We start from the raw sequence: 72,089 nt of genomic DNA on the forward strand, positions 1-72,089 counted from the left end.
CTTTAAAATTGAGATCCTTATGTAGATTTCAAATTGGCAACTGGGTAAGTAAATTATGGCAAGGGGCAAGGACGACTTTCCCATAGGCCATGTAATTAATTACCAGGTACCCATTCCCAAGGGGTGCGGTAATCTAATTACAACCAAGGTAGTATATTGTTTTATGTCCTCATGAAAGAAAAATACATTTTGAAGTAAAAGTTTTGACAAAAAGTTATATTTCAGCCATTTTATGCATTGGAGTACATGGAAAATTAGTCCTTGCCTTACATCATTATGACATCACACATGCGGCCCATTTGAATTCTCCATGGATTAAGTGATTACCAATATTTACAACTTTTAAAGTTCATAACTTTCTTATTGTTTGTCCGATACTATTCAAACTTTCACCTATCAAATTGTCTGATATTTCTATTTCCTCTATATAAACATTTTTTTTGGGGGGTTGGATTCCCCTATAAAATCAACCGTATCCCTTTCGCTATAAAACTATTCGTAAGTTCTTCTAAAAAGAATGAAAAGATGTAAAATAATATGTTTAACAGCCCCCCCCCCCTTTTTTTTTTAAGAGAGAGAGGGGGAGAGAGAGGAAATTTGATAATGGTGAAAATACGACTGATTGCCAATCAATCGTGCATGGTCCCGCAACCGGTAGTGGTCGAGCGCCAGCTTTTGACATAAGTTGTACATCCCCATGACAACGTTTGCCCGATCGGAAGCCAATTTCCAGTTAAATTCTGTTGTTTTTTATTGAAGGCAACTTCTTTATTGTCATAGCCAGCTTTACAATGGCCAAGACCATATCTGTTTCAGAGGATGTAAGTATAGTACTCAGTTTTCTTTCATTCCTGCTGCAAGTAACCAAGGCTTAGTTATGAACTTGCAAAAAATTGTCGCAGCTGAATCTGAGCCGTACGGTACGGTAATGCCGTGGACGCTTGCTCCCGGTGCTCCGGCTTGGATAGCGGGTAGGCGGTATGGCACCGTATGCTGCAAGCCGCAGCTACACTGCAGCTTCAGCTTGTTCATCCATTCAGCTGAATCTCAGACTCAAGTTCGGTGTTGGTGTTGAGAGCATGGAATGGCAGTTAACCCTGCTACAGTAGGGAGATTTTTTAATTTAATGAGATTTGGTGCATACTAGACAGCTGGCAGCCGTCTGTTCCCAGGTCAAAAAACCAGTTAAGGACCAGTTCATCCAACTGGTACTGGTACCAGTTGATTCCAGTTAGCGAACTGGATTCAATATGGAAATTGGAATACTGGAATCAACTGGAATCCAGTTGATTCCAATACTGGAATCAACTGGAATCCAGTTGACAAATTGTAACTGGTACCAGTTGGAAATACCAGTTGGCAACTGGTCCTAACTGGTACCAGTTAGCAACTGGTACCAGTTGACAACTGGTCCTAACTGGTACCAGTTAGGACCAGTTGGAAACATGAGTTGTCAACTGGTGCCAGTTAAAACCAGTTGGAAACACCAATTGTAAACTGGTGCCAGTTAGGACCAGTTGGAAACATGAGTTGTCAACTGGTGCCAGTTAAAACCAGTTGGAAACACAAATTGTCAACTGGTGCCAGTTAGGACCATTTTGAAACATGAGGTGTCAACTGGTGCCAGTTAAAACCAGTTGGAAACACCAATTGTCAACTGGTGCCAGTTAGGACCAGTTGGAAACATGAGTTGTCAACTGGTGCCAGTTAAAACCAGTTGGAAACACCAGTTCCCAACTGGTGCCAGTTAGAACAAGTTGGAAGCACCAGTTAGGACCAGTTGGAAACATAAATTGTCAAGTGGTACCAGTTAGAAACACCCTGCAATGTATAGCATAAACAAAAATGAATCATGTGGATATGTACATTCCCGATCTTTTACTCTTCTCGTATAATCACTCCTTCGTTTTCCTTGCGCACACACACATTAGAATATTGGTACCAACACCCCCCCTCCCCCCTCTCAGGCGGTTATTTCAATTATAAATTATCTTCAATTATCTTTACATTGAATGTCCACTCCTGTTATAACAATGTGCAAGGACAAGTGAAATAATTATCCTTGCACATAGGACTGATGAAATGAATCAAGGTAAATTTGTAGCATTGTATTGAAACCTTGTTAATTTCCACATGCACAATATAACAGGATTGGACTGTAAACTTGCTCTGGTAAATCAATCCCTCAGTCTCTTGAAATCTGTACCAAAAAACATCAGAGAATGACAAAAGTCACAAAAAACATCTATATGGTATTTAAACTAGGAATTTAATGAAAGAAAATTATGTTACAAACTGTAACATGCTGTGTATAATTCTTGTATTATGTGTCAACAAAGATCATTAACTTACACAGTAAATATGTAGTCAATCCAATTTTTACATGCTAGCTTGGAGACAAAATTTGAATATAATGCATCTAAGCATTTACCTTCAATAAATAATATGTACTATTTTTAAAGGAATGATAAAGGAGTCTTTTTTTAATTATTATTTATTGAGATCTTGGGGCCCTCACTGGCTCTGAAGAGGAAACGTGAAACAGGTACCTTCCTTTCCTGTAGTGGCACTTGATCTTTGCTGGTAGATGCGATATATCTGAAGATTAGAAGAAAAAAACAAATGGAATGAAAAATAATAAGTACAGTGAATACCGTAATACAAAATTTCAGTGGTGTAAAATTATATCTGCACATAAAGAAAAATACATGGGATAGTGAAACTTCTCTAAGTTCCATATTTCAATGATTCAATTATAAATGATAGACAGCACATCATCATTTTTATTACAACATGTATAGTAAGTTCACATGGTCTTGGGAATACTTCTGAAATTGACATTGCAGAGATGAAATTGCCTCGACCTTATACCTATACATTTATTTTAATAATAAAGACTTAGACTAAGTATGTTTGCATATATGTATCTAGGAGTCTATGTTGCACATTATCTGCTAACATCTGATGGGTATTTCATGATTGTCAGTGCCGACTATTTCAGTGAAATCATTGCTTTTGATTGGCTGAGAAGCACTGGCCTCTGACTGTTACTATGGTAACTGTCGGAAAAAGACAACTTGTTAATGCTGACAACTTTCAAAAAGCAGTTCCCAGAACATGTTTAAAAACGCAAGACAAAGCAAAAAAAAAAAATGAAATACAAAATTTTATCCGAGGATTAAAGGGATGGTCCGGGCCGAAAATATTTACATCTAAATAATACTTGAGTAAAATTCACAGAGCAAAATGATGAAAATTTCATCAAAATAGGATAACAAGAAGTTATTGAATTTTAAAGTTTATCAATATTTTGTGAAAACAGTTGTATGCACTTCGTCATGAATATTCATTAGGTGGGCTGATGTCACATCTCCACTTTCCTTTTTTTTATGTTACTAGATGAAATCATAAATGTTTGATTTTTTCATACACGTGTAAATGATGCGTCTCCATTGTAATGAAATAAGTTGCGTCAATAACTAATGCACCTAATCAGTTGTCAATCCAATTGTCAATAGTTCTTGGTTAAAAATATCTTAATAAACCTAATCTCATATAATAAAATACAAAAGGGCAATTGGGATATGACATCATCAGCCAACCTAATGAATATTCATAAAGACATGCCTAGAACTATTTCACCGGAATAATGCAAATCTTTAAAATTCAAAACCTTAATTAGTTATCAAATTTTGATCAAGTTTTCAGCATTTTGCTATGTGAATTTTACTCTATTTATTGAGATATGTTTCCAGCCTGGACCATCCCTTTAATTCTACTTCTACGGTACCCCCACACATACTGGTAAGTCAGAGGTAAAAAACAACGAGAACCAATTTAATTTCAAAGATAAAAAAATACTTCAGCCTCCAGATTTAAGAAAAAATTCAGGAAATGTTATTTTAGTTCAGACTAATTGCGCACGTTTCATTTCGGAGGTCAATCTGAAATTATACTTCCAGTTTTAAATTCACGCCATTTGGTTATGCAAAAGCATGAATTAAAATTGATGGGCATGGGCCCATGTCACTGGCTAGCCTAGAGGACTCCATGAAGATAATTTTATCATTTTTACATTGTATTTTCATCACGGAGCCTAGACAAGCCTCCTATAAGGTTGCTCGTACAACTGTGTAAACAAAGATAGATTTCCCTCGGAAATCCACCTTTCCCATAATGATTTTTGGGCAAACATTAAATTTTTACATTTTGTAAGCCTTGATACTCTAAATGTGTACAAAGGCTTTAAAAAAAATTAATTGTAAAATGTACAAATTGGAAATTTTCTTACAAAAAGGATCACTTGCTTGCAGATCTAGTCCTCACTGCCTCTGAAGAGTTCACGTGCGACAGGTACATTCCTTTCCTCTACTGGCACACATTCTTTGCTGTTAGATGCGATGTATCTGAGGAATTTTTTTCAAAAACAATGGAGAGAAAAATAATCAGTACAGTGAACAACAGCGAATAACAAATACGTATATATTACAGTGAATAGCAATACATGTCTACACCTTAGGCGGGCAAGGGTTACTACAGAGTGTTGTAAAATTCCATTTGCACTTTAAGAAAAATACATGGGATTGTGAATCAATTTTTACATTGTATTTTCATCACGGAGCCTAGACAAGCCTCCTATAAGGTTGCTCGTACAACTGTGTAAACAAAGATAGATTTGATTTTTCCTCGGAAATCCACCTTTCCCATAATGATTTTTGGGCAAACATTCAATTTTTACATTTTGTAAGCCTTGATACTCTAAATGTGTACAAAGGCTTAAAAAAAAATTAATTGTGAAATGTACAAATTGGAAATTTTCTTACAAAAAGGATCACTTGCTTGCAGATCTTGTTGTCCTCACTGCCTCTGAAGAGTTCACGTGCGACAGGTACATTCCTTCCCTGTACTGGCACACGTTCTTTGCTGGTACGGTAGATGCGATGTATCTGAAGAATTTTTTTTTAAACAATGGAGAGAAAAATAATCAGTACAGTGAACAGTGAATAAAAATACGTCTATATTACAGTGAATAGCAATACATGTCTACACCTAAGGCGGGCAAGGGTTACTACAGAGTGTTGTAAAATTCCATTTGCACATTAAGAAAAATACATGGGATTGTGAATCAATGATTCAACTATAATGATAAACAGCACATCATCATATTTATTTAAAAAATGAGTAAGTTCACTTGGTCTTGGGAATACTTCTGAAATCGATGTCGCAGAGATCAGTCCTTCATGTTTATAATTCCATGGAGCTCAATAAATGGCTCTCCTTATGCCTCCGAATTTGCTTTCCTAGACACACTCAATTTTATAAAATGCTCAATTGTTGTAGATTGTTATTAAAATTGTAAATGCAACAGCTGTGTAGCTATCAATTAATCTGTGGTGAAACTAGGCTTGGGTCATGTACAAAATATCGCGCTCCTCAAAAAAAAATTATAAGTAGGGTGTCCGAACTCATATTAGGCCTAAAAAAAGTGCTAGAATTTCATATTTTACATCTTTAAAACCATTAAATCACCATCTCTTTTCCATAATTCTCATAATAGAAGATACACAAAGACCCCAAAAGAAAACTTGACATCTGAATTACCTAACTTACAGCCTCCTCATATGGAGGGCAGCAACGAAGTATTCGGATCTCTACTCCTGGCGGTTCTGAGCTGGGCCTTCTTCTGGAAACTACCGGTACCCCAGGTCATGTTCACTGACTTCATCTCCTCCTCGAGGCTCAGTATGACTCCAGGTGGTTTTGGGTCTCCCTCTCTCCTGAAATACAGAGTCAAAAAGTGATAAACAGCTAGGCCTATTCATGAAAAAATCAGACTCTTAAAATGGTGGAAAAAATAATGAATTTCGATTTTCGGCATTTCAAAATCTCATCAAAATCCTCAAATCGTGTGTAAAGTGATTGGTGCGCAGACACGAGGCGCTGGCCACTATCATAATGTTAAATCTGAAATTGAAAATCATAACTGGCTGAGTCTCAGATTTTTTCCAAGACCAAGAAAATCAGTTTCACATTCGATCACATATCTCTCTCATTTACTTATAACAATATATGGAACAATATCAACTGAAAGATTTTGTGAAATAAAAAGAAATTCATGTTAAATCTTAACACAAATCGTAAGGTCAATATGATGTATGTGCGCAGACTTGCACCGGCATGGCAGCCACACATCCACGCCCGGCTAGTCGCGGCCGGCAGGCAGCGCTGAGGGGCAGTAACAGGATGTCCTGACGAACTCTAACGTTACAGCTAGCCCCGCAGCTAGCTGCGAGCCGCGCCATTTAACAAACTACGAAAAGAAAATCATAGAAAATTGTTAACTTACCTGTAGAGCCTACTGCGAATGTCTTAGCTTTCAAGTCATTGTCCAAATCTGGTCCGTGTGATTTCAGTGGTTGAATTATTATTAAAACGGCCTTCTTTATCCTTCTTTATCGCACTAGCACTCGATAAAAGTGCGGTGCAAATTATCGGCGCGGCGAAGATGGCTCTTTCAAATTCAAATTAGATTGGCGGTTTGCGTTTGGCGGCGCTGGTTAATTTGCATAATTATACGGACGATAGCGATCAGTGGCACTCAGTGCGCATGCGCAGGCCCGCCCGCGCCCGGTGATTGAAGGAAGATCTGCTGAGTCAGGAATAATGAAGGGGGGGGGGGGTCTAAAGCAAGAAAGAGGTTTTAAAATAGATATACGAACTTCTTAACATAAAAATTTCTTCTTGTTTGGTTTTGGTTGGCAACCAGTCAAGAAATGACGATTTTTGCCTCTGCTTTTGGAGCTTTTTTTTTTCTTTGAAAGTTTAAGAATGAATTAGCTTAATATTTGTTCTTTATTTCTATTTTATTTATTTTCTTTTTCTTTGAAAGATAAAGATAGCCTTGCTTAACATGGCAAGGTTGTAAACTAGCAATAAATATGCGCATTATAAATAGAAAAAAATAGCTATTCTATTCACCTTCAAAAATATTTTTAAAATATCAGTGAGTTAAAAAAAGAAAAATACATTAATTTTTATATGATTTGTAAAAATAGTGTAAAATAGTCCTCTTTAACTTAAATTAGAAAAAAGGGATTAAATAGGAAGAAATTTTTTTCTCGCAACATATATCTAGGATAACAATTTTTTTAATGTAAACTAGAAAATTTCACTGAGAATAACATGTTTCGATTTAAGTTATATGGTAATATCGAACCACATACTTTAATGAAACTTTTCAAGGTGGAAATATTAAAATTAACATAAAGAATAATTAAGTTAGTTATTATGTAGATATTTTTTTCCTCTTATCCTCAATCGAGCTGTGTATAGGATGGATAAATGCATGGCATTTATTGTGGTAAAAGGCTGAATTACATGAATTTGTACAGAGCAAAATTTCAGTAAACAAATAAGCAACAAAAAAAAGTATACTAATGTATAATATTGGAAAGGGGATACAAAAAGAAAAGTATACAGGGAGGGGGGGGGGAATAATGTCAAAAGCAGGAACGGACAAATGTTGGGAGTAGGCTAAATGTATATACCTTTAACATAATGAACATTTTCACATAAATATATATTTAACCAATGTTGAATGAATAACAATACATGTAGATTAAAGAGTGGATTGTATGAAATAATACTTGCTTTTTTTTAAGAAAAGTAACGCTTTGTTGATGGTAACAATAATAATAGTTATAGGAAACACATTCATGAATGATAATCATAAAGAATTATCTCAAAAGGAATTAAAAACAAAGATAAGAGGACTTTGAAGTAATATGATTTGTACAAAAAATATAAATATTAATGTAAAGTGGGTTACAGCTATATTGAGCCAGTGACTTGTCGGATAAGAAATTTGAATGATTACTGCAGATATCAACAATTACAAAAATATTTCAAAAGTCAGTTACAGTTTAAGCGACAAATAAAACAACAAAGGTATGAAAACATAGTTCTTATATAATATATATATATATATATATATATATATATATATATATATATATATATAAACTCTGTTGGAAATAAGTACAATGCATTACCACTATGCCTCTTATATACATATATATATATGTATATATTATATATGTATATACGGGTTCTTACTAGAATCAACTGGTAAGTCCTATTGGTTCTAACTGGTATCATTTGGTTTGATATTCCAGTATGGTTAATGGGTTTCAAGTGGGTTATGGGTGGCCTATGGGTTTCAACTGGTATAATCTGTTCCAGTTTGGTTTATGGGTTTTAACTGAAATCAGCTGGTAGATATATACTGGTAATCATGCCTATTGGTTCTAACTGGTATCAATTGGTTTGATATTCCAGTATGGTAAATGGGTTTCAAGTGGGTTATGGGAGGTCTATGGGTTCCAACTGGTAAAATATGTCCCAATTTAATTGATTTATGGGTTTTAACTGGAATCAACTGGTAGTATACCAGTAATGTATGCTGGTTTAACTGGTATCAATTGGTTTGAAATTCCAGTATGGTTAATGGGTTTCAAGTGGGTTATGGGAGGTCTATGGGTTCCAACTGGTATAATCTGCTCCAGTATGGTTTATGGCTTTTAACTGGAATCAGCTGGTAGATATGCCAGTAATGCCTATATTGGTTCTAACTGGTATCCATTGGTTTGATATTCCAGTATGGTTAATGGGTTTCAAGTGGGGTTATGGGAGGTCTATGGGTTCCAACTGGAACACTCTGATCCAGTTTGGTTTATGGGTTTTAACTGGAATCAACTGGTAGGTATACCAGTAATGCATGTTGGTTCTAACTGGTATCAATTGGTTTAATGATATACCAGTATGGTTTATGGGTTTAAGGTGGCATTAACTGGTATATACACCTATTGGGTTTCTATGGGTTCCAACTGGTATCAAATGGTCCAGTTTGGCTAATGGGTTTTAAACTGGAATCTATTGGTAGATAAACCAGAAAGGCCTATTGGTTTTAACTGGTATTAACTGGTGTACTAATTTATACCAGTATAGTTAATTGGTTTCAACTGGAATAAACTTGTATGTTTTCAGCATGTCCAGTTGGGACAATGGGTTTCAACTGGAATATACTGGCATGGTGGGAGTTTACCAGTTGTGCCAATTGGTTTCAACTGGTACCAGTTGACTCCAGTTGAAACCAGTTAAAATTTCAACTGGTTTCAACTGGTTTTTTTACCTGGGTTTCAAGGAGTTTTTTTGAGGTTCCAAACTTCCAGTCTGTGCCTCGCCCTCGATATTAATTATTATTTAACAACAGGATACTGCCACACGATAGACCTGCATAATTTCTGTTTTCACAATTTTCTTTCCAAGTTATTGAGACCACAATCTACCCTAGTCCCGTGTCTATGTGTAAATGCACGGTGAGCTTCCTGGGTTAGCTATCGTGCAGCCACCATTAGTAGGGGGTTAACAATGCAAAATCCTCCCAACGGGGCTCATCGATTTTTGTCTTTATTTCATAAATATATATGAAAAGTGTACCAAAATAAAGATTATTATTCCATTTTGGCCTGAAATGCACCAAAACGGGGAAAAAGTTAACTTAAAAGGGGAAAAAACAGTGACTTACTTCGCCTTCGGCTGTCGCGCGAATTCACTTCCCTGTTTTAATACATAAACGTATGGATTATGGCCATTGAGTCCCTGTACAGATCGAGCTAGAACTTCGGTCTCTGTATTTGATGAGTTGAGCCAACAGAGTTCAGTGGAACAACCAACATAACAGACCGAAGCTTTTGGTCTAGGTGCATACCTGGTCTATGTAGGAGACAACAGTCACAGCTCAGCCTGTAATTTAAATTACAACATCTAACTTAGTCGTTGACAACATTAATCACCAGATATTGTGATACTTGCACAAGTCGAGACGATTAAGATTTCGTCATAGGCCTAACTTTACATTTAAGTTAAAAAGTTATTTAAAAAAAACTACAAAGGGGAGGAGAGCTTCCCCCAGAACGTGATAATAGTCAATAACATAATTTGTCAGTAAACGTTGAATCATAAAACAGACAAATAAAGTCTGGAACATGACATTCTGCACAAAGATCTAATTCTAGCATTAGATCTAACGTGATCAGCCTGAATATGAATCAATTTTTTTTTCAATCTGTAATTTAATTGAAAAGTAGTTGTAATTGAGCATTTCTTCAATTATGTAATTGTAATTGAAGAAAGTAATTGAGCCCAACCCTGGTAATGGTAACCTTAAGCATAAAACTATATAGATATAGAAAATTATTTACTATTGTGCCTTTCACCACTTTACATCTTTTTATCTGATACTATATTATTACTGTATTACAAGTGGGGTACTTTTTTGTATCACTTACAATTCTTCCATTCTTCTAGATGAGTAAAACTAGAACTATATCATAAATAGAAGTACTTGGAAGTTACCTTTCTTAGGTTTGTGCTTTTTATAAGATTTCTGATAGTAAAAGGTATAACCTCTTCGGAAAATCCCCAATTTGTCCCAAAAATGAAAGGGGAAAATTATTTATAAGAAATAATGCAATGTTAATCTTTAAAGCTGCAGTAATTTCTATATAAATATAGTTATTTCATATTTGCATTGGTAGTTTATCTTATCTAAAGAAATCTAATAAAGAAGTGTAACTTCCTTTTTTATTCTAAAAACACATTTCATGATATTTTTTTATAATTCTATTATTCGAACCCAAATAAAATGTTGTTAGAGAGGAAAAGAAAAATCAGAAAAGAAGATATAGACTCTTCTGAAATTTTGAACAATATCAAACAAGCGATACAGAAGTTATGAATTTTTGAAAGTTGTAAAATTGATGAGCTCTTTACCTATGGAGACTTCAAATTGTTTGCATTTGTGATAAAATGGTTAAAATGTTATTATCAAAAGCCTCACTTCAAATGATCTTTTTCTTTCATGAGGACATGAACACTATACTACCTGTGTTATATTTTTATAATTGCCCCAGAGGAATACATGTACATGTGTAGGTACTTAAGGTAAAACCATAAATCTTCTCCCAACTACATGTCATTTTTTTCCACTTCAACCACCCTGCCTATGGTGAATCTACATGTAGATCTATGCAGCATATTATAGTACACATTTTAAAATTCTTTACCTTTTTACCCAAAATACTCAGATCCATAAAGTTATTGTTTTTCATTATTAACTTGGGGATAATTTTTTATTCACTATAGCACTCAAAAACTTGAATTTTGAGCATATTTTTGTGTGGGCCCTCTAATGATGGAAAGCAAAGTTGGTCTGAATTGTTACCAAGCAATCTCTCTTTTTAATTTAGAAAAACAATAATAAAAGAATTCAATTTACTTTAGAGCCAACTTATATGATGAATAGCTGTAATAGAAAATGATAGTGTAAAAGAATCAAGCATTTGATCCCAAGAACAACAGAAAATAAGCCAAACATTGCCATTGTTATTTCACCACACAGGGAGTACTAACAGAGGACAAGGTAATATCATAACATTATACATTGAATGAGTGCTACTTGTCATAATTTACTTACTCAGGTCCCAGTTTGAAATTTACATAGTCTTAGGAACCTCAATTTTAGAACAGCCATAACTTTCTTATTGCTTGTCCAAACTTTTTAAAACTTTCACTATTCTGTTTAGCTTATTTTCTCCTCTCAGACTCTCACACAACATTTTATGACCAGGGTTGGATTCCCTTTAATCATCTAATGGCATGCCTAAAAGTTACAAGATGTAAATTAGTGATTCTCTTTGTTTTGTTTTGTTTCATATCAAGCTCAAACTATACATGTACAAATCCAATAAGTTGATTAATCTGATAATTCTTGATATATTTGACTGAAATTAAATATGACTTGATTCACTGTCTATTTACATCCTGACCAAAATATGTTAACATAACTCTGCCTTTATCCCAGGTTTTTTAATCCATGTTTGTACACCTTTTCAATAATGTAATATCAGGCCTTATAGATCTATATTTTTAACCTTTTAAGATCACCTCTACTGTGTGACAAACTTGACAAAGCTAAATCCCATAAAGCAGTCTTTTGCATTATACCAAATTCCAATAGCTTAATCTTTAATATCAAGCAAAATTTAGAATTATAGATTTTGTTTATGGAGTTTGCACTCCCCAAGTACAGTCCGACCTCTCTTATCCAGCCTCCCCTTATCTGGATCTCTCCATTATCCGGACGCACACTTGCCAAATTTTTTTTTCCATTTAGTACGTGGGGAAATGAGATTTCAATCTAAACTCAAAATTCCTACGCAAAACATACATTTTCGAATATAGTCTATCTGTAACCACATTATTTTTTATGAAAATATCTTGCCCAAATCACCAAAAGAACTTGGACAGGATAATTTCCAGTAAATGAGTTCGCAGTGCAATCATTTTATCTCATTCTCTTTTTTTTTCTGGGAAAATACAACACATGTCTCACTAGCTAGCGCTGGGCCTTGATACGGACAGCACTATTTATCATGTTTGAGCCTACAGTCATAACAATGGCTGTCTTTGCAAAGCTGCGATGCTCGCCGCAATCATCCAATTTTAAAACTTAGTTTTATCGAGCCATTCTCTTTCTTTCGAGGTATGCTAGATGTATATCTCAATCATTTCAGCAGGTAAATTATCCAAGAGTTTTGGTAACCACTCGATTTCATTTCTGTCAAAAATGCCTATAGTTGATTTGCACTGACACTGTAATGAATAATGTCTGTGTACGCCCACTTCAATAGATTACGTACGTGTAGCTACCATAGAGGAGGCAGCTGCGTGTATTTAATATTGGGTCTCCCAGATCTGAATATATAATATGTAAATCAAACTTTCATCCCAAATTAGAAATTATAAACCATCAATTTTTTTTGTAATACATTGCCTATTTTTCATATTGCTTTCTCTTTGATCAAACTGTTCTAAATATATGTAGGTTAAAATTGGACCTCATATTTGGCTGCTCTAGGTCTTGCTTTCTTTAATTTCTTCTTTTCTGTCTGACTTTGCTCCTGAACTGTTCTTGAATTTGAACTTTTCACTTTCATCCATCTTGAAGTTGACTTGAAAAACTTCATTGTATATCACACACAAGATATCATATATGATGCAAGGATCTCGCAGAGCAAAAGTACAGAATTACATAAGACCCGATGCAATTGTGCTCTAGCTTCTGAAGCTATTGCAGTCTCACATCGCAACTTAATTGGCGATGCACATGTTCATATCTACCCTAGATCTCGAGCACGCAATGCAGCTGACCATGCACAATGAGTGCATGCATGGGGTTTCCCCTTGTGACGTGATAATGCAGCTAGAAAGAAGGGGATTCCCCAGCGCTATTCAAAACAAACCGATATGGATGCCTCTTGCATGAAATTGGGGTCTTTTTCCTTCTTGCAGCACTGGGAGGCGTGATAAAATGAGTCATGGGCGGGTGGGCGTGAGATGAGGTGCTGGGGCGTGAGACTTCATTGGAAGATCTGGAACCCAGCTGCAAATCTGGCCTACGTGTAACTCCTTGTTAATATCAAGTTCAATATCATGTTAGTCAAGACTTAATCAAGTCCCCTGTTTTTATTGTTGAAATTCATTGACAGGTCCAATATCAACAGAATAAACTCAGCAATTGAAGGGAGTATTGTATGCTCTAAAAAGGCTTTTTTTGTACCATGTATACCTTGCCTGTTCTCAATATTTTTTCATATTCTAGCAGCTAATCCTATGTTCACGGTTATAACAAGACTTCATTCCTCCCAAGATAAACTGCATTAGTGAGATTAGAAATTCCTTAATTTTTCCTCATTCTTTGTTCCACAGACAGAAAAACCAGACTAATTGACAGGATAAAAAAAAGAAGAAAAATTCACAGATTTTCTCTTGCATTCTAGCAATTAAATAAATATGTGGTGACCAAGAGTGACAAATGAAAAAAGAAATAAGCCTCTGTCAAGGAAACTTAATAATTTTGCTTCAATGGATTACACATAACAAAAAATTATACACAACAAAATAATCATGAAAAGTTATTAGTCATTAGGCTAGGTCAATTCCATCATTTTACAATTTATTACAATTTATTATGATGTTAGCGCTCCAGGTGTTATTACATGCAATAAAAGAGAACAAAATTTAAACATCGGTGAGGAAGGGTCTATTAGGGGAGGCTCAGTAGGGCCGTGATTATTTGATTTCCAATGTCTCATAGGATTTTACATAGAGTTTACTACACTACAAGGCTGGCGTAACAGATCTGCAAAGATGATTTGGCACTATCGGATCGAAACATGCAATTAAAATTTTAAAAATTTGATCAAATCTAAGAAGACCAATGATAGGGGGAGTAAGGAATTGCCTTACAGGTCACATTGTTTTGCCAATCCCTATTATTTGATTTTTTTAAAAAGTAAAATGATAACTTTTAGGCATACTGCACTTAAAAGTTTCATTTTGGTGTAATGCAAACTCTTCCGACATACCAGTGTCCTAGCCTAGGATTCTTGCCAATTCGCACCAGATTTTTTTAAATACTGAATTTAGAACTGAAAACAAGCTTTTGTCATTGTTAAACATAGCTTAGACCTTTGATGAGTTTGAAGCTTTTTTAAAAATGATTTGTCTTCCTGAAATTTTTCCTTTCACCTGTTCCAGGCTGAATACTTACCAGTAATTAATTAATAATCATTGTTTTTTATGGTTTATTCGCAGACATCCATAGCTACATCTGGGAAATGGTTTTGGAAAGAAGAAACACAATCGCTTGAATTCCAACCAAGGTAGTTAAAAACGTAATATTTTCATGACTTTGTACGATTTAATATGATCAGTCGTCCAGATCAACCCCATCATTTTATGGGACTGTCAACTAATTTCTGTATATGCATCATTGACAAAAATAATCATCAAATATTACGTGTATTAAAGAAAAAAATATTTGTTGTCTTTGAATTTTGGTTCATGTAGCTATCACAACTCTGGCAATGATGTTATTTTATTTCAGCTTCTTTTCCATTTACCTAAATATACATGTATATTCTAAGGGAATATTATAAAGAATATTTTTTCTTCAGTTTATGCATATTTCCTTATTCAATTGAATCTCAGTAAAAGTTTTAATTGATAAGTCATCTGTATTTTTGTTTTGCTTTGTTTTCCAGTGCTACGCAATCACTCGACCAGAAAGATAAGAAGAATCAGAGGAAGAAAAATCACACTTTTGGAGAAACAGGAAACAAGAAAGATAGGTATTATTAATTCAATAGTTGCACAGTCGCATAATTAGATGTAATGTATTATAATTTTATATCCAATTTGTAACATGTTTGATAATCATGCTTTTCCACAATTAGTTCATTTGATAATAAAGTGATTTTATTGGCAGTGCTGGAATTCATGAAATACTTGAAAATCTGTATTCATATGCTGGCATGTTTAGTCAGTATTTCTTCAACTAAATTTGTTATTTCAAACGTTGTCATTTGAGATAGGGAAAATTGATCATTTGTTTTATGGTAATCCTCAAGTAATTGCAGTGGGTTTGCCTAATTTCTGGCAATGGAAAAGGACATCATGAGTTTTGAAAAAAAAATGTTTTGAGTTGATTTACCTTTTTTTTTTTTTTTTCAGAGCCACCCCCAACCGATTTGATGCCAAAGGTCAAGGAGGATCGAAAGGGAATCAGGGTGTTGGTACTAGGTCAGCAAAATCACACAAGGAAAAGGATAAAACTGTGACATTGCAGAGAGTCAAATGTAAGATATATCAGTATTCTTATGCAGGGACAGTGAAATGAGTTTAAAAGTGTGGGGGGGGGGGGTGGCTAGCAAGCATATAATCACAAATTGATGGTCATTCTCACACTTTTTCATATGGTTAATGAAAAAATTCCCCCCCCCCCCCGTCACCCTGGTTCCTCAGCCCCTGTTATGTTGTTTGAATTTCTCAAATGAGGTCTATACTTGTATCTCTTTTTTTTTTGGGGGGGGGGGATAAATTACTATGGATGTTTTCTTTAGAAACTTAATGAATGTAATATCAGTTCCTTAATTAAAACTGGTCAGTCATCCAGAAGTAAGTATGACGTTGAGTTTCTTTCATGAGTAATTTTGAAATACATTGCATATTTTTCTTCACAATTAACATTTGCTTGAAAATTGGCAACAACTAAATGGGCTTTATATATTTCATGTATCGCTAGAGTTAGCATCATATTTCAACTATAGTTCAAACAAGAAATAAATTTATATTTCAATATCAAGCTCACTTATCTTTTATCAAGCTTATCTTTTTATTCATTTCATTCATAGCTGTTGCGCTGTTCATGCTGAATGAAGTCAACTTTTCCACAGAATCATTTGAGATTTGCTTATATGAGTAAGTTGTGCCAAATTATAACATTTCTTTAAGTGTTTATATTTTTTTAATGCATGATAAGATAACATCACGATTTCCATCTTAATGTTTCTTTCATTCATTACTTAAATGAAGCGAGCTATGAAGAAGAATGAATTAAGCTGCTGTGAATGTTGATAATGATGATGATGATTATGATGATGATGGTGGTGATAATTTTTGTCTCGCCTGTATAGAGCGAGACTATAGGCGCCGCTTTGAAATCTTAACCAAGGTTAAGTTTTTGAAATGTCATCATAACTTTGAATGTATATGGACCTAGTTTATGAAACTTGGACATAAGGGCAATCAAGTATTACTGAACATTCTGCTTGAGTTTCAGGTCATATGACCAAGGTCAAAGAGCATTTAGGGTCAATGAACTTAGACCATGTTGGGGAAATCAATATCAAAATCTTAACCAAGGTTAAGTTTTTGAAATGTTGTCATAACTTAGAAAGTATATGGACCTAGTTCATGAAACTTAGACATAATGGTAAGTGTATCACTGAAGATCCTGCCAGAGTTTCAGGTCACATGACCAAGGTCAAAGGTCACTTAGGGTCTATGAACTTTGACCATGTTGGGGGTATTTGTGGAATTATCATCTTAACTTTAAAGGTTTATGGATCTAGTTCCTGAAACTTCGACATAAGAGTAACCATGTATCCCTGAATATCCTGTGTGCATTTCAGGTCACATGACCAAGATCAAAGGTCATTCAAGATCAATGAACTTTGGCCGTATTGGGGGTATTTGCTGAATTATTGGCATCATAACTTTGACAGTTTCTGGATCTACACAGTAGTTCATGAAACATAGACATAAGGCTTGTCAAGTATGTTTTGTACACGTCTTACTTGTAGGTCACATGATTATGGTCAAAGGACATGTCGGGTCAATGGACATAGTATATTATTATCATATGAGTGTTTACTTTTGTGAATAATTATTCAATAGCTATTTTCAAAGTCAGCACTGTTGCTATATTGAATCGTGTAATGCAGGCGAGACAGCCAGAGGCGTTCCACTTGTTATAGTGTTATAGTGATGTCACAAAGTCATGCACTTAATCCAATACAGAAAAGATGCCCGAAGGATTTTCTTTTTTACACTTTATAATTTTGAAGGAATTACTTACTCGGATACAGGGGGGGGGGGGGGGATTCATGGGACCATTTTTGAGCTCACCAGTCAAAATTTGTGACATTGTATTACAAGTTACATTGGACCTCATGGGGATTTCCAGGGCCCTTAACCAAATAGCCCCTGAACCGCCCGAGACCGCCCTTCCTGTTACACACTGAACCGCCCTTAACCGCCTGTACGTTTTATTTGCGCTATAGTATCTCTTGTATATGATTTACCGTGGTAATATTGCGTGTGCATACGGTATAGGTTGGCTGCTATATAGATCTGCATAGAAAAGTGTATGCTCCTATTGAGTATAATAGAGAAAAACCGATTGACACGCATCGGTGTGTAGCAAGTTCCAGACTGTTGCGCAGTCGATCTCAGCAAAGATGGCTGCGCCCATGTCTCGGAAAACCACTTACTCCGCCGAAGATGCTCGGGCGTTGCTATACGTTCATCAAAACGTTGGATATCACACAGAGTGACATTCAGATGTGAGTTGGAATTAATTTTTGACATATGTTATCCCAGATTTGGCAAAAACTTTAGTATTCTGTCAGTGATACTTTACATTTTTTTGAAGGCGTGGGACTGGGGCGGCTGAAACCTGAACTTTTGCTTTTTTTCTTCTCGCTCTGCAAACGATTGTCAAAGGTCAATATTCGTACATCTGATTGAACATTGCCATGTACCATTCTATTCAACAGGTACTATGCTACAAAATAAATATAACTTGTAATGAACAAAAGTAAATTGATAAAAAACTGTTTCAATTTGTTTGGAACAATGCCTACGAATTACCAGTTTTATTGTTTCCTCTAGTGAGAGATTGCCATTATGCATATAATCTGTAGGTGCTATAGGGTTAATTAGTTTTCCATGGCTCATTTGGGCATTACCCAAAAAATTGGGGTATTACCTGGGTATTTAGCTGGATTTCCATTGCTAAAGATGACGTTGAATAATATGACTATTTACATTTGTGTCTTTACTTCACTCCAGACTTGACCAATTTGATGAGTTTCTTCTCGGATTACTGAACTACTTTTCAAGTTACTTTGACAGACTTGTTGTGGAAAACAAACCCAAACAGATGACAACGTAAGTACAAATCTACCAGTAAACCCAATGTAGGCTTGTCACATGTGTGTATATCAAGATGAATTCAGAATAACATTTTTTATGGAAAGTACTATTACAACAAATCAACATTAAAATTGTGATTCACATATTACATTACAGTTTCTTTAAATACTCTATAGCCACATTTACAACCACAAGCATGTTTGTTACATTACATTGTTGACAAGCGTGGTATACTATGAGTACGAACTAGAAATGTCCTTTAAAAGCTATGCAAGATAAATGTCCATTCAATTTTAATTTAGTTTGCTTAAAACATGATAATGATATTAATGTAACTAATGAAGTGAAATCCACTCTGCAGAGTGCTCAAGGTACATAGAGAGTTCAGGTTATAAAAAGTTTTTTTTCTTAGCTTCAACAGAGGAACAAATTTTGATGTCTTCGGGAAAGCTATTACACAAAGTGTAATAATGAGTGATCAATAGGGGTCCGAACTTGTTAATTATGATAACATTCTGTTTCATTTTGTATAAATTAGTGAACCCAGTTTTGCGGAGCAAGCTGCGATGGCTGAAATCACAGAACGCATGGATGTAGCACAGAGGCATCTTGCACAGAGCTACTGTATTCTCATCCTGGGTCTTGGCTTACAGGATCATCATCACATGGGAAGTGGAACGTAAGTGATATGTCACAATGGACCCTGTCTCACAAAGAGATGTGAGCGATACAATCAGTCTTAACTATCTTAACTATGAAAAATATGCAATTCTTCATACACCAAAAGAAACAAACACAATCTCTCTTTAGAAGCAAGTAGGAGCATGCTTACCTGTCCAGGGGCTGTTTCATAAAGCTGTTCTTAAGTTAATAGCGACTTTAAGAACGACTGGTGAACCTTTCTTACGTGCTTAATAGTCACCAATGAACATTTAGTTATGAATGTCATTTACCACAAGAAAGGATCACTAGTCATTTGTAAAGTCACTCTTACAAACAGCTTTATGAAATGGCCCCAGACACTGATGCATGCATGCATTTTATCAAATTTGGAATCAGAGATTACTTTAAATGGATGCATGCATTCCAGATAATGGCAATAATAGTTTCACATTGTTGTTGATTGAATCAATAAATCACAACTCTTGTATAAGACAGGGCCTGGCTTGCATCTCATTGAATTTCTTGTCTCCTGGAGGAGCACCATAAACAATGAAAGACTCGGCTTGAGATCAAATCAATGACCTCCTGTTCATCAGGAAGTGCTCTACCACTGAGCTACCATGCCTAGGAGACACTGACATACCCTCCATTTAAGAGCTTAAAAATCAAGTCCTCCTCCAAAAAATGTTGATTTGAATCGATAGAGAAAAATCAAACAAGCATAATGCTGAAAATTACATCAAAATCGTATGTACAATAAGAAACATTTATAGTTTCCCTTATTTTTATAAAACAGTTATATGCACATCTCAGTGACATGCTGTTGAGAGAGTCGATGGTGTCCCTCACTATTTTATTTGTTTTTTATTGTTTCAATTATACAATATTTCAATTTTTACAGATTTAACATCAAGGATCAATTTCATTGAACCATAAAATGTTAAAACAATTGTAATGTCACATGTTCAAGGAGGAATAAAACTTTTTTCACTGGACAATGATGAGAATATGAGAATATTACATATAATAAAATACAAAAGAAATAATGAGTGGGTGATATCATCAGTCCCCTCATTTCATACCGACCAGGATGTACATTTAATTGTTTGTGAAATGAAGCAAAAGTTTAAAATTTCATAACTTTCTTATTTTACATCCGAATTTGATGAAATTTTCAGTGTTATTCAAATTTACCGTCTTTGGGTGGATTTGTCCTTTAAATGTATGAACCGTGTAGTCTCCCTACTTTGAAATCTCCTTTTCATAATCCATCAATTTTCTTTATTTTTGTTACCGTATCGTTTTTTCTGGCTTATCAGTGACATTGATTAATCAAACAACCATAATAGAATGTGTTGTTTTCTGGTTTATCTTACAGGCAGCGACAGTCATCTACAAAAAAAGATAGAGAAATATATGAAGTGAGTACCAAACTAACTACGTCATTATACCCCCACCAAACGAAGTTTGATGGGGTATATAAGACTCATTGTGCGGTCAAGCGGCCAGTAGGGGGGTCAGGCCATCGCAAATCTTGGCGGTTCAAACTACTTCATCAGTTTTTAACCAATTCTCATGAAATTTGGCTCACACATTGCTCTTGGGGTGAAGATGGGCAATAGAGATGTTTTCCATGTGTTGGAAACTGCATGGGGGTATAAATCACCTTCAGTGATATTTGTGGTTTTCATACATGATAATGTTAACATTTATAGGATTCCTTGAATGACTTAAATGGAATCCTAATGTATGAATTCTTTTTAAAATAATTAAAATCAGGCCATTTCTATATTTTGAATTCAAGGCCACTTTTGTATAGGGCCCTATTCTATATTGTGGCGATGTGTCCCAGTGGATTAGTCTCTGGACTTTGAAACAGAGTGTCGTGGGTTCAAATCCCAGCTGTGGTGTAGTTTCCTTCGGCAAGAAATTTATCCACATTGTGCTGCACTCAACCCAGGTGAGGTAAATGGGTACCTGGTAGGAATTTATTCATTGAAATGCCGAGCGCTTGAAGCTAGCTGCTTGAGCTAGCTGCTTGAGCTACAGCCGGGGTAATAATATCCAAGTCCTTTGGAAGCGCATAGAGACGTTATTCATGATGTGTTATGCGCTATACAAGAACTGACTATTATTATATTATAGCTTAAATAGGAAAAGCGGCACAGAAATCTCCAAGGCCAATAGGTTAATTAACAAGGTATCCATAGCCATGGCCTTTGATGGTCTTTGATCAATCTAAGCCCTGGAGAATATACCAATTCCCAGACAGATTGTGAATTCCTAATTAATCAAAAAATATGTGAGTAGTTTATTGAAAATTTGAAAATCATCTAATGATTTATTTATTTTTAGAGTGGGTTAAATGTGTCAATTTTAACCTTTTGAAAATGTCATTAGAGTGACGTTTTTAGATGGAAATAATGTAAGTATTTCAAATTATATATCCTTCAAAATAAATGAATAGAATTTAAGAACTGAACAGCAATGTAATTTTGCCAATGATGCTGATATATTTTTTTTTCTTCACTTTGCCAGCATTGACTATTTGAATGATTAATTCATGTTGTTTTTATCTTTTCCTTGTTCAACAGACATTGTACAAGTTTTGTGTATATCTGGTTTGGCTGGTATTTAGGAGGAAAGATCATGATCTCATCAACAAAGAACTTGGAAGGTTTGTTATAATTTTTCTATTAAATACAGGCTTCAAGGAATATGAAACAAATTGATATTTGATAAACTTTCCATTTTTGTCTTACCTGCTTTAGCAGAAGGGAGACATAGGTGCTGCTTTTCCAACAGTCACCGCTGTTATTTGAGGTCAAAGCTGTAATTTGAGGTCAACAAATTTAAGATTTTATTATCAAATAATTTTTTTAAATCAAATGTTCGAAAAATTGTTCATCTTATATGTTTCCTAAGTCAACACTGCTGCTATATTAAATTGCCTAATGCAGGCGAAACTGCCTTTTAAGTTCCACTTGTTTTGTAATAAGAAATCTAAGTTCATTGACCTAAGATGACCTTTGACCTTGACTTGACCTCATGTGTTTTGTTATATCTGATATCATTTTCATACAAGTTTCATGAAATATGGTTGAATTCGTTTGACATGATAATGTTTAATGTTTAATCATAGGACCGATTCTTAAAGTGATTGGACTGATGATTATGTTTTTTTCACGTATTGCATCTTCTTTACTTCATCATCATTTGTAGGCTTATTCATGAACAGAGCTATCTTTTGCTTCGCAATATCTTCCCCATCTTCATTAGGCTTCAATTGCACACCATACATTAGGAGATTCAGCCTGTAGCAAGTAGCTTATTCTCACATTCCTACTCAACTCTTTCTATCTCTTTCTCAAACTGGGGGACTTTTTCTTTTTCCAACGCCATAATTCTGTTAGCATTATCTTGAACTGCAACTTCAATAGTACTTACAGATCTTATAATATAAGATATATCATTCTTGAATGAGCCTAGCTTTGCATTGACCTGTAAGGAAAGCTGTCGAATCATGCTACGGATATCCCCCAACTCATCCTCGCCACGCTCCACTGACCCGCCGGTCGGTGGTGGCCTCCTACTTGCACCAGCTTGCAGCTCTGCTTCCTCACCACCACATGACCCTTCATTTCTGTCAGTTTTTGACATATTTCTGTCTGTGTCCTTTTCTTACAGGTCTAGATCTCAGTTCATGCCCCTTATGCTGACCTTTCTTTCCTTAAGTGTTCTTCTGGCTCATTGTAAAACCAAAGAGTCATTATTTCAAAAAATGTTGTGATCTTTCACGCGAGCATGCGAAAGGTGGTTATTCCATGCTGCAACCAGAATTGGAAATAATGGATTGATCATTATGGGCAATCAGTTTTATCAGCTTCAGTTTTAATCAGCTTCATGTTATTTTGCCTTAATGTGTATTTCCTGAGAATAAATGAAAATTTATTATTGTCTTTGACTTGTAGAATCTTGCGATCTGATGTATTCAACCCCGCTCTGCGAGTCAAGAATTCACCAGAAGAAGACATCGAGAATGAAGAAGAATTGCTCAGAGATATTTCTTTCGTTCCAGCCATCACTCCAGCTGAAAGAAGAAGACAGAATAGGTATGGCAAGGGATAGTTAGCCATTGGGTGATTTCAAGTTCAGTGTTGACCTTTTGGTGTTGGTGTTAGGTCAATTTTTACACGATTATAACACCAAACATAAAATGAAGATGGTCCAGAAAAGTCACTAGTTGTTGAGATGCACTAGCGTACCTACGGGGGGGGGGGGGGGCAGGGGGGGCACTCTGCCCCCCCTGACGAGTCACAACCCATGCAAAAACGTATATTTGCCCCCCCCTGACGGGCTTGAAAAACCTTTTTTGCCCCCCCCCCCCCTGACGAACTTTAAGATTACTGCCCCCCTGACGAGCTTGAAGACCTTCTTTTTTTTTTTTTTTTTGCTTGTCAATTTTTTTCTGGTACAAAATCCTTTATTTGTGATCGAAGACCCTTTTTTTTTTTTTTTTTTTTTGCTTGTCAAATTTTTTGGCGGACGGTTTTGCCCCCCCTGTGGAAAATCCTAGGTACGCCACTGTTGAGATGTCAATGTGATCTGGATCAGTTGTACAACTCTGAATAAATTTTGGAGATTAGAAATCATGTCCCTGGCTTTTCTCTAGCTTTTTTTTTTAAACCTCCCTTCTCATTCAACTATTCCTCTCATCTCATTTTCTCTGATCTTCCTCTTCTGTCCATCTCTCTTATCCTCCCTTTTCTCCATCCCCTTCTATTTCTTCCATTTCTACTTTCATGCCCCTCTCTCTTATTTCACCCCTTTATCATCTCAATCTCCCTCTATTATTTTTCCTTTCTCTTTCATTTCTTCTTTCTCTTTGATCTTCCTCTTCTTTCCATCTCTTCTCGTTGATTGTCTATTTCTTTTTTTCTCTCTCCATCTTTACTATTTTGCCTTTATCATTTCAACTTTCTCTATATAAATTTTGAGTAAATATTCCCTTCCCTCCCTCATACTGTTCAATCACACATTCAGGATGAAAAATTGAATAGAAGTTTGAGGACAAGAAGGTTGCTACTTTTAAATGAAGCCTTCAAAGTTGGACCTTCGTGTGCTCAGCCAAGAAATATCTACTAAGTACAGTATATATAAAAATGGGCACAATAGAATTTGAATTCTTATGAAATTTAATTTGGAATAGCATGGATGTTGCACGACATGTATGCTTACATATGTACATCAATACGCCTTTACATAAAGGAATGGGTGGTGGATAAACAAAACCAAGTCTACTCTAACAAGTTTACTAATACAAATTAGAGCACAAATCAGAAAAGCATAGCAATGGTAATTCCATTAAAAAAGTTGTGGCACTTTAAATTTCGCTTATTTTCATATACCAGTTATATGCATATCCTGGTCAGTATGAAATATTCCACATGTCAAAAATTGCCCAACAAGACCACTACCTCTTGTCAAATATTTTAACCCCTTTTTTAAAACTACATGAATTACCAGGTTCCAGTACATTGTGCATATAGAAATATGTTTGTACATGATTGGCTTAATGACAATAAAATACACTTTGCCACACTAAGTACATCAGTATTAATTCAATATTTATAGACTGCAAACTAGTTCCCGACCAGCATCTTTGGCCTCATTCACTTTCAGGACAAGGCTGCGAAAAGCCTCATCGGTGAATCCTGGTTGGCCATCCACAACACTGTACCAATTTCGGATAACTGAAGGATGGGGTAGTTGCAAATCAAATGTCTTCCGAACGTACCTATAAGCCTTGGCAGAATAGAAGTTAAGGGTGATGGCAAATGCACGAAGAGCAGGTGGATATTTCTCCCCTGATGGCTTGTCATACCTTCTTCTCCTCACAATTCTATTAATAAGTTCACTAGGAATGTCGCATGTCTTGTCCAGTGCCTCAAGTCCATTCTCTGAAAGAAAATTCTTCCCTTTCAGTGTTGAAACTACGTCTTTGAGTGTGCTATTAAACCTTTTTTCGTAGACGCCTAGATTTTGCTTGAGAATTTTTCAAACGCTTTTAAAGATTGGAAGTATGGTCAAGCAATTTGTCAAGCTTTCGCTTTACACTGCGTGGACTGTCACTGATGGAATATGTGAGGTCTTGGTGGGTCATGCCTGTCTTCCTCTTGATAAGAGTTAGTGGATGCATCTTTGAGCATTCAGAGCTACTGGGAAGTTTTTGAGGAGTTGAAATCTCTTCGGTTCCATGATCTGATTGATGACAGTCGTCAATGGGTTGCTGTGGTGCTACAACGGGAACTATGTTGTCTGATAGGACTGGTTCAGCAGACTCTGAAACTTCCGGGGAACAATTCTCTTAGTTGACCCTTGGATATGATGCTTTCCTTTGTTTTGTAGACTGCAAGAAACAATAACAGACGAATAAAAATATTAGAAAAAGGGTTTCACTGAATATAGTTGTATTAGTTTTTGCAACTCACAATGTCACATTACTTTCTATTTCATTTCTGAGCAAAGAAATACCCTGAAAGAAAACGAAACTCTGAAATATTTGAGCTACATGTAAATGTATCCCCTCCCCCTCCAAACAAAATAAAAACAACACTTTATCACAAAATTTGGCAAGATTAAAATTAAGGTGAGTGGTACAAGAAATTGAAAGTTATATAAAAAGAATTGAAATGTACAATACAGATAAAAACATACAAGTCAGACATGAAAACATACTAAAGAACCCATTAAACTCTCCCTAATTCCAGTTTCAATTAACAAACAATTCACAACTGGATACAAGTCACTTTTAATAATATGTCATAATTAATTTTGCAGGTGGGTTTGTAAGAATTTTGCCCACACACAAAAAGAAATTACATATTGCAATGTACCTATTTTTTACTGCTTCAGAACATTTACTCTCTTTACATTAATAATTAATAATTTTCATTTCAAGTAATATACCTTCAAAAGATGTTTAGGAAAGTTGAAGATGGTTGGGACTGCATCAGGACGAAGTCTAGTTGTCTGTCCAGTCCGGTCAAAATAGCTTTCTTCAAAGTGGTCTGAGCAGATAGTGGAGTGGCTGAGGGGTGTCCAAAAGTCTCGCCTCATTTTCACCTGCCATTCTTTGAGCAAAGCAGGATTAGGGTTAGAGAGGAGACACTTTCAATTTATTACATGATTACATTTTTTTACAAGTTACAAGATTACCAGACCATGACCACTGACATCAGCATCTCACTCAAAAGCCAACCTCAAAGTCGGATCTAACTGTTAGATCTAGTCACAACACTCAACATGTTCAATCAAGTAGCACAGACACCGAGATACTTCTGTGTCCATGGTGTTTCAAGTTTCAAGTTTCATTTATTTCTCCTCAAGAGATCAAGATAAAAATACATAAAAAATAGACAATGTAAATACAATGAACATCAAATTTAAAGAAAGTGAGGAAGGTAATGACCAAAACGGAAGAAACCTTGTGTGAGGCCAACCCATAACAAAAATTGTACTTAAAGGAGAATGAAACTCTTGGAGCAAGTTAGCTTTTGTGAAAGCAGAAAAATCAAAGAATGAGATCAACAAAAGTTTGAGTAAAATAGGACTAGCAATAGAAGAGTTATGAGCAATTGAATGTCGAGATCACTAATGCTATGGAGATCCTCCCATTGGCAATGCGACCAAGATCTATGATGTCACAGATGAACAACTCTCCCCTTTTGGACACTGAAAATATACCCCAAAACATCTCTTTTTGCTCATTCTAATCATATGACAAACGATTCATCAATGATATAATGTTGTGAAACCTCTGTACTTGTCCTCTCATAAAGAGAACACCTCACCTTGTGATAGACTCTATAAAAGTGAGAATATAAGTGAAATAAGTACTTAAGTAATGAGGGAGTTGTACGTGTGTGACATCACAGATCTTGGTCGCATTGCCAATAGGAGGATCTACATGGCATTAGTGATCTCAATATTCAAATGCTCATAACTTTCTTATTATTCATTCAATCTTCCTCAAACTTTCAACAATGTGTTTCTTTGATTTTTCTCTTTGATATGGATTCAGCTGGTTTCAAGGGTTTCATTCTCCTTTAAAGTTAAAGAAATATTAAAAACATCATATAATCACAAATTCAATGAGAAAAAAAAAAAAAAAAAAACATAACAAACAAACACCTAACTAAACCTTAACCAAATGAGAATGGGGGGGGGGGGGGGAGAACCAAAAATAAATCTAAGACTTAGACAATAAAAATGTTTTGTATTTCCTTTTAAAAACAGATACCGAAGGGCTTGATTGAATGTCAGAAGGGATTGAGTTCCAAATAACTGGTCCTTGATAAAATATACTGTTTTTGAAGATGGAAGTACTGCACTGTGCAGTTGTACTGCACAATGGAATATGGATATTTTGGGAATATCAATTAATGTCTGTTGTTATGGTGTAGCGTCTATCGTTGCCATGCATTGCCGGACAACTTCATTTTTTGGCACAAAATGTAAACTTACCTGTGAAATGTATGGCCCAGCTTCTTCCCTGTTCTATTTGTGCAATAAACTGCAACACAAGATGGCATTTTGTCGAAGGTGAATCATCAATATCATACATTTAGTCCATTACTTTCTTCTACGGCGCGTTTTCGAACAATTGACCTAGCAAAATGGCGGCGGTCACGTGACTTATCGAGTTTGCCGGCGATGTTTTGCTTTGGTGAACACGACTTCCACGTACTTCCAGTTCAGTGGAGTTCGGGCCCTTGTTTTCAATGTGCAGTGGTTTTTCTGTCAAGTGCCCAATTGAATTCAAAATTTTGTTTACAGTGAATGCTTCTCCTGTTTACTGTGCTCTTTACTAATTATTTAATGGTCAATTGTCATACTTATCCTTCCCAGGCAGTTAATAATGTTTTGGGAGTCAAATGAGCTGATACATTGAACCTCTACTGTTAGAGATTTATGTAACAACTGGCTCTCCATAATTAAACCACAACTTAAAACCAGAGTTTAAATTAAACTGACTTCGGAATACGGACCCCTGGGTCTTGATTTATTTTGGATCATATTGTATTAACAGTCATGTACTATGTAACTGTATTCCTCTTCTCAGTGAGGGCCGTCTCCTGAAGCTGTTTGTAAATAATTCATCACCTTACGGATGACTGGTGACCCTTTCTTGTGCTAGATGATATATCCCTTAGCTGACTTACACCTAAGAACATGCTCCAGTTGTGCATAATCTTGTGTCTAGCTGTATGAATAGCTTTCATTGAATGGGCAACTCAGATATTCGTGGAGCCTTTACTCGGTATCTGACAAATAAACATTTGAAATTGTGTTCTAGACAGTTATGGAAGTCCATGACATTTATGCTACAGTGTCTCTGTAAAGATAAAACATTGATATTTAAATCTATTATCATAATTATGTGGACGATGCATTGGTTTTCATTTCATATTTGTAATATTACCTGATAATAGAGTCAATCGGTGACAGTTATATTTCATTCTTTGTAATTGTTATTCCTCCTCTTTTCTTTTTTTTCTTCCAGAGATAGACCTTCAATTACAAATATAATCAAGTGAGTATAAAAAAAATATCTAGACAAGTGCAATGATTGACAATTCAAAATGAGTTTTCAAACACATATAACTTTCAACCCAGAAAAAAAAGTCCCAATAGGGTTGCCACCCCTCAATGATCTCTACCAAGAGAGAGTTGCTTCTAAGCACAAAAAGTATGAATTCAATAGTAATATTCTCCAGTTTTGTTCTCTGTAATATTGCTTAACAGATTATGCAGGACCCCACCCACCCACTCTACCAGAACTTAGTTACTTTCAACTGATCAGTCATTCGTCTATGTACACCATGCACACTGAAAACCCGTTTCAGACAATCATTTGTCCCCAACGCCATCCATCACTTTAATGCTCAAATCTGAAGGACTGTGTCTCACCCGTGATTAGTACCCTACTTGTTTTGAATTTATTGTTTAATAATTGTTATAGATGTAAATTTTGACTGTATAAATATGGATATATTTTTTTTTAGAGGTTCACTTCTGAAAACAGACACCACATTTCTTACTCTCAATTATTATTTACAATTGCACAGGATTTAATTTTGGAGGGGGCGGTAAGTGCACGCAAAGCGTGCCAACATTTACAGAGCGCGCGAAGCGCTCCCTAGGGGAGAGGGTGCAGGGAGCGCGAAGTTTTTGATATCTCATCAAATTCAAATCAAAAGAATGCGTCTCTTGCATCTCTAGTACCCTTATCAACTCGAATATTGACTTAATTGCTGTGATTAAAAGAATTTTGTTTTCGAAAGAAATTATAAGCGCCCCCAAAATGGGAAAAGATTGGATAATCTAAAATAATTCCTCTTACTGCGCTAAGCGCGGAAGCTTAAAACGTTTTATAAAAATAAAGAACAGAAATTATATAATTATGCATACCTTGGTCACATCAGATTTGAGTGTAAAAAGTTTATCTACATCAAATTTTGTCAACTCAATTCGCAAAACAGAGTAGAAGACGGGTATATACAGAATTCAAAGTAAAAAGGCCCTATTCCTTTCCGCGAATGGCGTTGAAGCTCTGATTTTTTTAAATTTATCTGAAACTTTAATCTGTTCTAATTTTGATATTTCTTAGATTATATATAACTCGATTAAGAAGAAAAACGAGCTCAAATCGAAGCTCGAAGAGGGACTTTTCCTTTCCCATGCTCACGAAGCACGGAAACCTCTGTGATTTATTTTGGAAGAAAAAAAAAATTCACTTATATTATTAAAGCGCCTCCTTTTGTTTGATTAAGAAATTTCAGTGATATTCAAAATTTCAAATCAATGCCACAGACAGGAGATATATGTGCAGCGATACAGAACAAAGTTTGATATCGTACATACTTTTGCATATAGCACGGCACAAATTTAATCCCCCCCCCCCCCTTTGAGCAGATACTTTGCCAAAAATTACTTGCTGAAAAGCGGAAGAAATAGCATTTGGGGAGTGACGGTAATGTTTACCCGCTTTGAACAGAAGAGCCAAAGTTTGTGTCAATTCAATATAAAAAAAAATCATACTCTATACACCCATGTAAACTTTATAATTTCTGGCAAGAAGATACGATTCCCATGGCCGGGAAGGGGAAAAACGGAGTAGAAAGAAGGTGTGGCAAACAAAAGGGAATGGCAATTTTGATATTTTTCCTGCGCAGAGCGCGAAAGCAAAATTTTTAGCATGAAGAGAGAAGAAAGTCTCATTTAGGTTGTTATTCTTTTGACCAAAAAGGAAGGAAAAAACAACAAAAGCTATACCTTTCTTCCCTTTTCTCCTTTTAATTGCCTTTTCTTTTTTTCCTTTTCCCCTTTGCATGCTAGCTTTCAATCCATTTCAAAACTTAACCAACAATAATATTATTGTAAAATATTATTCTTAAAGCTGAATTAACTGCTAGCTTGTGGCTCGTAATTTTAATTCTTGTGTATTGTATCTTTTACTTGAATCATGTATACCTGGGTTAAGATAGTTTCCCTATGTTGACTTGTTATCACCATCTTTTGTTTTTGTTTTGTGTATATAAATTGTATATCTACATGTATGTAAACCAGTGAAAAGGGAATTTCCTTTCTGGATAATAAAGTTATTCTATTATTCTTTTCTTATTCAGATATTCAAATTGTTATGAATTATCTATTTATTGAGCTAAAATGTAAAACATGTCTCTGTTTTAATATTGCATTTTAAATGCAGAATAGACACAATACTTTGGAAGGTGCATCATTATGCGAGTATGGCCCATCAAATAGTATTTAATCTGATTTGGCTAGATATGCACTCATTTTAATATTTCTAAATACATGTGCACTTTCTCTATCTTATCCACTTACGATATCAGGACGAGATCACCAGTTCTCAAGTCATTAATTCCCACTCCCAAAGAAGCTAATGAGTATTTGTTTGGCAAGATGACACTAGATGCATCTGGGTAAGTAACAATATCAGTGACCACTTTCCCCCCGACACCAAATTGGCGAACTGTTGCACATTTTGTGGATCAAACTGCTTCCTCAGTTTTTGCCTAATACTCCTGAGACTTGGTACACACATTGGTTTTGGAGTGAATATGTACAAGACATATTTTTAAAAATGTATGGGAAACTGTGTTGATATGGTAACCTTTTAATGGCAATAAATCAGGGGAAAATCTTGAGCAAACTACTTCCTCAGTATTCACCCATGCTAATGGGAGATACATATACATTGAGCTTGGAGTGAAGACATGGCAAAACGCATTCCTTGAATATGTTGAAAACTGCATTGGATTAGGCTGCCGTTGTGGCGTAGGAGTCTTAATCACTTTCAGTGATATTTCTAGTATCAAATCAGAATACTGATCTTTTGTTTCGTGCTGTATTTTGAAATATGAGATTATCATCAAAACAGGATTGCCAACTGTAAAGCATGCAATGTTAGACCCACACATTTATGCCTTTACTCACACAAAGATTCTACTTATGTACTTTTGCTCTCTTGATGCACCCAATTGAACCCCAAAAATAACTTTAGGATAAAAATTTAACTTCTGTTGTTGTTTCTTTTATTCAAAGTAAATCTCAAACCCCAGATTCTAATAAGACATTAGCTGGGAGGGGAAGACCTACCTTCTTCAAGAAAAAGTGAGTAGAGTTTATTTTGATATCAGTTAAACATATCTTCTGGTATTCTGATCGACATGGTTTACTTAAACCTGGTTTAACTTAGACCACACTTTTCTCGAATGCCAGTTGACAACTCATTCCCCAAGTAAAAATGTATTCTTGTTGCATTGTTGTACTGGGCCAGCCGAGAAGAATCGCCGGCAATCCGCTCGAAGATGTCGTTGACGAAGCTGTTCATGATCGTCATGGCCTGGCTAGAAATTCTGGTATCAGGGTGAACCTGTTTGAGGACTTTGTAGATGTAGATACCGTAGCTCTCCTTCCTTTTCCTGTGCCTCTTCTTGCCTCTGCTGGGCCGGGGGGCCTTGACTGCTTTCTTGGAACCTTTCTAATAATGCAGCAAAAAATTATTAAAAATAGGAAAATGAATTTTAATGAATTATTTGGTACATTTTTATTGCCATGAATATGAAATGCAGCATACCATAGAAGTGTGGTCTAACATTCTGGTTGAGACCAGGGTCAAACCTTGGTTTGATTATCAGAATACCACACATCTTCTGTGATGAATCATAGGAAGTAATTTTAATCCTATTTTCAGTGGAATACTTTTAAGATCGAGTTTAAGTGTACCTGCAAAGCATTAGTTGTTTCACCAGAGAAAAAAGTTTTGCCAACCAAATGAAAACTTTTCTAGATTTATCATATCCAATGGAATGCAGATGTAACCAATGTTTGAGAATATCAAACTAAGTGAATTATTTCCTTCTCAAGACGAGTTTTCTCCTCCTTTTTTGTTCTTAGTTTTGTGCAATGCGAAAAATTGAAGTAATCCCAGAAATTTGAACATTATGAAAATTAGAAAAGTTGGGCTTGCTGTGTACACCTTGTATGAACAAGATATTTATTTTCATTCTTGCCACAGCATTGGTATAATTGGTGAACCGTTGAACCTGTTCAACCCTCAGACTCTAGCACCTGTTGGCTCAGAGCAAGATGAAGAGACAGAAGAAGACCAGACAAAGAGAGAGTAAGTCTTTGTTAATGTTTATAATCACTTGGTCTACAATCAGTTAGTCTACTTCTTAGATAGTCTAATACCGCATGAGCTAGACCCATTTGGTCTACAGTACGCTTGATCTGATACCCACTTAGTCTAATTTTTAGATAGTCTAATACCACATGGGCTAAACCCATTTGGTCTATTCTCAATATTGGTCTAATATCTGTTTGGTCTACACATTATTTGGCCTTATACCCACTAAGTCCAATTTTCATTCTATGGACTTATTGTGTCTTTTTACTCAGTGGAGATCTAGTGTCACTATTTTTTCTTTTATATGTGTGATATTTTATTGAAAATAAAATATCGTTACTTATCCAAACTTCATGCTTTGTTATGAAAAATTATTAATAGATGGGCCTGCTTAAAGTGTTTTTCATTATTCGTTTTGTGTTCATAAATATTTGTAATAGGTTGGGTTTTTTTTTGTCATCAATCATATTTTTCTTGAAAAATGTTCAGACTAAATTTCTAAAATCAAACTCTCATCTTTTCATTAATAACAGACATTTCATTATCAATTTTAACTTTCTATCCAGCTCATTGTCAAACTAATGTGATAACAATCATTGATTATTTAATCGATATATCCATTACCAAATTTTCATATTTAATGTACTTGTACATATTATTCTCAATTACATATTATTCATAATGTTATTTATATATTCATTAACAATTTTATTTCATTTCAATCTCTCTTATTTTACCCCCATCGCATCCATTTCTCATCGATATACTTTTGATCTTAATACCTAATTTCATTTTTGTTGTAATTCATTAATTTTGCCTTGATTGTGATCTAATTTTTCTATTTTCATTGCTTTGAGAAATCTGCTTGTTTTAATTTCCATAGTTAGTAAATGTTCTATAGTTTTTTTGTTTAGATTAGAAATAAATCCTTAACTTATATTATGATAGGTTTAATTATGATTGAGTGCTTAAGTATTATTTTTATATACAAACGGATCAGTGAGTATGATGGCACATTTTGACAATCATAAATGCATGGACTTCAATGTCTTTGGTTTACAATATTTTTTACAATGTTGGTAGTGATCTAATTTCTCTGTTTTCATTACTTTGCTAAATATGCTTGTTTCGTTTTTATAATTGGTAAATGTTTTATAGATTTGTTTTTGTTTAGAGTAGAAGTAAATCCTTAACTTATAATCAATTTAAGTATGATTGAGTTTTGTATGATTTTGATATATGCAATATTGCATTATGGATTAGTAAGGATGTTGGCATACTTTGCAATCATAAAATGCCTAGACTTCAATTTACTTGGTTTACAATATTAGTAAAAAATGATTTGAAAAGTGGCAAGGACATGAAGAAATGAAACAAAATAAGTGTTGATGAAACATTAGTAGGCCTATACATGTATAAACAGAGTCCATTTCTGTCTTTTTTGTTGATAATATTTAATTCAATTCAATTCATTTATTTGACATCCTTTAGAAATATAGAAATTCATGCACAAGGATTTTATGATACAACAACAAAAAGAGTAAAAAAATTTAAATAACAATATAATAATAAAATTTATTAAAAAATAGTAGAAATGTAAAAGATATGAAAAGAAAATGTAGCGGATGTAGGAAGTCGGTATTTCGGAACGGCCATTGACCTGTCAAAGCCGACTCCCTTGATTACTACATAATCGTACAATTAAATAGACAAATAGAATAATGCCAAAAAATGATAACCGACACAAACAGTACTGAAAGTATTTGTTTGTGTATTGTTCTCATGATATTTACACAACTCTTGATACAAATTAATATCAGGTATTTTGCTAAGATAACTAACCAAGAGAACTAAAAACAAATTTGGAAAAATAACGTACAACTGTATGCTTTTATACTACCATTTTTTGCTGTAAGTAATACTTTGCTGTCAATATGTGGTAGACTAGTACATGAAAGTTATGTTTATTAGCTATGAAGGGTAAATGTATTTCTTTCATTACACTAAAAAAACATGTAGTTGCATGTAGATCATGTAAATGCAGGCAGTTTTTTGTCATGCACAAGTTTCACAGGAAATAAATAATAGCTATAACTTTCAAATTAAGCTATGGATGAGTACAAAGCATTTGGTCTACCTCATATTCCTATTCTGACACAGTGTAATGAAAATGAAATACTATTACTGTAAATACCTTTTATCATTGACATAGTGTAGATTGTTCATCTTTCTATATATATTTCCTTGAAAACATGGTCTCCTCTTGCTATATATAGTAAATACTCAGTAGGGGATCTAGCGGAGAAAGATACAACACCATTTCATGATCCATGTTGTTTGTACAGAATGCATTGTGTCTAATCCCCTGCTGAATCCTCCCCTGATTATAACTTGCTGAATTTTTCTTATTCAACAACCTTACCTCTAATATAATATAAACTATTCACCTATTAGAGAATGTGTAGTTTGATTTTCCTCACCGTTCTTTTCTTTGTGCAAATATTTGTTCTGTTTTTCTCAGAGGCTTTGCAGGGACGCCAACCAAACCAGCACCGATGCAAGGTAGGCCCCTGCTTCATCATTCATCAAGTTATCATATACTTTCATTGTTTTATGCACTGAGCGCTGCTGATAAAGTGGTAGCTCTAAATAAAGGGGGGATGATGGTAGTTGCTTTTTGTATCCTTTGGCAAAAAAGTGCTGTATAAATCCAGCTCGTTTGATAATTATTATGACTTGAGGCTGGTCTTGATGGACCCTATGTCTTGGACTTGGTCTTGTTTCGGTCTTGGGGCTAATTTCTTGAATGTCTCGGTAACTAACATTACTTTTGGTGTTGAAGATTTTCCCTTTAAACTGGTGATAAGTGACTGAATGTTTGGCAATGTAAATAAAAGCTTTGTATGCGTATTTCAGATATTTGCATAAGGATGAGATTATTGCGCATGCCCATATGTGTGTACTTGTACCAAGTTTGAAGTTGATCCGTCAAACCACCCTTTATTTATAGAAAGAATGATTGTTCTCATGTATATATTCAATTTTCTCTTTGACCTTTGACCTCATTACCTCAAAATCTAATCAGATCAAGTTTGCTCCCATTTGCATATGTGGGCCCACTTTGAAGTCGGTCCCTCTAGCAGTTCTCTGGTTTTTATGAGAACAAGATAATTTCATATTCATACATAGAATAAAGTCTGTAAACGTTGACCTTTTGACCCTCCAATCCATTATGAGTTTATTGATTGTCACTACTATATGAGTAAAAAGTTTGAAGTTATTTGTAAAATAGCTCTCAAGTTGTCGCGAGTACGAAAATGAGACAGACGACTCAAAGACGTATATAATGCCCAGTAATGGGTGTAGCGTGTAGGCATAACACTTGAATATTTCACCACATTGTCATTTAATAAGATATATATTTTTTAAGGTATTTAATTTATTCATATGTTTATGCCTTAGCGCACCATCGGTGTTTACTTGAGGCATTATTTATTGCATCCTGGCCCTTATTTGTTCTTGTGATAGCCAAAGAACTGTTTGATGGATCAGTTTAAAACTTGCTCCAAGTGTGCATTTAGGAGTGACAATGATCTGAGTAGCTTAGAGGCTATCACGGTCAAAGGTCAAAGTTATTATTTACATTAAATTTTGTTAAATTAAGCACACAAGTGATTAAAAACATTAATGCTTTTAATTGAATTCTAACTTTTTTATATTTTCTTTTGGGGGGCAAAAGGTGGAGTGAGCCGTCAGATGACTTCCCTGTCACAAGCGACAGATGTTTTCTCAGACGATGAAGACTGAAGTGCATACAGCTTATTTTGTCTTTGTAAAAGATATTTTCATGATGCCGTCCTTTCTTCTTCTTAGAGATGCAATTCCGTAGATCCTTCTATATCTCATATATGAACTTTTCCACCTTGATTAGTGGGCTCAAATTTGCCTTGAATAAAGTATGATATGCGAAAGAAAGAAAATATATCAATATTTGATTAATATATTTGTTTGAAACGCTTTACTAGTAAGATGATGAGAGATTTACTTTACTGATGATGTAAATGTTAGAGGTCAAATTGGTCATAAAATTTTGAGTACTGAGTGTATAAATCATAGGTGGCCCACTTGAAAACTCAATCTAATATTCTGTTGGAGGGAGAAAGGAAGGAGATGGGAGAAAGAGAAAGGCAGAGAGACAGACAGAGAAAGAGGAGGGGTTAGAGTAAGAGTATAAGAGAGTGAGTGAGAGAGGAGAGAGAAGGGGGGTTAACAAATGTTCTATTTGCAAGTGAATGTACCTAAAAATAAAAGTTAAAGGTTTGGTTAAGTTATGGAGCAGGGTAAGGGGGCAATATTTGTATGATCATTTTTTGTATGGTACTTTGATAAATTGTGTAGTACCAGACGATTGTTGCAACTATACCATATTGATACACCTACAACTGCATACCGGTAGATACATCCCATTCTACTTATATGTAATATTTCCTCGTCTGGTAATTTTCACATTTGTCTACATTTGTGACAAAAAATTTATTGTTGTAAAATGATATCATTATTTCCTTTTTTCACCTTTAAGTCATTTCAAAGAGCCCTTTGTATGAGGTATAATGTTGTGATTATTACAGTATCATTTATTCAAAATTTGGTTTCTTCAAATTCTATTTCTGAAAATAAAGAGGATGATGTGCTTGCTGGGCAAGTTATTTTAAGGAACTTTCTGTTTATTGTGTATATGTATTTATTTTAAGAATATATTCACAAGCTTTAGCCATCTGCTTTGAGCATGTAATATTTTCAATGATTTGTGAATTAGTCCCATAAAGATTTTGCATGGCATGGTAATTTGAAATAATGTTAAATGTGCATTGTGATCTGGATTACTAAGCAAGTTTGGAATTACCAAGGAAGTTTAAGATTGTTTTCAAATGTACACTGAGCAGAATTAGAATCTATGTCCCTACAATTCTCATCTTATTAGCTGATAAACAACAAGCATGTACAAATAAAACATTTTATTACAGTAATATGAATATTATAAAAAGGGAATTTGACAAATAATATAGACATATGTATTGATTCATGCTGTTTATCCCTTCCATTAATGATAAAAGTTGCAAAAAAGTGGTGAATATACAGGAGATAAATGAGAAGAAACAATAGAAATTTACACGTATAAACATCTCTATCTTGAACATAATGACTATTTATATATTATACCATATATCGCTTTAATAAATATGAAAGAAATGTTAAATGTAAATTGAGAGTTTTGTTTGAGTATTACTATGAAATACAAAGAATATGAGGAACAATGAGAAAGCTAGAGAAAAGATATTCACGTCTTGATCTTTGCTAACCGAGTGATAGATGTGTGGAACAGTCTCCCAGAAGATGTAGTTACTGCTTGTTCAGTGATTGCATTTAAGAATAGATTGGATAAGCATTGGGAGAAGATTGCCTATGATTTTGAGTGATTTTCGATTCTCGTGTGTTTTCATGGAATGTTTTGCTGTCTACGATACCCCTGCCACCAGGGGTGTCGATCCGTTTTTCAGATTGGGGGGGCAAAATCATAAATCAACGTTCCAAAGGCGTTCGATCACACAAAATGAACAAACCACCCCCCCCCCCCCACACACATAGGCCTATATATATATATAGGCCTACATATATATATATATATATATGTACATGATTCATGAGAAAGAGACACATATCTCACCAACAAATTAATATGCGAGCGCAAAGCGCGAGCTGAAATTTTTTAGTATACTGACCTGGAAACGGGAAAAAGGTACCTGTTTAGGACTTTTTGTAGTAACTCATGAGGACGACATGTATCTCACTAACAGATAATGAGAGTGCCGAGAGCGAGCTGAAATTTATTTATATTCTGACCTGAAAGCTTGATATTCTAAGCGTTTTGAGTACCAATAATTAAGATGGGTATTGTAAATGAACAATAGAATGCGAAGCGCGAGCTGAAAATTTTGACATTTCTAACTGAAAAAATGACAGTTTAATGGACGTTTTTAATAAAGAACAAGATATATATCCAACAAAAGATTGTTGCAAATCGAAGCAGGAGTTCTTTTGAGGTTAAGAACTGAAAAGGGGACAATTTCACCTATTTAATAACGAAAAGTATGGGTTTTTGCTACAAAAATGATGCGAGCGCGAAGCGCGAGCTGAAAAATTTTATATTCCAATTTGAAAAGCAGACATTTTGAGCGCGATTTTAGATAAAGAACGAGTTGTGTATTTCAATCTCGCTTGCTGATTTCTGTGTAACATTATAATATCATTATTTTATTTTTGCAGATGCGGAATTATTGGGGGGGCAAAACGATATGTTTGCCCCCCCCCCAATATTTTCATTGGTGGGGCGATTGCCCTCCCTGCCAACATAAGTAGCGCATCTAATTTTGTCTGAAGGAGAGCAGCAATAGACATTCTACTTTGATCGATGAACAGGCTTAGTCCTACAACATCGTTGGAGTAAACTAATGAGATATGAGATTTTTTTATTTTATTTATTTTATTTCCACATTTCAAAACAAAAACAAAGAATATACAAGTATAATTTTTTTTTTTCAATATTACATAATAGGCAAATATTTTTTTAAACATAATGAATAATGCACATAAATCATTATAAAATATCAACTGTACTGTGAAAATTATATCTATATATACATTTTCTTTAATTACTGAACATATATATATAGAAATGTGGGAGACCTCCATCTTAAGCTTGGAGCTTGAAAGTGATGGAGGCCTCGAAAGGAAAGGGGATAGAAAACCAGACTGTATATTGTGCAATAAAAGAGACTTATCTTTTATTGCACAAAATAATAGGAATATATCAAAAGTGGATAGATGATGCAAGGACAAGAGAATGAAACGAAGTTTGGAGATCTCTTTGTGTAGTTAAATGGTTGGAGTGTACATTGTAAAAGAGAATTGAGCATTTATATCGGAATTTGAAGGACATTTTAAGAATGAAGAAATTTGAAAGTCAATGTAATATTCATGGGAAGTACATGTATATTTTTCCAAATTTAGGGTAAAATGAAACATAATATTTGAAAATTATATTCTGTTCAAAATTTCTATTCTTGTAGCTGTTAGTTTTAATTTCCTTTGTTTTATTTTGTCACTTAAAATTGTAAGTGACAAATGAAATGTTATATGCATGAGCACATCCCATAATCTATGTAACCTAGCTGCCACATTCTAGTTCTGGAGGGTGGCTAATGTACATTACGGTGCCATTCTGATGACAAAAATTAGCAAAGTACTAAAGTACATCAAACTGGAAATCATCCCATCAAAGGGGATGTTCACCCTGACGAAAATACCAGCAAAAAATTATTTTAAAAATTGGTGAAGGTTTGAGTAAATCCATCAAAGATTAAGAAATATTTATTATTCGAAATGTTTGACTTGTGACTTGTATGCTACATTGTCCTTATATATCGTGTAGTAAAACAAATCAATAAAATGTCATTTTCTAAAAAAAATGAACATGGTTTTTATTCTGCCTTCAGCATAATATCAAGACAAATTATTTTACCACTGCTCCTGAGAGATTTTATTTTTTAGTTTTAATAAACCACTAAAAAATGAAATTTATGCATTTTATATTACATATAGCTTATATGACGGTACAAATAAAAAACTTCGAATTCTTATAACTTTCTTTCCTTAAACCTTCACCACTATTTTTTATTTTTTCCTTGTATTTTCACAACAAACTTTTCTTCAGAGTGAACTTCCTCTTTAATCACACAATAAGCTCAACATAAGTGAGAATATATAAGACCAGTTTTATTTTCCTTTGTGGTACTGTCATTCTGATGACATAAAGGCAAAACACCAAACTAAAAAATCGTCTCATTCAATTATTAAAATTTTGTCATAACAGTGAGTGCATGGTGTGTGTTGAGGTGAAAATTTTGAGGGGCATTGGTTCCGGGGGGGGGGGGGGTCCAAGTGTAAGAAGCAAGCAAGCCAAAAATGTAATCGTTTCTGAATCAATCATGAATTTGTGTAACCGACTTGGGCTTCGCCAGATAAAAAAAAATGATGTTGGAAAAAATATTATTCAACAAACGACATCTTTTTTTTTTTGGGGGGGGGGGTGGCAGGCTCCATGCACCCCCTCCAAATCCATAGCATCCAGCAGAATGCAACGCCAGCCTAAAGTGATAAATTTATGATGATGAAAGATCCTCCTAAAAAAGAAAAAAATGCCCTCTGCTGGTTGGTCTTAGACAGTCTCCGTAACAAAATGGAAAGTGACGACCAAAGTCGGAATGATGTTGCATTTGGGAAAATCAGTGAAGAGGAGAGAGAAAACCATGAACTTTCCTTCGAAGATGACTTTTCACCGGTGAATAGTAATACAAGCAGCTACAATAAGCAGAATCAAGAAAGGGAAGAATGGCAAGCAGACGGTTATTTACAGTCTTTAGGCAAGTGTCTTTTTTTTTTTTCAATACACGGTCCCACTGGTTGATATCAGCGTAGGCCTGGGGTATTTTAATTTTTGCGTTGCCGTTGGCGTTGCATTTTGGTGTCCAGCCGAATTCCGAATTAGTCTTAGGCTTATTATATTTCCATTCAAAATCAAAGCAATATCTAATTAGAGAACGGGCCTCAAGATCAAGTTAAATCAGAATCAAGGCCAGGCAAGAGGCAAGCCAGGGCAAGAAATCACTTTTTTTTTTAGTTACGACTTACGCGCTGGCACTCACACTAGTACGAGGTTAGTATATACTAACCTCGTACACCGAACCGTGTTTGACCCTTGATTTCGAAGTAGTCGGCAAACATCGCTTCATTGCTGAAGTAATATTTGCCGAAACTCCTTCTCGCTACTCACCGGGGCTCTTTCCGGTAAGTAGCAATACATTAAAAAATTAAAAATGTAATTTGAATATAATAATCGGTCAAAAAGAGCAAATTTCGCTTACCTCGGCCTGGAAAGTAACTTCGCTTGTCTCTTCTACGGAAATACAAGGAGGCCCGTTGGTGGCGCTAATAAATTTCACAACCTTGATTCAGCTCCTCGGTAATTTTATAACTGTGTCTAAATTCTTTGAATGCGCAATTCTTATGATTAATTTACTAATTACGGGCACCAATAAATGAAATACCTTCAAACATGTCAAAAATATAATTCAAGATTATTATTGGCGATGATAACACTTTTCTGCAATTAATTTAAAACAATGACTAATAAAGAAAAATTGAAAAAAATATACGTGCCTGGAACGAAACCAGCAGTACAGGCTTTAACGAACATCAATAATACGGTATACCAAAGTCTTTACAATGAAAAGATTGGACACTTCACGGACTTTGCGTAATGACCTGCGTCAATTTGCGTGTAAAATAGTCTAGGTGCCTAGTCTTTCCCTTGTCGTGACTTTGATATGAATATAAATTGCGCGCCCTCTTTAGACGAAAATTGCTATCGGCGCTGACCAAATTTTATCTCCGTGAAATCTTCACTAAAGATCAAGAAAATATACATATTTTTTAGAAGAAACTTCAAGGAGAAGTCACGGAAGGATCTAAACGATTGGGTAAGTGTCATAGCAGAATGTGAAATCCCTAATTATGTGTGATGTTTTATGTGGGCGAAAGCCCAGTAGTATATGGATGTGTCGTGTGTGTCGCGTTATTATGAATGATATTCCTTCGCACGCGAGATGATATGAGCCCATGGGTGACGCGCTGGTTGTTTGTCATTGCTTCGCATGTCTCTTCCACGGAAATAAAAGGAAGGTCGTTGGTGGCGCTAGTACAATTCACTACCTTAATTCAGCTCATCGGTATTTTAAAACTAGATTCTTGATTCATTGTATGCGCAATTCCCATGATTGTTGATAAAATATAGACACCAATAAATGCAATAACTTAAAAAACGTACCTTTTAAATTATTTTTGCTGACGACAATACTTTTTGGAAAACATTCAAAGCGGTGACAAATTAAACAAAAAATAAAAATTCTACGTACCTTGAACGAAGCCCGCAGTGCTACCGTTCGTTTGTCAATACACATTCCACCAAAGTCTTTACAGTAAAAAGATTGGACACTTTGCCGACTTCGCGTAACGTTTTGCATCGATTTACGTGTAAAACAGTTTTTGGGCCTAGTCTTTCCCATGTAGTGTCTTTGATATGAAGATAAATCGCGCGCCCTCTTTAGCTAATTAGACAAAAAATTTGGGAAATAGCAAGCAAGCTCCGTATTTTGTCAACGAGAAGAAAAATCAACGCTTACATGTAAATGACGCTATTTGAGGGATATTCATCATATTACTATTAGGGGGAATTGACTTCAAATCGTTAAGTAAGTTTCGTAGAAGTACCTGGTTTAACAAACTTCTGAAATTCGCGAGAGTTTGTTGCAATTTTGCAAGCACCGCGCCCCCGGGGGGGGGGCACTCGACCAAAAAAGTAGTGGGTATGTGCCGCAGGCTTATTGTAAAAAGGAGGGTCCTCGGAACGGGCTTCGGAACGACAAAATGTTTGTGAAAACGGGGGTCCTTGGAACGGGTCGCTTGCGTGTGCATCCCTATGGAACGGGCATACGTGTATATGCAGCTAGTTTGCAGCTAGCCCAGCGGCACTGGCGCCGGGTACGCTCGCGCAGAGGCGATGGTCGGACAGCGCTCAGCGGCCGCTTTTCACCAAAATTGCAGCTCATTGTGGCGGATCAATGCGACCGGAACGGCGTAACGAAAAATATGCGAAGCTTTGGAGCGGATTTCTTTCTTCTTTTCTCTCGATAAGAAGAAAATGCTATGCTTTGGAGCGGCTTTCTTAGATCTTTTTCTTAATAAGATGAAAATGCTATGCCCTGGAACGGAAATTTGAGTGTAAAAATGGGGGTCCCCTCCGCGGCACATACCCACTATGCATTATATACTGAGTGCCCCCCCCCCCCCCCCCCCCCGGGGCCGTGCCTTCAATTTTCCTGTACACGGCGGCAGTAATGCACCCATGGGTGGGTGTTTGTGGGTGTTTACCCAAATACTGAACGCCCTAACAAAGACAAACTTACAAAGTTAGTTTGAATTTGAAATGTATCGAATACAATTCCTGAACCAAATAATTTGTCAAATCATTCCTAGTGAAGTAATTTTGCCATTTACATGTAGTAGCATACTGATATGTATTACTATTAGTCTGTGTATTGGTCTATGTGTCTACATATATATTAAGTATTGAGTGTGTGTGAGGGGCGCTCCTGATTGGAGCAGTATGAATGTGTTCTCCCGCGTCGCTACCCTTGTGTCACACAACACACAGAAGTTGGTCCTAGGTTGGGATCAGGCATATGAGATAAAATATAGGGAGAAGATGCCAACGAGTGTGGATGCATGCAACCCAGCTGCTCCTGCACTTTGCGCAATTGTCTGTTAAGTACAAGCAACCTGCTACCTTGTGGAATCTTTAGTACAAGTGTCAAGTAATTATTTGTTGTTGTCAGTGTCTCATACCGTTAGTAACCCATTTGTCGTATTTGTGAGTCTCAATCCTTGTCAGTATTGTCCCGTCTGTCATAATAACTAACCACTCAACCACTCCATCGTATCTCTCGTGCCACCACATCTAACCCATGAAGTCCTCTATCAATTTTACTTCACTAGTAAGAAGTATTGATGTCTAAGGTCAAAATTATGGAATTGAATTAATTCAATAAAGAAAATAGATTCATGAGCATTCGGATTATTGCCTAACTTTTACTCTGCATGTGTGAAAGAGCGGTTTGCCATGTAATTGTGGGCATAAATGGAAAGTTAATTTATATCATTTTATTCTATCTTTCTGCAGAGGTGAAGTTGCAAAGGCTTCGGGGAAAAACAAGTACTGGTCAAGCATCGAACAAGAAAATAACTTCCAGAGATATCCTCCGAACTCTTGATGAAGCCAGGCAGGATTCAGCCAGACATCTCATCTCCTCTGACTCCGCCCATGATTTCTATGATGGTGACTGCGATGCTAGCGGTGATACTCAGGTAGCTGCTCTGAAGAGGAGGATGTTCCCCGAGCAAGCCTTGTCTACTGAAGAACTGCAGGAGTTGCTGATGAGAGACTTCTTACAGGCAGTAACACAGGAAGCTGCTGAAGAGCAAGCCGATGACGAGACCTCTGGTAGCAGATGATATGACCGTTGTTTACAAGGGCTTTCTTCAACCCAAGTCGATGAATGCGGTTGCTGCTGGTGCCCACCACAGCTACGTTGCTGCCCTTTCAATCTCCTGGCCGTGGTTCTAAGGTGATTTTCTAAACTATTGCCTTGCCATCTGAAGGGCTCACTGAAAGTGCAAGGGCTGATCATGGTTTAACCCTTTGGAAAATAATATTGATGATACCTCATGGTTCCAAGTGATTGATTATCTGATAGGAAGTTGTCACCGATTGGCTTAAGAATGGTGTTTTATCAGTTTCTGTCATAAACTTGTTGATGACAGAATTCATAACTACATTGTTCAGTGATGGAGTACAGGCAAAATCCTTGTAATGTTAGTCCCACATTTGTTTATTTTTTAATTTGAGAAGATATCAGTTAGTTAGGTCAGGGCAAATGATCTTAATAGAATTGTGCTATTTAAAGGGGCTGTTACACCTGGATGTTATAACCTGTGAATGCTGAGCAGGCAAAGTATGTATGGAAAGCTGAATTCTTATTTCATGCCTTTTTTCAACATCACAGAGGTTTTTTTCTCATATAAGGAATTTGATTATTTTGACATTTTATATCGTGACCAAAAGGCAATTCTTGATATTGAGAAATAGGATTGAATGAGAAAACATATAGGTTATTTCAGCCACTTAAAGGTATTGTTTAACTTTGTGAGCAGCCGATTTAAAAAATTCTCAAACCAAGATGAAACATGTGTACAAGTGCATGTATTAGAACTAATATACCCTGAAAACAACCACTATTGAGAATGAAAAGCTAAAACTACAAGGCAAACCCCGATTTTGTAAATAGGCGTCTTATAGACGCCTAAATAGTACACATAAGTGTATGGGATGAAATTAAGATGGTGTTTTCGGTAACTTTATATTTCAATTTTTGAAGCACTAAATAATTATTTTCGAATGCAATTTTTTCTGGGCTTCATTTTTGTAACATATCACACACACAGGTGACAAGTGTGACCTTCTAGCTCAGATTTTTTAAAAAGTCAAACCAATGTTAACCAATCACTTTAACCAAGGCATTACTCAATGTGATTCATGGTGTAAAAATAAAAAAAAATGAAAATATTCAATTGAATGAAATTGTTATTCCAATTTCATCATATGAAATTATGATGACACCATAATGGAATCATGTCAAAAGAATATCCACACCACTCCTGACCTTTTTTTTACTAGAAGTTTATACCGCATTTTTATTCATGTGCACAAGTGGGTTGATTTTTTTTAAAATGTCTTTTGAAATTATATGACTTCCTTCATGAAACATTTGTATTATTTTGTTTTCATTTCTTAAACTGCATTGTTTTATATCTATATTTCAAATTATTGTGTAACACTCGTATGATTATGTAATTGATTTTCTTTTCACTTCCTTAAGAAGTATTATGTAAAGATATAGGATTATATCCTGTAAATGAGAAAATTCATCTTATGCTATAAGTTATTTCTGAAGACTTTACACATACTTCCTAAAACCTCTCAAGAGGTTACTGCTTTACCATAGTCCATACATCAAATGTAACCTTATAAATTTAAATTTGATAAAGAAACATTAACATCATTTTCTATCAATTAAATATTTGGAAAATTTGAATATCTCTTTGAAGGTTATCATTGTTTTCATTGTGATTCCAAGGCCAGCTTTTTCATACAATTTCTATGAATTTATTTGAATTTAAGTGCAATCATGATAACATTAAGTTTGAATATAGAGCTTGACCAAACCATTGTAAGATCTTGAAAGCTTCTTCCCAATTATTGTATATAAAAAAAGAAATCTTGAACTATCTTTTATATATGAGTAAGTATAAGATCAATCAGAAAGCATATATTTGTGTGAAGTATATATTGAGTAGTTAATGGGATTGAGCTTGTGAATACACCCAAACATTCCGTTTATCACAACTCCAAAGTTCCTGATTTTCTTATATATTAGAAATTACCTTCGATATGTTACTTTGAACATTGTCTCCCATCCATATGCAGATATCTAATTATCCTTATCTCGTTGAAACATACCTCATATATTTTTCTTGTATTTTTTTCTTGTTATTATTGAATTATATCCATTACCATTTGATAACTTAAATTGTTGTAATGAATTAATGATGGAACTATTTGATTCCAACATTGGAATTTCTATTTTCGTCAAAGATGAACAGTTGGCACAGAGAAATCCACCCATACAAAAAGATTGATCAGAATTATCAGTGAAAATCAAATGAGCGTAATACCATAAATTTTATCAAAATCGGAAAGAAAAGTAAAAAGTTTAAATTTGTTCATTTTCACCACATATTATGAGCCGTATGCAAATGAAGGAACCAGTGACATCACACACCGATTCTTCTTTTTTTATCATATGAAATGTGATGTACAGTACTTAATTTTCCCTATAAGATCTGAAACTTAATATGCTTTTTCATGATTACTTATTGTGATTTTTTTAATATCCTTTTTATCATCAAATTTATATAAACTGAAAAATATGCATTTCATATATGAGTGTGTGACATCAACTCCCTCATTTGCATACTGACCAGGATATGCATACAACTATGTGAAATATTGTAAGTTAAAATGCCTCAACTTTTTACTTCCAATTTTGATGAATTTTCAGTGCTACATGCTTGTCTGAATTTCTCTATTTAAAGTAATTCTGTGTGTGGGATGCACTTCAAGTGATCTAAATCTATATATTTTTCTTTTTATATTTTTCTCAAGTAATTTATAATTTCTCCATATCCCCCCCCTCTCTCTCTCTCTCCACTCTGTCTTTTTCTCTCATTCTCTCTTTTTTCATTTATTTATTGACAATTGCTCTCTGTTTGTATCCCTTCCCTCCTCAATTCTGTTCTTAGTTTTGTTACTTTTCTTTCTCACTTTGAACTGTCTATTTCATACCCTGCCTCGATGTAATTCATGTAAATCAGAAAAAACTCATTGATATTAATCATATTTTGATGGTTTCAATTTATTAGCAATAAAAATCTATATGATACAAATCAAATATGAAAAATGTACAATGTCTCTTTTGTAAGCACTGTTCAGCATGAAATATTGCAACAAAACACTTTATTGCATAGGTGAAATATGTTGAGAATTGGAAAAGACAACAAGGAAATCTCACAATTATGCAAATGTATATAAAAAAACCTAATTATCAGAATCCTATCACTCATACATTCTGATGATATAATATTTTGGGAATAACTGCATCATAAACTACAAAGGGCCCCTGCAATCTAAATTCAGGTTGAATCCTATAGATGCCCAGTGCTCAATGAAAGTCGTAATACGATCCAGATGTTTTGTAGATTTAATTTTGGAGGAGCTTAGCAAGTTGAACAAATTCTTTCATTAATGAGCCTCAACAGAACAAAACGTAATTATTTGCTCCTGTGGTCTATATAAACTGCATGCAAAAAAGTTATGACATTAATGGTTAACATTCAAATTCATTATTTTGAACAGAGTATAATACACATTTTTTGCCTGTTGTGTTAATATTTATCATTAAAAAGGAAGAAAAGTGAAATGGGGTATGCATAGCTTGATGGAAAATGATAGTTTTAATGTCGTGATATTGTGTTCATAATAATGATGCTATATATTTGTTGTACAATGCATATTATGTTTATCACTATTATTATTTTTATCATTATCAGGGATTGAAATGCATAATATGCTAACTATTGTCATGGTATATGACTTCATATATCATTCATAATATGTAGTATACTCAAATATTTTCCAGAATATTGGTCTTTTTAATCATGTTTGTTATACATTGTTAGTTGTATTAGAAACTACTTTTATTATTTGTGAGATCATGTCATTCAATAGGCTAATCACAAACTTATCATACATTTTCAACATTTGTTTTTTTAAACAAGTTTTGTGAAACAGGTCCCAGTTTCAGACAAAATGGTACAAAAAACCTCTAATGTTTTCATAGGATTATATTTCAAGTATTTAAGCATCCACATCTCTTTTTCAAAGTATGTATAGGCACATGCATCCACATCAATTCAATATTCAAAATCATTTTCCTATAATGAAAGACTTGGTCTTTAGACTAATTAATAGCTGAAAAATAATGTACATTATTTCCAATTGATAAATGTGTCAAATTTAACTTTTAACTCGCATGAAAGTAAACACCTTTCCATTGTGAAAAAAATGTTATTGCATCCGAGGAAAACAAATGAAGGTGGGTGATAGATGAAACCGGTACTGCATGAGTATTACAGAACCTAATACTTAAAGATAGTTTTAGATTGCAATATTCACTCTTACATACATGTTTGAATATTTTAACAATTTATAATTATTCATTAACAAAATATTAATGAATAAGCTGCGATTATGAGTTTATTTTCTTAAACTTTAATTCATCTTTTTACTTCTTCACACAATAAAGAAGGTTGGATGAAAAAAGTAATTGCTCAAATTTAATGAAAATTATAATGGGATACAAGTATTCCTAAAAAATACTAATATTTTACATAATGCTGGTTTTGGTAAGTCTCTTGTGATGCCCGCATCACATGGTTTCAGTCGAGGGGGGAGGTTCACAAAAATATTAGTTGGACTACTAAACGTCGAACTTGAATTCCAAGTTGCATTTTGTATAAGATGATTCAGCAATACTAAAGATTACTGGGCCTCCTGCGATGCGTGCATCAGTTAACTCTATGTGGAAAAACATCTTCGTATTGCTAGATATCATGTGTAGAGAGAAAAAATTATTGAGATACTTTTTTGAGGTACATGTAGCTTTATTGGGATGAACAAAACTTAAATAATACTACAATTATATCAACGATTGTTGTTACGAAACCGACTCAACCGACCGATGGTATGTCAATGTCATTGGAAATAGCTTTGATCGGTCTGGAGTCGGTGTCATTGATGAAACTGAAGCATTAGGGAGAGATAGTTCTAGGAGGAAACAATATAAATTCTCGTGAAGTACTTTGAGGCTCCCGACGATGGACGGATCTAATTTATGTTATTTACTGTTGACGCGTTTTCTTCACTCCCAAACGTTTGCAGCACTTTCAATCCCCTGCTTCCATCGCTCCATGATTTCTGGTGTTAATCTTGTATTTCCACAAGCCAAACTTATAAATTTAGTAACTGTAGATGGATATCGCCTTGCTCGTTTTAAGACTCTTTTTCTTTAAATCCGAACTTTATCCCGAATCTTTGATATTTCCACAGTAGGTCTATGCGCCGTTCCTTTCTTTTCATACATTCATGTCACTATACACAAACGATAACACTGCGAAAGTCGTGATAAACATCCAGATCATGACATCACATATAAAAAAATCGACGAAATCTTTTTATCGTTCGTTTGCTCTCAATGTCGAGATCAACTGTCTTTTGATACATGGTGTCCATGTTGATCAAACACTGAAAGCGCTTGTGAAGAAGAGTCCATGATTGCGACCCATCTTGGCAATGGTAGCGGGCATGGGTGATTGGTAGGTCTTCTCATACGAGCCCGGGCCAGGAACTTTCTGTAATGCACACAGATGACAAAAAATAATAATTACCAAATGTTGATCATTCCCACAAATAGCATTTCTATGAATGTCACAAGATTTCTCGTAAACTGTATATGTTACAGTTACTAATATTTTGGAAATGCATGACTGTACTGCCCAATTTATAGTTTTATTTTGCTCAGTCGTTATTCATTTTGCAATACAACGAAATAGAAATGAACGAAATGGTAATGAACTGCTCATCCAACAAAGTTACACAAAATTGAACTTCAGTTCTTTGTAATTTGTAGTGATTTGTAATGAATTAATGGGGTCTATGGGGGGGGGGGGGGGTATAAATGATTTTGTATGATATAGGTCTTACTAAACAAAGCGGAAACGCGAATGAGAGAAAATCGACCAAAAGCACAATATATCTTGTATTTTTTAACATTAATTAAGAATACAATAAAAAGTGTATTTTGTACAATATTTTCTGAGTAAGTTGTGGATCTGCATCCTCTTACCGTATGTGATGTGGCAAATCTTGGCGTGCGTGACTTGAAGCTAGATGAGATCTGATGCAGCGCTGGGGGTTCACGGTATTCATATTGGCACGGGGGCGGGTTCTTCGTCTAGATAAACAAAGAAAAATAAACATCAATTTATATATCAGTCAAACTTGTTGAGGCCACACAAGGGAAATAGAAAAAAAAAGAAATGACCATTGTAGACACGTGCTTACACAGGATATTTCTTTGAAATAGGAGACAATTTTGGTGGCCACTAAAGACAGGGATCATTGAGACTGGTTTGATGGACTGTAGCATAAAAGTATTGTTCAATTGAACAACCAATAATGTAATATTTTGGTGATACTGACAAGGGGGAGTGAAATAATTTCTTATTATATACTGAATGCTTGTAAATATCAAAAAGTTTGATTCATCTATACAGTAGTTCAACAATCAATAATTTGACTTTCCTTTTTTCAAAATTAAATAAGCGAACTGGTTTGTTACTGAATGTTATAAATATCAGTTACAGAATGCGCGTTTGATCTGTTTCGTTAATCTGATTAACCGTATCTACACTGTTAAAAAACCCTGATTTTACAGGAAAAAAGGAGAAGATTTTGCAGAAAGCAATAACAGAATCATTCTGTAAATTCATTAAACATGAATTTTTCTGCAATTTAACAGAATAGGTCTGTTTAAAAGGGGAAAAGGGTGTTTTATTTAAGGAAATGTGTAAGATTCCATACACGAAATAGCAATTTCTTGTAAGATTACGCAATCTGGTAAGATTACAGGTGTTCTCGAGACTCTGCTGCAGGAACTTCTTTTATTTTAAGGATAAATTTTCTAACAGTGTAAAAAGACCATTCGTCTTTCTTGCAGAAACAAATAAACCTTTATTTCTCTGGAGACATCGAAATATATATTTTATAATTCTTTATAAATTTATTCTTCTAATGTTGAAAGATAAGATATTATTGTGGACATAAAAATACTTACCCCTTTAAAATAGATAGTTGGAAACCTCTGCGAATTGGACTTGAAAACCATATGTCTGCGCGAAAGAAAATACAAAATAAAAATCATTGATAAGGTTTTTTTGCCAACGTCTTTATCTGATCTCCTTCTTCTTCAGTCTTTTTCTTACTATTTGTTTTATTATTATTATTATAATTATTGTTATTGTTATTATTATTATTGTTATTATTATTATTATGAATCTTATCATTATCATCATCATAATTATTTTTACTTTCATGATATTTATTATCATGAGTAGTATTTTCATTATCATAATCACCCCTTCCTCTTCATTCTTTTAGGGGGGGGATGAGGGGGTTGATAAACATATCTAAAATAACCGAGTATCTCCTGAAACTTAATGAGAAATGACTCACTTTGAAGGTGACTTCTCGACAGCACACGATAGAACATTCTCCATTTTGTATGAGGTGGGACACACGTTGACGTCCTGAAAATATATAAAGAAAAGATGACAATGCACATCAATATTTCATTATCTAGCGAGGACAGAAAACTCGTGTCAATGGTTGGTGATTGAAAAGGACTCAATTATTACGAACAATTGAGGAACATAATCTATACCTGACATAGACGTAATAATCAATACTGTCATAACTACTGAAACGCAGTAACCGGGTTTTGTGACATTGTTACATAGAATTGAAAGACATTGTTTTCGAACCAACATTGAACGAGAAACAGATTACAGAGACGAAAGTTATACTGTTGGGGCAATCTTTTCATCTGTACTTTCTTTATGAATAATTCATTTTTTCTAATTATTTATTAATGTATATTTTCATTATTCTTATATTATTTGTTATTTGTATTATTGTCTTTTTCGTTGTTCGGGGGGGGGGGGGGGTGGCAGAAAAAAACAAAACCGGAATCTATTTCCCTTGAGAGACTCTGACATGGCTGAAGATAGTTCGAATTTTACTTTGTTTATGAATTTAGATGGGAGAGGAGTAATTTAGAGCAAACGATAAACGTTTACCAAAACTATTTTTATCATTTGCCCTTTTTGTCATTTGCATGTAAATCTAATCTAGTCTTTAAATCAACTTTCATCATTCTTCCATGTTAACCTGGATCCATAGCCTTACGTAGCGGGGGGGGGGGGCAGTTGCCCTATAAATTTTGAAAGCTTACATTTTTTGACTGAAATTTTTCACAAAATCCTCCCAAAAAATGTGCACGAAACCATTAATTTCGCTTAAGAAAATGCAAAGCGCCAGAATGACAAGCTTCGCTCCCTCGCGTTCGAGTTTCTTTTTTTTTTAATGTACGCTTCACCCTCGGAAAAAAAATCTGCATAATTATGGCCATGCCTGGATCCGTGCAGGTGGCTTTCGTAAATTCCACCAACGACCACTATAAAACAAGCAGGTGTTGTAATGAAACAGGTAGATTTACTATTATTGATTCTTATACCAGCTCGAAATCAATTTAATATCAGAGATTCTAAAGGCATTCTCGAATAATAATAGACATGAATATGATAGATGCATTCAGCACAGTCATAATGTATGTTTGATTTCCTCCACACAGGACTTAACGTTTATTTCATTATCAATATTATTATGACCCCTTTATTATGACAATATGTTTTTCAGCTGATTTCACATACTGATATTTTTTTTTACCAGTAGATGAGTTCAGAACATGTTAACTTATGGCGGCCACAACTGGGACTTCCAAAGAAGGACGCAACCACTGTCAATGGGTTACGTAATGAGCCATGTCCGTTGCTATGTCAGTACAAACATCTTTTGTTAGGCATATTTGAAGCCCCCAGTTAAAAATTGCTGCAAAAACAGCAACCAAACTGAATTGGTCAGTCAGGAGGCGCAGTGCTAAAGCTGAAATAACGTGGTCGACAATGGGCCTTTTCACACGTGAATCTTGAATCATCATTGTAATCGTGACTGTGATTAGCGTTCGTGATTCCAATCATGTTCTAGTTTGGTTTCACATGTGCTAAATACTCGTCATTAGCCTTATTTTCACTGGAGTCTTCATTCAAATTACGATTTTTTAACCGTGTGAAAGGGCGGATAATGTACTAAAAACTTATTTTTTTCACCGATATGAAATCAGATGCCATTGTTGTATTAGAACTGAAGTGAAATGGGAAAACAGCATTATAAAACGGACACAGTGAAGCTTTTCGACATGCGTTCATTTGAATAAAATCGCATTAACTGAAAAGCTGATTGTACTATAGAGCAACCCAGTGAGGGATGGGGTCGACGAGACAAGGTAAATTAAGATTTTAGAATTTATTCATTCTGCTGTCAAGACTGTCAACCATATGCCTTTGTATTTTTTAATATAAGAGATGAAACTATGTTTTATTGTATTATCTTAGGCCTATATACATGTACTGAGAGTATATTAGCTTCCCAAACTGTGACCACAATCTTAGGCATAACGGGGGGGGGGGGGGGGGCTCCTCTGCGTCTCGATAGAACAAAATGATTGTCATTAATAAACACCAATCGTCACAAACTTGGCCTGTTGATGCCTGCATTTGTCAATTCAAATTCTCAAGTGATTTGTCAATTAATGTTGCGCGTATGTGTATTTGCGCCAACCGCTTTTAATCTGTCCTGACATGCAACGTCTAAACTCTAAAGGCCCATTCATAGTTAAAAAAAGAAGCTCTAAACAACCCGTTTACTGAACTTCACAATAGGCCCTATAAATTGATCATGTATTGTTTAAATCTTAAACGAAACGTTTACAATTTAAACTGCAATGTTCCATTTCTACCAGGGGCGTCGATCCATTTTTCAGATTGGGGGGGCAAAATCATTAACGTTCCAAAGACACCCATCCACCCCCCACACACATATATATATATATATATATATATATATATATATATATATATATGACTCATGAGACACAGACACGTATCTCACCAACAAATTAATGCGAGCGCGAAGCGCGAGCTGATTTTTTTTTTAGCATACTGACAGGAAAAGCGTGCCTGTTTAGGGCTGTTTGTAACTCATGAGGATACATATCTTACACAGATAGTACGAGTGCCGAAAGTGAGCTGAAATTTCTTTATATTCTGACCTGAAAGCTTGATACTCTAAGCATTTTTGGTACTAATGATTAATGTTGGTATCTAAAAGAAGAATAGATGCGAGCGCGAAGCGCGAGCTGATAATTTTGATATTTCGATCTGAAAAAAATGACAGTTTAATGGAAGTTTTTGATAAAGAACAAGATTATTGCAAGTCGAAGCAGGAGTTCTTTTGAAGCTTAAACCTGAAAATGGGACATTTACATTCACCTATTCAATCATGAAAAGTATGGGTTTTTACTACAGAAATGATGCGAGCGCGAAGCGCGAGCTACAAATTTTTATATTCCAATCTGAAAAGCAGACATTTTGAGCACGATTTTAAATAAAGAACGAGTTGTGTATCTCAATCTCGCTTGCTGAACATTACAATTTTTTTTTTGTATATCCGGAATTATTGGGGGGGGGGGGGCAAAATGATATGTTTGCCCCCCCCCAATATTTTCATTGGTGGGGCGATCGCCCCCCTGCCCCCCCCCCCCCCCAGGATCGACGCCTCTGATTTCTACCGTTTATGATTTAAAACTTTGTTGTTTGATTAAAAAATAAAAAAGTATATTCGTTTAACCCTCTTTAAATTCAGAAATAAGTTCATATAATAGTAAACCAGGTTATATAAAATGTATACACGATGTTTATCTTTATGTATGTTTTATTGAACAAAATCATTGTTCCTTTTTATTTATTTTTTAATATTCTTATTACCATTACTATTATCAATACGTTTGGTGTTATGTTCTTTTGAATTGTGTAAATATCAAATATTGAACATGTTATTTATGTGTAAGCATTCTTACCTTATCTTTGATGGTAGGTAGGTCTTTCGCTCTCGATGTGTTTTTAAAGGTATACGTATTCCTTGTCCGATCCAAGAAGTACATGTTATCCTTTGCCTCATACGCCCCCGGCATTAGAACCACCCCTTTCCCCTGATTGGCTGCATCTTTCTTACGCCCCTCCCCTTTGAAGCAGTAGGTAGCTGGGCGTGTCTCGAAATCCTCAAGGAAAGGTTTGAAATCGTAGGCACCCGGCATGGGCGTTTCCCGTATCTCCTTTCTCCACCATCCTTCGCGACCACTCCGCGGTGTTTCGTAATTTTCTGCGAGGGCCGTTCGGTTCTGATTAAAGAATGTAGTGATTATTGAGTTAAAGTTATTTTACGAAATAAGGATTAATTCACTTTTAAAAAAAATTTCTAACATGCCGCACGAATGCGTTTCCAAGGTAGTGAAATAGAACTCTCGCGAAGTTATATGTATTTTCAGGAGAGAGGGGGAGGGGGTGTGCAAGGAGCGAAGCAATCTCCGTGGGAAAGGCGTAACATTGGAGAGCATGGTATTAAAGGTCAAGTCCACCCCAGGAAATTGTTGATTTGAATCGATAGAGAAAAATCAAACAAACATAACGCTGCAAATTTCATCGAAATCGGATGTAAAATAAGAAAGTTATGACATTTTTAAGTTTCGCTTAATCTTCAGAAAACAGTTCAACGCACAACTCAGCAATATGCAAATGAGAGATTCGATGATGTCCATCACTCACTATTTCTTTTGTTTTTTATTGTTTGAAAAATACAATATTTCAATTTTTACAGATTTGACAATAAAGACCAACTTAACTTCACCATAAACTGTTAAAATAATGGTAATTCCACATGTTCAGGGAGAAATAAAACTTTGTTTCACTTGACAAGGAGGAGAAAATTAGAATATTTCATATTTCATATAATAAAATACAAAAGAAATAGTGAGTGGGTGATGTCATCAGTTTGCCAATTTGCATACAGACCAGGATGTGCATAAAACTGTTTTGTGAAATTAAGCGAAACTTTAAAATGTCATATCTTTCTTATTTTACATCCGATTTTGATGAAATTTTCAGTGTTTTGCTTGTTGGATTTTTTTTTTTTTTCAAATCAACTTTTTGTTGGGGAGGACTTGTCCTTTAACAATCGCCCATGAAAATTACGTTTTCTGCAAAATTATGTTTACAATATAGGAAGAAACACAATAATGAAGAACTTATAAAAGAATGAGACAATAAAGACGTCATTCATACGACCCTTTGGACCCTTCATACAATATGTGCTTATCATCAAATTAATGCAGTGGGAATGAGATTAGTGTATCAAGTTTAATTTTGATATGATTATAATTTGTATCAGTATAAATCCTTGGTATAAAACACTCAACCGCAGATAAACAATATTCTGACAGACGGAAAGAGAGAGAGGGGGGGGGGGGGAGTCGTGTCCCAGATGTGCCCTTCGGCCTGCGGGCAAATAGTAGGCATATGCCACTAAATTTTATCACGAAACCTTCAGACAATAACATACCTATCGGATTTATTGGTGTACAAAGATAAGAAATAAACATAATCCAAGTACAAGATACAAGTTATTCGATTAGGCGTCACGACTGTGTTGGTTTCTGTATAATGTCGTAGTTGCTAATTTCGTTTCCTGTTTTTCCATATAAAGGAATATTTATTTCTCCCAAATCATACTAAATACAATAATCTACAAGTACAATGTATGAACATAATGTATTTTACATGTTTTATTCTATATCGTGTTTATTTAATGTGTAATTCATTATTTGATATATATTGCTTGCTATTATCACCGAATGAATAACAATGGTAGGGTATTTTATAGCAAACATATCATTTTGACTTCTTTTCATCCTATAATCGTTCTCTGAAAAAAAAATCTATACCGATGACAACTAATAGAAGAAGATATTTCCCGAAATAGCCAGTAATATTGCTTATGACATCAGGGATATATTAATGAAATTTTTAATTATGTTCTTGGATGTTATATTTTGTCTGTTGGTATTTATTGGAAACAATGTACTTACCTTGAAGGGGGTTGGGCGGGTATAGATACTTTTCCTGTCGACACTCGATGCACTTCTCGTCCGTCCGACACCCGGCCTCTTCGCTCCCAATGACTTCTCACTATCCCCGTTCGGCAAAACAGCAGCTGAAGCCATAATCGAAACAGAATTATTCAAAATCCACCCGAAATTCTCACGCAATTACTAATAATTTCATACAAAATATCAGTCCCTTCTTTCGTATTTGACCGTGCGTGCGTACGATTATATATTCTGTGCAACCATGATATTATATACTCGAATATATGTATCGGAATATATATATGTTTCGGAAGTGTTGATATATCCTTAACACGATCCTGTCAGCGGCGCGTCCACGCAACGCGGGTGGACTCGTGTAACCTCGTCTCTATGGTGACGGTAAACGCTACATGCACGTGTGAATAGAGAACGATACGCCCCGCTGATTTGACGGTGTGTACGTTCGAACGAGGAGACAACTATTATTTGTCGTTGCAGTCTGGGATGTTGGACATAGCTATCTGTTTAACAAATAGTCCACTCTGCATTACATCCAATTATGCAATACCAAAACTACCCATATAGGTAGTACATTTCTTATTTGGTCTATAGTAAGTCGTGTATCACACTGTTAAAGGTTTTTGACACGCTCTGGCACCTAAACGTCTCTCTCAGTCTCGGAAAAATATTCTATTCTCATTTTTATTATTATGCCATGAAATTATTATCCCTTTTCAGCTTGCCACAGTCACAACAACATAACCGACTCCAGACCGGCAGATAGTATGTCATTGGATATAAAGTAAAAGCTTTGTTCTGTCTCGGCATTGTGACTGCATACTGTTAGGGGTAGGTGGGCACATTCAATTTGACCTCATTTGGAAAGAGACAACAATATGAAAACTTATTTCTTCTTCGTCGATGACTTTTCTATATAAGAAAAATCTTGTAAACATCTATAGGGCTCAAAATCATAGCCTACAAAGCTTTGCAGAAATAATTATTGTAACTTTACAGTGTTAATTATTATTATTTATTTTTTTATTTATTATTTTCTGTGTTGTTGTTCCTGCTCGACATTATGCTTGTGAAGGTTTGCAGGGCTGAATTGAATTAACAATAATTATGTAATAAAAATGTAATAATACCCCTTTGGAAGCACATTGACATGTTAGATGGTATATGATATGCGTTATAAAAAAAAGAATATTATAATATTCTTTTGGGGGGAGAGGGATCTATAATAATTGTAGATCCCTCTCCAATCTCAAGCAGCTCTACATGTATATACCCTGCAAGTTTTTGTATCCCGGGTTTTGTTAAGGTTTCAGAGTGACGACTATTCCTGTATCGATTGTCTGTCGATAGCAATCAATTAGTGGAAAGAATTTCTTGAATAAGGGGCTAAGATCCCTGCCGAAACACCCCTTTCTCTTTACTTCCCACTCCCCTCTCTTTTTCCTCTCTGTCGAAGAGGATTGCTAATCCGGCGTAATCCCTTGATTGGTAGTATTGTCACGGTGAATATTATTTTGATAGACGTATATGCTTATATATTGTTTGAAAGTTATTTGTTTGGGGAGGAGGGGTGGAGTGGACATGTCAAGGGTTGGAAGCTTCATTCGGCTTAAAACAAAATTAATTCCAATATTATCTTTCATGCAATTCAACTTAAAGCAGATACGAACCAATAGCGCCATCTCGAGTCCTCAACTACTCATACCTGGCCAGTTTCCTGACCCATAATGCTAGTGTAGTCTAGTAATATAGACCCACTCAATGATAACATGTTAATTAATTACTCAATACACTTATACCGCAATAATTATGTTACCAAGTAGCAAAATAATTCCTTTTCCTCTCAAAACATTTTAGTTTCTCTATACAAATATAAAGGTCAATTTATTCTCTGTAGTATTATAGTAGATATCTGAAAACGTACATTTTAAGACTATGTATTTCTAACACACAGTCGATGAGAAACCACACACAGTTCACTCCCCCTTTAATAGATCATTATACCTTTGTATATGATAATAGTTTAGACCAAAATCATTAAACAACTATAAGTATTTCATGTATATCAAATTATCCCAATCCCTGGGAAGGCTCACACTTTTTCATTTTTTTTCTCTCAGTAATGTTACCCTAGCTCCCTCCGGGTTTATTTCCAATTCGTCTAATGCCAATTTGTCCAATTGCCAACTCGTCTACTACGATTTGGTCTATCATCAGTTCGTCTACTCACCACGTGGTCTACTTTCATTTAGTCTAATGCCATTCCGTCTAATAGCCAATTGGTCCAATAGCCATTTAGTCCATATGACATTTGGTCTAATTAAACTAAAGTGTTAATTGGGTATTAGACCAACTGGTTATTAGACGAAATGGTATAGTAATAGACGAAATGGTGATTAGACGAATTGATGATTGGACCAAATGGTTATTGGACCAAATGGATGTTAGACGAAATGTTGATGGACGGAATGGCATTAGACTAAATGAAGGTAGACCATGTGGTGAGCGGACGAGTTGGCAGTGGACGAATTGGCAACTTCCCTCCGTACCACCCCCCCCCCCCTCTCTCTCTCTCTCTCATGTACTCCCACTCTCTATCTTTGTTTCCCCTTCTCTGTCTCTTACCCTCTCCCTTTCTCCATTATTTTCCTTTCCTTTTTCTTCCGTTTTCACCTTCCCGTTTTTCTTTCGATATCGATCGATCTCACTTATTAAATTTTCTTTAACCCCCCCCCTCCCTTTTCAGTGGATAATAGAGTTAACCCCTGCGAAATTCGTTTCTCGGGTGTTTGTTTTAACCAATTCTATTTTCTAAATTTGTTCATGCAACCGAATTATGCAAATTGTGTGACACACAGAAATACAACCCGTAAAACATATTTGGAGAATGATCGTTGTTTAATTATCATTGCTTAAAAACAAATTGTATAAATGGTAATAATCACAATGAAATAAACGTATGTCATCATGCAGCCACAAACCAACCTTACAGGCTAATATGGACCAATAACAGCCGTTTACATTGATAAACTTTGTGCGATAAAGACTATCTTTACTTCTTTCTTTTCTTTTTACACAATTTTGATTGAATAGTGTTTTGCAAACACTTTCATATTGGACAATAATCCGGCCCATTGTTATACTTATATAGGCTAATTCCACAACGTTACCTAAAGACATTACACAAAGCGAGCTAAGAACCTTTAATTTTAATTATTCATAGCAAATAATCTGTCAACGCTATTTTACTATTTATTTATCTCTATTACAATTTACAAATGTTGGAACATGCGGGTTTGTTGGAAATAAAATCCCATAACACAAGATGTAACCTCAACACAATGTTGTGTAAAAAGTGTCAATGAAACGTGCTTATTTGCTTTCCCAATAAACATACATATTACAGTAATCCCTTTAAAACCTAGTATTTAGTAACTTTTCACTCAGCCTTTTCTTAGAGTGTATATTATTTTAAATTTCGCAAGTTTCCTCATACAATTCTTGCTTTTATTGGCCATTCACCAATTTTGATAATATTGCGATAAGCGTGAATTTCATTAGGCGAAAAGTGGGCATAAAAATATTTAGTAAAAACAAAACTACTTCGACATTTCCAAATATTCTTATGCTTAAAGGACAAGTCCACCCCCAACAAAAAGTTGATTTGAATAATAAAAGAAAAATCAAACAAGCAAAACACTGAAAACTTCATCAAAATTGGATGTAAAATAAGAAAGTTATGACATTTTAAAGTTTTGCTTAATTTCACAAAACAGTTATACGCACATCCTGGTCGGTATGCAAATGAGGAGACTGATGACGTCATCCACTCACTATTTCTTTTGTATTTTATTACATGAAATATTCTAATTTTCTCCTCATTGTCAAGTGAAACAACACTTGATTCCTCCATCAACAGTTGGAAATAACATTGTTTAAAACTATATGATTTAGTCGAGTTGGTCTCTATTGTCATATCTGTAAAAAATGAAATATTGTATAATTCAAACAATAAAAAACAAAAGAAATAGTGAGTGATGGACATCATTGACCGTCTCATTTGCATGTCACTGAGTTGCGCATATCACTGTTTTGTGAAAAATAAGCGAAACTTTAAAATGTCATAACCTCCTTATTTTACATCCGATTTTGATGAAATTTTCAGCGTTATGCTAGTTTGATTTTTCTCTATTTATTCAAATCAACATTTTTCTGGGGTGGACTTGACCTTTAATGAATTTTGAGATGAAAAACCCAGCCATATACCCTAAACCGTTTCTTCTCGAAACACTCGCCATAAAAAATCTACACAGAAGATTATTTTGTTTCTAAAATAGTATTAATTGAACATCAATGTATATTTATGATGATAATTTCGGATATAGGTTTATGTTTATTAGAGATTGTCAAATTAAAATGAAAGGCCTAAGATAATGATGATACACTCTAAATCCTAAGGATTTGAAATAAATCCAGATCGGCTGTGAATAGTGACTTGCCGAATATTAGATTTAGATTTAAACCTTGTTGATTTAAATATAAATCTAAAAGATTTGAATTTAAATCTTGAGATTTTAAATTTAATCCTTAAGATTCGGCTGGTCACTATTCACAGCCGATCTGGATTTTTTTTTAATCCTTGGAATTTAGATTGTAATGAGTGAGTCAAATACGTGTCAGGTAGTTCAGACACAGCGCTTAATTTAGTGCTTGCTCCCTCTACGTTAAGATAAAGCAAAATAATTTATTTCCCGGAGAAAATAATTAGGTTCAAAAGTTTATCCATAATACTTAGTCACACGGAGGCGGAATTAGTCAGAATGTGGTCAGACTTTTTTAAGGGGGGGGGGATGTGATTTCTGTCATTTCAAAATACATTTTCAGTATTCCAAATGCCTTCTGAGAGCATAATGTTCGGGTAAATTCATGAACCCGACCAAAAAAAAAAAATATGTGTGCTCATAAAAAATAGGGCCTATATTTTAAAAATGTAAAATACGCAAAAAAGGAAGATATCAACTAGCATTCGAAGGGTACCGTATTCTTAATGTATTCTAAAGGCTAATGATTTTTATAATTTGCCAATGTCATTCTTTTATTTAGCTTATATAGCAGATGGTCGTATTCCCGGGGTCGTATTCTTTTATCAGTTTTGACTTTTCATGTAAGTTCTTACTTTTGTAAGTTCTTAATTTTTTTTCAGGACCTCGATGTAAAACAATCTTTTTATACTGATCTTGCGATTTCCTGAATAAATATATTTCAATGAAAACTTTTTGAATATTTGTGTTATTCCATCAAAGCATTTTTATCTCATTAGATCGACAATCAGGATTATTTTCATCAAAGACATTCCTGACATTTGAAATCCACCCGAATTAATTAGTCCAACTAGTTCTGCCTGGTTCCCACTGAATCCGAATAATTGTGAAGGGGTCTTTAATAAAGAAATTCACGTCCATGTTAGAATGAGTAGTTATATTTGGATTTTGGAAGAACCCTGAGATTGATGTAACTTTGTCTGATATTTTATCATGGACTTACAACATCCGTAGATCCTTTTGATTTCATTTGGTAAAATAAGACAACATTAAAGAAAAGACGCTTTTATGACCACTTTTAAGCAATTTTTGTTTGAAATGTGCGGTTGGTGTTTATGCTTTAGTATCAACGAATTATCCGAAGGTTCGTTCATGCGAAGCGTCATTATTCCTAAAATTAGATAATGTAAATATACCGAAGGTTTGTTAAACCGAAATAAGGTTCGTACTATCGATGGTATTATGTAGTCCGAAAGTAAAGCAAGGTTTACATAGTTTATTAAGTAAGTTTCGTAACCTTATTTCATTTTCGGACTACCTTCGGAAAACGAAAATTATCTTATTTTGGGATTAACAAATCTTAGGAATAAAAAACCCTATTTTCTTTTCGGATTCACGAGCCTTCGGAATGTATAGCTCCCAAATATTCCGGATCGAACCCTTTTCGTATTTGCAATTTTCTTTTTTGGAATAACGAACCTTTAACGTAGTTGAAACGATAGCTTTCAAGTAATGAACAATTCCATGTTGATTGTAAATCTTAAGATATTATTAAAAAAAACATAACTCACCTTCTATATTATATACTTATTATCGTGTTTTCTAATATACACAACCGTTACCATGACAACATTAATAATCTTATTAACAAATATTTTCTTACAAAAAGGTGACTAAGAAGACGTTGCATTTTACCGTGACGTCATCATTGTAACAAATTCTGCAAGAGAAATAAAAAAGAGAGAAAATATTACAAAGTTTGGTTAAGTTCATTGAAGACATAAGAGTGGAAGTATACCATCAATGTATTTAGATTATCCAGAGATGATCTTACTGTAGTTTAGTTAATAATGTACTATCTGCAATAACAATTTTATGGCTTAGTACACTTTACTTTGAATTCTATATATTTTTTTCTGAACTTCCATCCCGTTTCGTCTAGAACAGATACCAATATCACTTTGTTATACTTGCTTTTTTTTAATTGTTCAGCATTTTTTGTATTTATAACGTAGTCTTATTGAGTATTAACTACACTATGACCTGTTTTTAGCATTCAATGATTTCATATATTTTCAAAGAAAAGTTAATACTTCAAATCGTTGTTTTGTGCGACTATTCTATACATAATTAAAGAGCAAACAAGCAAACAAACAAAACCTATGTCGAGAAATATTATCATGATTTTCTTAACCTCACATGAAAAAAAAACCCGTTAGCATACCTTCATAATTAACTTGCCCGTCACCATCGATGTCGGCTTCCCTGATCATCTCATCGACCTCTTCGTCTGTTAACTTCTCACCAAGATTCGTCATCACGTGACGTAATTCTGCAGCACTGATTGTAAAAAGAAAAAGAAAATGCAAGATCTTAATATAATTCCGAAAGGTATTAAACCTACGTGTTTTTGTTGATAAGAAAGTGCATGGGTTTATCCGAGAAAATGAAAATGCGACTGCGTGTGGTTCAAGTTGTACGATTTTAACATTATCTATCCTAATGTCCACAGACGAAAAGATGGGGACTTTGGGGTAGAGGACCCCAACAGTTTTAGGAGCCGGAAAGAAGAAAACAAAGAAAATGAAAGGAAAAGGGTGAAATTCCGATGTCATAATGTACCCCAAAATTAGATTTTCATAAAAAAAAAACCCGAAGTGTTGTTTCACACTTTCATTATCCTTGAAATCTCACTAACCTGATGAAACCGTTACCATCCTTGTCAAAGACCCTGAATGCTTCTCTGATCTCCTCCTCACTATCAGTCTCCTTCATCTTCCTCGCCATCATCGTAAGGAATTCTGGGAAGTCAATCGTTCCGTTACCTAAAGATCAAGAAAGAAAAGCCAAGTAAAAATTAAAATTTTGATTTCCTTTGAGAAAGAGTTGCGATACAGATTTCTGATTGGTCTGCACAATATTTTTTTTTACAAGATGAGTAGGTTGATATCGAATTTTATTGGATATAAATATATTTCATCACAGTGGACCGGAACCAAAATAGGACTTTTAAATCACTATTATATCTACGTATACCCATGCACAGGAAAAATCACCTTTGACTGCTAACGTTCTTCGCCCTCTGCGTTCGCAAGCTGTTTTGTGGAGGAAATAATGATTCTGACTTTTTTCATGATCTGCAGAACCGCCTGATGAAGTGTGGCTAACCCCCCCCCCCCGCCAATATACGAACAAATACGCATTTTACTAGTGAACTATATGGGTGAAAATATAAAAATGGAATCGACTCAGAATATGGTCTAGAAAGGCGATTTAATCCTATGACATCGCTAACCATTCTATCATATAATATCCATCACAATTTTTTTTAATTAAAGAAGAAGACAATAATAGTCAACATTGATGGATTCACCAAAATCATTATCAACCAACCTATCCACTCGTAGTAGGTCAGAGAGCTAGCCCCCAGCTTTGAAGATTACTTCCCGTTTCTCAACCCCGTTTGCCATGATTTTTCAGTATGGAGTTTGGAATAAATGCTCACTATTTACTCTGCAATGTCTCCTTAAATGCATTACCGACTTAAAAATCATTTTGAAGAAAACCACACATAAAATGATTTTGATGGGATAAAGCACATTTACAAGCTATGTACCAAATATACAAAATATCACTGAAATGTAGCAGACCATTAATCAAAAGAATGATAGCAATTACGTTGAAGAAATTAAGTTCCTATCAATATTTTCAGCTAATGTTTGTGGGCGAATGAAACCCAAGAAAGTTAATAATTTCTGTTTAATGTTACACAACAAACCGAGGGACGTTAATGAAACGCTTGAGATTGAACACTACACCTAAGTGTGTAAAAGTCCCGGGTAAAATTATACAAACAAACGTGTTGTAACGACACCCACGTGAGGTGAACTAAATGACCGGTGTAGTCCTCTCTGTAAGAAAATCAATCAACACTACTGCTTTTGCTGTGTTAAAAGGAGCAGAGGCGTCGATCCTGGTGGGGGGGGGGGCGATCGCCCCACCAATGAAAATATTGGGGGGCAAACATATCGTTTTGCCCCCCAATAATTCCGCATGTGCAAAAAATAAAATAAGATTGTAATGTTACACAGAAATCAGCAAGCGATATTGAGATACAACTCGTATTTTATTTAAAATCGTGCTCAAAATGTCCGCTTTTCATATTGGAATATAAAAGTTTTCAGCTCGCGCTTCGCGCTCGCATAATTTCTGTAGCAAAAACCCATACTTTTCATGATTAAATAGGTGAACAGAATATCCCGTTTTCAGTTCTAAACCTCAAAAGAACTCCCGATTCGATTTGCAATAATCTTTTGTTGGATATATATCTTGTTCTTTATTAAAAACGTCCATTAAACTGTCAATTTTTTCCAGATCGAAATATCAAACTTTTCAGCTCGCGCTTCGCGCTCGCATTTATTGTTCTTGTAGACACCCATCTTAATCATTGGTACCAAAAATGCTTAGAATATCAAGCTTTCAGGTCAGAGTATAAAGAAATTTCAGCTCGCACTCGCATTATCTGTGTAGTGAGATATGTATCCTCCTCATGAGTTACTACAAACAGTCCTAAACAGGTACCTCTTTCCTGTTTTCAGGTCAGTATAGTATAAAGTTTCAGCTCGCGCTTCGCGCTTGCATTGATTTGTTGGTGAGAAATGTGTCTGTTTCTCATGAGTCATATATACATATATATATATATATATATATATATATATATATATATATATATATATATATGCATGTGTGTGTGGGTGAGTTTGTTTTGTGTGATCGAGCGCCTTTGGAACGTTGATTATGATTTCGCCTCCCCAATCTGAATAATGGATCGACGCCCCTGAAAAGGAGGATAACCTCTCCAAGTAAAAAGCACTTTTTAAGTTTCGCAGGGCGACAAAACTTGAATACATTTTACGGCCACACGGCTTGTAAGTTTGACATCAAAATACCATGCGCATATCAGGGCGCATATTTAGGAAACCATTCCCTTGTGCTTCCTACACTGCAATTGTCGCATTTTGTGATTATAAAGACTTTGTCCGGTTGGGAAATAATAATTAACTGCCTGCGTTAACTTGAAGACAAGCAATGGGGTCAATGGGTAATGGTTGAGATAAACAGATATACTGAGAGATAGACAGAGATATGATATAAGAGAGAGAGGGGGGAGGTGGAGGACGACGACGACGAATGAAAGAAAGTAGGGTGAGTAAGGGCATAAGGGGGAGTGGAAGGGGGGGGGCAAATAGGGACGAGAATCTGTTTTGGAATGGGAACAATTGGGATGTAAAGGTAATAAAAATAATAACATAACAACAATAACATTGAAAGCTATAGAATGGAAGATGAACAGTAAGTCTTAAGAGAGCGAGAAGAAAAGAGAAATGTGTAAACGTCAAAAGTTTAAAATAATAATGTAATAATAAATAAAGTTGCCCCATGAGCTGTTTAGTCTACATAAAGGAATGGCAAATGCGACGAATAAAGGGAGGAAAGGCGCTATAGGCGATGGACAGAGAGAGCGAGAACGAAACCGGAAGTTTTGATCACCGGAGGAGAAATATCATTATCATCAACCGTCCTTCGTTACCATGGTGACAACGGATTGCTTTGGATGTCTTAAGGAATATATACTCCTCCGAACCTTTTCATTCGGCGCTCCTCTTGAAGGTGAATTTTTCATGACAATTCATCTTGGCAAGAGCAGCTTATTCATTTTATATTTATAAACACCGTTGTGTGATATGCCTGTGGATTGGGATTTAATATCCCCCAAGGAAAAGGGCTACATTCTTTGTTATTTCTTACATTTCACCTCGTACTCCACCCATCTCGCTCTCTGGCTATTCATTGTGTTATGAATAGAATAGCATAGTAAAGGCTGAATATTACGGGTGGCGAAGGCTTCTTTAGTGGAATAAGGTGTATGTAGTGGTGGGAGGGTGTGTGTGTGTGGGTGTGAGGTAGTGTGCGTGTGTGTGTGAGGGTGTGTGTGTGTGAATGGGATGGGGGGAGTCGCGAAAGTGTATGTAGGTTGTGGATGTTTGAGTGAGGGTATGTGGATGGTTAGTGTGAATTTGTGTATTCTTTATATTACGAAACATTAACTAATTATCAATAAAAAAAATAATTTTAAAGAATAAACTATACCTATAATAATAGGGGAAAGTTCACAACCCTATTCCTTTATTCATGATTTTTCTGCAATTATAAAGAAAGGCGCATAATCTAGCAAAAATGCTCCTAAGAGAAGAAAAGACTTGCACAATGTTATTATTATTATTTTTTATTATCTTGCGTTTTTTAAATATTTCTGCTGAGTAATTTGTCTCCATTAAAGGTCAAGTCCACTCCAGGAAAATGCTGACTTGAATAAATAGAGAAAATTTAAATTAGCATAACATTGAAAATTTCATCAAAATCGGGTGTAAAATAAGAGAGTTATGACATTTTAAAGTTTCGCTTATTTTTCACAAAACAGTGATATGCACAACTAGTTGAGCCAGTCGATGATGTCCATCACTCACTATTTCTTTTGTTTTTCATTGTTTGAATTATACAATATTTCATTTTTTATAGATTTGACAATAAGGACCAACTTGACTGAATCATATAGTATTAAACAATGCTTATACCACATGTTCAGGGAGGAATTAATCATTGTATCACTTGACAATTAGGAGAAAATTAGAATATTTCATATTTCATATAATAAAATACAAAAGAAATAGTGAGTGGATGACGTCATAGTCTCCTCATTCGCATACCAGCCAGGATGTGCATATAACTGTTTTGTGAAATTAAGCGAAAGTTTAAGATGTCATAACTTTCTTATTTTACATCCGATTTTGATGAAATTTTCTGTGTTATGCTTGTTGGATTTTTCTCTTTTTATTCAAATCAACTTTTTGTTGGAGTGGACTTGTCCTTTAACATAAGGGGATTGTTTTGTCGCACACGATCATGTTAGAAGCAAGGTGTAGACACGTAACAATTTTATTTTTTCCTTACAAGATACTTTTCAAACTACTCGTATGAATAAAAGAATAAAAAGACTAAAACTTCAAAGTGATGATGCTTGGATGGCCGTAATAACAAAAAATATGAGAAAAAGCAATTATGGTAATTTAATGATAAGATGTTACATGAACACATTTTTAAAGTGGTTTTAGAACGACAAGTTGTACTAAATTGATGTTCTGTGGTTTACCGTTGCTTCTAAACTTAGGAACGACTAGGCACTGACAAGAATAAATTATGTTGTTCACAACTTTCCATAAAAACAACCATCCCCCCAAAAAAATCGATTGTGGACCACTGAAAGTAGTAATGTTTTTAAGGTAAGAGGGACATCTCAGGGCGCAAAAATTAAAGATGATCTCACAGAACAATTCAGAATAATTAGTCTTGAGAAATCCCCAAAGCAGTCATACAAGTGGTTGTCCCATCCATAATTTCCTGTTATCACAGGGGCATCTGCAACACTAAATAGAGAAAGCATTTAGCAGTGCTTACATTTAGCAGCAGTCAGAAGCATACATGCATCTATCACGTGGTCCGCTCGGCGCGCTGTATTTTAGGCGCCATATTTTGCTGTTGAAAATCCGCCAATCAAATGGTTTCAACTTGTTTTTCCGATTTCGCAGAAGGTTAAGGCAACAGAATTGAAGTGTGGTGTTGTAGAAGCAATCGATTAGTGAAGCACATGCAGGAATTTTAGCATGTCAGAATATTGACGGAAGTATACCATGATGATGCCGGAATTGTACATTCAATGTTAAACAAAAGCTTGTAATGTACATTTTCTTTCCGATTGCGATGAAGCGTGTCATCGAGAATAGCACATGAAGTGTGAATATAAAGAATAACACAATCGTGTCTACTCTGACGTAAAGAACACATTACGCCACAAAATACAGGCACTGGCGGTTCCAGGGGGGCACAGCCGGCCCCCTCCCTTTCGAAAGTGAATACCTTTTTTTTTTTGGTTAAACCCCCTTTTTTTGCTTGTCAAATTTTTCCTCGGGAAAATGTGCTCCCCCCTTTCGACAAATCCTGGATCCGCCCCTGAATACAGGGTTCTCCTTTTCACTTTGTTCAATGCTGAAAGTTTCATAATTAATCCGCCATCTATTCATGCCAATACAATTAATTGACAATACCTATCTTATACATCATAATTCAAACAAATGAATTCAAGTTAAACCTCGTAGCCAAGTTTATGAATCGTTAACTTTACATTAAAATTGAAAATATTATGTATGCGTATCCACTTGAAATGTATTTTAAACGTATAAGAACTAGAGCAGTTATTGTGCATTCCCTATATGATCTCCGATGGAAAATTGGAGAATATATGTTTCCCCCAAAGGCCAAGACAGGGTGACATTATCATTACTAAATACTCGATCTACTGATGTATACATGATGGATCCAGACTCATACTTTATTCACCCTTGTCAGCTCTATGCCATGTTGTTGTTTCATTATCTTGTCAGAAACCATTATGGTCCCATCTCCCGCCGACTATTTCCCCACTAGGGACAACATCGAAAGGCTCCCATCATCGCTCCGCGACTTAAAAATAGAGAGAAGGGCGAAAGTTCAGTGCCCCCAGACAGGTTTCATACATTTTCATTACCAGGGGGCCGTTTCATAAAGCTGTTCGTAAGTTAAGAGCGACTGTTGAACCTTTCTTACGCGCTAAACCATTGCCAATAAATATATCATTTGCCCCTAGAAAGGATTACCAGTCGTTCTGAAAGTCGCTCTTAACTTACGAACAGCTTTATGAAACACCCACCAGGTTCGTAAAGATGCATGCTGGGCGGATTAGAATTGATATAGATAAATTTTGTCTGCCTGATACATGATGTATTGAATATTGATTTATCTAGTTTATGAAGTTAGGCTTAGGATACGATCTGAATGCTAGAACATGCTGTAAAGTTCAGTCTCATCGACGAAAACGACTACAGACCGATCAAGCTATCGGGTTGTTACCACTGACATACTACCTTACAATTATTACCACTACTTTTATCTTTATTTTCATTACCATCATCATTATTATCACAATGTGTTTTTTTTCTTCTAAATATCGTTACAGAGTGAGTCAGAAAAAGTTCAATCAGTCTGAAGTTGTCTTATCTGAACTATGAGCTTTTAATCCTTGATTTATTCTTTTTACTTCAGACAAGACGACCTCTTACTGATATGATATTTTTGTGACTCACTCTGGATTATTATCATGGGGGGGGGGTGGGCTATATCTCCTAAAATGAACCAGTATCCTCGGTATAA

At 35.0% G+C, this 72,089-nt stretch overlaps 5 protein-coding genes across 5 annotated transcripts in view; 2 read left to right on the forward strand and 3 right to left on the reverse strand.

The window, feature by feature from the left end:
* Window positions 1–614: 614 nt before the first annotated feature.
* LOC129264514 (protein phosphatase 1 regulatory subunit 36-like) lies at window positions 615–38,258 on the forward strand. The gene is made up of 16 exons (XM_054902397.2): window positions 615–821; window positions 14,719–14,786; window positions 15,168–15,254; window positions 15,637–15,761; window positions 16,317–16,383; window positions 18,538–18,636; window positions 19,160–19,300; window positions 20,663–20,705; window positions 21,879–21,961; window positions 23,256–23,396; window positions 28,850–28,879; window positions 31,203–31,292; window positions 31,915–31,983; window positions 32,891–32,995; window positions 35,523–35,563; window positions 36,741–38,258. The coding sequence occupies exons 1-16, from the start codon at window positions 792–794 to the stop codon at window positions 36,806–36,808; spliced, it is 1,287 nt and encodes a 428-aa protein (XP_054758372.2). The 5' UTR covers window positions 615–791; the 3' UTR covers window positions 36,809–38,258.
* Window positions 24,913–26,403, reverse strand: LOC135154597 (THAP domain-containing protein 2-like). The gene is given in 3 exon segments (XM_064101331.1): window positions 24,913–25,296; window positions 25,298–25,573; window positions 26,254–26,403. Coding segments are annotated over 3 exon segments (810 nt in total).
* A 3,002-nt stretch (window positions 38,259–41,260) lies between the features above and the next one.
* Window positions 41,261–48,243, forward strand: LOC129265803 (coiled-coil domain-containing protein 32-like). Its single transcript, XM_054903739.2, has 2 exons — window positions 41,261–41,481; window positions 44,856–48,243. The coding sequence occupies exons 1-2, from the start codon at window positions 41,298–41,300 to the stop codon at window positions 45,185–45,187; spliced, it is 516 nt and encodes a 171-aa protein (XP_054759714.2). The 5' UTR covers window positions 41,261–41,297; the 3' UTR covers window positions 45,188–48,243.
* Window positions 48,190–59,026, reverse strand: LOC129264501 (protein STPG4-like). The gene is made up of 6 exons (XM_054902387.2): window positions 58,228–59,026; window positions 56,164–56,484; window positions 52,644–52,717; window positions 52,246–52,300; window positions 51,256–51,363; window positions 48,190–50,761 (listed from the first exon to the last, which is right to left on the reverse strand). The coding sequence occupies exons 1-6, from the start codon at window positions 58,360–58,362 to the stop codon at window positions 50,648–50,650; spliced, it is 807 nt and encodes a 268-aa protein (XP_054758362.2). The 5' UTR covers window positions 58,363–59,026; the 3' UTR covers window positions 48,190–50,647.
* Window positions 59,027–61,124: 2,098 nt separating this feature from the next.
* The window catches only part of LOC129264512 (calmodulin-beta-like), a 16,493-nt gene continuing 5,528 nt past the window's right edge, over window positions 61,125–72,089 (reverse strand). Inside the window, exons 3-5 of the mRNA XM_054902395.2 lie at window positions 65,485–65,611; window positions 65,011–65,126; window positions 61,125–64,506 (exon numbers count right to left, since the gene is read on the reverse strand). Coding sequence (XP_054758370.2) covers window positions 64,478–64,506; window positions 65,011–65,126; window positions 65,485–65,611 — 272 coding nt within the window. The 3' untranslated portion in view covers window positions 61,125–64,477. The remainder of the gene's footprint in view (window positions 64,507–65,010; window positions 65,127–65,484; window positions 65,612–72,089) is intronic.

The sequence above is a fragment of the Lytechinus pictus genome, chromosome 7 (genome assembly GCF_037042905.1).
Source record: "Lytechinus pictus isolate F3 Inbred chromosome 7, Lp3.0, whole genome shotgun sequence".
NCBI classification, from domain to species: Eukaryota; Metazoa; Echinodermata; class Echinoidea; order Temnopleuroida; family Toxopneustidae; genus Lytechinus; species Lytechinus pictus.

Excerpts from the sequence above, each read along its gene's own strand:
- LOC129264514 (XM_054902397.2), top strand. The coding sequence starts at position 792 with ATGGCCAAGACCATATCTGTTTCAGAGGAT. Across the intron at positions 14,787-15,167 it reads TCGCTTGAATTCCAACCAAG|TGCTACGCAATCACTCGACC; the intron begins GTAGTTAAAAAC and ends TTTGTTTTCCAG. Across the intron at positions 18,637-19,159 it reads AAACCCAAACAGATGACAAC|TGAACCCAGTTTTGCGGAGC; the intron begins GTAAGTACAAAT and ends TGTATAAATTAG.
- LOC129265803 (XM_054903739.2), top strand. The coding sequence starts at position 41,298 with ATGGAAAGTGACGACCAAAGTCGGAATGATGTTGCATTTGGGAAAATC. Across the intron at positions 41,482-44,855 it reads CGGTTATTTACAGTCTTTAG|AGGTGAAGTTGCAAAGGCTT; the intron begins GCAAGTGTCTTT and ends ATCTTTCTGCAG.
- LOC129264501 (XM_054902387.2), bottom strand. The coding sequence starts at position 58,362 with ATGGCTTCAGCTGCTGTTTTGCCGAACGGGGATAGTGAGAAGTCATTG. Across the intron at positions 52,301-52,643 it reads GTCGAGAAGTCACCTTCAAA|ACATATGGTTTTCAAGTCCA; the intron begins GTGAGTCATTTC and ends TCTTTCGCGCAG. Across the intron at positions 51,364-52,245 it reads CAACTATCTATTTTAAAGGG|ACGAAGAACCCGCCCCCGTG; the intron begins GTAAGTATTTTT and ends TTGTTTATCTAG.